This window comes from Triticum aestivum, chromosome 7B, assembly GCF_018294505.1.
Source record: "Triticum aestivum cultivar Chinese Spring chromosome 7B, IWGSC CS RefSeq v2.1, whole genome shotgun sequence".
NCBI classification, from domain to species: Eukaryota; Viridiplantae; Streptophyta; class Magnoliopsida; order Poales; family Poaceae; genus Triticum; species Triticum aestivum.
Genome location: NC_057813.1, coordinates 266,420,909 through 266,492,997, shown reverse-complemented (window position 1 = coordinate 266,492,997; position 72,089 = coordinate 266,420,909). Strand labels below are relative to the sequence as shown.

The 72,089-nt window shown below is 44.7% G+C and overlaps 1 pseudogene; it reads right to left on the bottom strand.

The window, feature by feature from the left end:
• Positions 1-28,513: 28,513 nt before the first annotated feature.
• Positions 28,514-62,493, bottom strand: LOC123157884 (uncharacterized; annotated as a pseudogene).
• Positions 62,494-72,089: the final 9,596 nt, after the last annotated feature.

The following is a 72,089-nucleotide window of genomic DNA, read 5'->3' as shown; positions in this document are numbered from 1 at the left end:
ATAATTTTTAAAATATCACCTGCTTATGCTTCATGACGTGCAACATTTTTTTGTGAATGTGATGTGCAACATTATTGTTAGTCCTGTTTTGCCATGTAGTACAAAATAGTGTCTTGTTCGCTTCACTATTGTAACTATATTTTTTCCCTAGTCATGTGTACTTACAGAAACATTTTAGGATGAAGTGACATCAACACAAAAATCTGCGAGTAGTGCGGCATGGCCGTTATCGAATGATTATGGATTGGAATTGGAATGTGCTGATATTGTCGAGCATCAACTAGAGGTGGCAAGACAACATGTACATGATTGTAAATGTATAATCCACAAGTTGACACTGGACATGCAGGTATTAGATGCAGGAGTCAAAAAAATGAAACAAGACACCGAGCTAACCATGAAGGAATTGGAGATTTTGCAGACTGAAATTTGTGCTATCTGAATCCGGCCAATCCTATTTTCTGAATAGATTATAGTTAAAATGGAGTTAATTTGATGTGCGTCCATGATGTATGAGTTGTATTTGACCAGTGTATGTAATTTGCTGTTTGTGTATGCTTTATTATCACCTGTGCCGAACCATAATGCCCAGTGGGTATAATCGGCTGTAGTTTCTTTATTGTATAGTGTAGGATTATTCTACCTTTCTATGCCTTGATCTCTTTGTTGTATAGTATATGCTTTTTAGAGGTGATAGTATTGAGTAGGATAATTCTTTGAATATGCTATATCGTTCAAACAGGGGCCAACTCGCCCGACCATGGCCCTTCACGGGCCGTCGAATCCATGGGCCATGTACGGGCCGTCGGATCCATGGGCCATGTACGGGCCATTGGATCCATGGGCCTGCTACGTCTCGTAGGATCCATGGGCCTTCTACGTCTCGTAGGATCCATGGGCCTTCTACGTCTCGTAGGATCCATGGGCCACCGACTCATTTATGGGTCTTGTACGGGCCTTTAATGGGCCGTAGACGGGCCTTTAATGGAAATCGTACATTTTATGGGCTGACCATAACGGGCCGTTAATAGGCCATATTTGGTGATGCTATGAAAATGGACCAATAGGCTAACGGTCCACAAACGGGCCGACTGTAACGACGGGCTGAATTTGGCCCACAAGCAGAAAATGACAGTAACGGGCTGTAACTAACCGAATGCTGCAAATGAGCCCAAGAATAAATGGGCCCTCGGAAGGCCGAAAGTTAACTTGGGTTGGAAACGGCCCAATGGAATAATGGGCCGTTAGTGGGTATAAAGTGTTACACTGTTCATTACGGGCCAGTTTCACCGCGGGCCGTTAATGGGTGTAAAGTAATACACTGTTCATTATGGGCCAGTTTCAGCGTGGGCCGCTAAATGGGCCAAGAGTTACAAGGGGCCTCATATGGGCCGAAAGACGTCATGGGCTATACATGGGCCAGAAGTGAAAACGGGCTGGAATCATATTGGATGGCCCAGATGACGCTACTGGGCCTAATTTGCATAGGGCGTAACGGGCCTTGGGTTAGCGGGCTGTAAATGGGCTATATACGAACAAGCCGTTAACAGGCTTTCCATGGGTCGGCCCGCCAGCTTTTGACCAAGTCAAACGGGCCGGCCTTTTCACAGGAATGGGCCACTGTTGGGCTGTGCCACGTTTCGATGTATCATAGGCGCCTTCTGTCCAGTGAGTGGATGACATCTGTCCCAATGATGAGCCGACACGTGTTTCCTCCAGCCAACGATGATTTTACACGTGGAAAATCCCCATTGGTCGGGGCTGTTAACGGGTTATCGGATTCAAAACCCGACCCGATAGCTTAACGGCGTTCCGTTACGGTGGATGCCACGTGTCGGTCGCCCTTGACAAAAGCACTTCTGTGACGCGCGATTTATCGTCATGGAAGTGGACACTTCCGTGATGATAATTTTGGTAATGTCGTGGAACACTTCTATGACAGCACATGTATGACTATCTTGATTCTGTCATAAAATTGTCATGGATGTACATGCATGACAAAAAACACAACCTACTGTGACAAACACATATCATCACGGAAGTGTATTTTTTTTGTAGTGAAGGGCGCCAACAACGGCCATTTTGAAGGGGAACATCTAGCACAAGTTATCCTGACTAAAGTTGGTCTTCGACTGCCAAAGGCACTGGCAATGACGCCGTCTTGGGCTCCATGGTGAGCTCCGTCCTGCCGCTCTGCCGGTCTTGGTATCGGTGCACCGAAATGGTAACCTTTGCTTGATGCCTTGGTACTCCGCGCCTGTGCTTGCCCCCTTTGCACCAAAGAGGAAACAAGGACACTACACAGGTCGGCGCCCGCCTGGCGCCCTCCTGGCCTCGATCGTCATGGCTTGCATCACCAGTACCTCGTGAGGTACCCTCGCCTTGATCTCTCCGCCTCCTCGCGAGCCATCCTGGTGAAGCCGTGCCTGAGGAAGCCTTGCGTCATCCGCCCCGCAAGGCTTGGCCTCTCGTGAGGGTCTTGAGCTTGAGTTGATGAAGATGGGCCGTACTAGGCCACCACTTGAGCCACGCCACAGGCCTTAGGCAGGCAAGTCTGGGGACCCCCGTTCCCAGAACACCAATAATTGCTACACTAGATCATTGCACATCCCGGTACTCCACCGAAGGCATTCATATAGTCATATCTTTGTTCTAGATATCGATTTGTAACATTGAGTTGTAAGTAAATAAAAGTGTGATGATCATCATTATTAGAGCATGGCCCCAGTGAGGAAAGGATGATGGAGACTATGATTCCCCCACAAGTCGGGATGAGACTCCAGACTTTATGAAAAATAAAAGAGGCCAAAGAAGCCCAAATAAAAAATAGAGGCCAAAGAAGCCCACCAAAAAAATGAGAGAAAAAGAGAGAAGGGGCAATGTTACTATCCTTTTACCACACTTGTGCTTCAGAGTAGCACCATGTTATTCATATAGAGAGTCTCTTGAATTGTCACTTCCATATACTAGTGGGAATTTTCATTATAGAACTTGGCTTGTATATTCCAACGATGGGCTTCCTCAAATTCCCTAGGTCTTCATGAGAAAGCAAGTTGGATGCATACCCACTTAGTTTTCAGTTTGAGCTTTCATACACTTATAGCTCTAGTGCATCCGTTGCATGGCAATCCCTACTCACTCACATTGATATCTATTAATGGGAATCTCCATAGCCCGTTGATACGCCTAGTTGATGTGAGACTATCTTCTCCTTTTTGTCTTCTCCACAACCACCATTCTATTCCACATATAGTGTTATGTCCATGGCTCACGCTCATGTATTGCGTGAAAGTTGAAAAAGTCTAAGATTACTAAAGTTTGAAACAATTGCTTGGCTTGTCATCGGGGTTGTGCATGATTAAATACTTTGTGTGATGAAGATAGAGCAACAGCCAGACTATATGATTTTGTAGGGATAACCTTCTTTGGACATGTTGTTTTGAAAAGACATGATTGCTTTATTGGTATGCTTGAAGTATTATTGTTTTTATGTCTATGATAGACTATTACTTTGAATCACTCGTGTCTTAATATTCATGCCATGATTAGATATATGATCAAGATTATGCTAGGTAGCATTCCACATCAAAAATTATCTTTTTTATCATTTACCTACTCGAGGACGAGCAGGAATTAAGCTTGGGGATGCTGATACGTCTCCGTCGTATCTACAATTTTTTATTGTCCCATGCCAATATTATTCAATGTCATATACTTTTGGCAACTTTTTATATTATTTTTGGGACTAACATATTGATCCAGTGCCCAGTGCCAGTTCCTGTCTGTTGTATGTTTTATGTTTCACAGAAACCCCATATCAAACGGAGTCCAAACGGGATAAAAATGGACGGAGAATTATTTTGGAATATTTGTGATTTTTGGGAGGAAGAATCAACGCGAGACGGTGCCCGAGGTGCCCACGAGTGTGGCCCACGCCACCACTTTAATTGGGCGCGCCCCTAACCCTTGTGAGCCCCTCATAAGGCGGTTGATGCTCTACTTTGGCCGCAAGAAAGATAATTTTTGGAAAAATATATGGGCGAAGGTTTCAATCCAATTGGAGTTACGGATCTCTAGAAATAAAAGAAACGGTGCCAGGGCAGAATCTGAGAATGCAGAGACAAAGAGAGACAGAGAGATAGATCCAATCTCGGAGGGGCTCTCACCCCTCCCACGCCATGTGAGCCAAGGACCAGAGGGGAAACCCTTCTCACATCTAGGGAGAAGGTCAAGGAAGAAGAAGAAGAAGGGGGGCTCTCTCCCCCTTGCTTCCGGTGGCACCGGAACACCGCCGGGGGCCATCATCATCACCGCGATCTTCATCAACACTGCCATCATCTTCACCAACATCTCCATCACCTTCCCCATCTATATTCAGTGGTCCACTCTCCCACAACCCGCGGACCCTCTACTTGAACATGGTGCTTTATGCTTCATATTATTATCCAATGATGTGTTGCCATCCTATGATGTCTGAGTAGATTTTCATTGTCCTATCGGTGATTGATGAATTGCTATGATTGGGTTGAGTTGCATGTTTTATTATTGGTGTTGTCCTATGGTGCTCTCCGTGTCGCGCAAGCGTGAGGGATCCCCGCTGTAGGGTTTGCAATATGTTCATGATTTGCTTATGGTGGGTGGCGTGAGTGACAGAAGCACATACCCGAGTAAGTAGGTTGTTTGCGTATGGGATAAAGGGGACTTGATACTTTAATGCTATGGTTGGGTTTTACCTTAATGATCTTTAGTAGTTGCCGATGCTTGCTAGAGTTCCAATCATAAGTGCATATGATCCAAGAAGAGAAGTATGTTAGCTTATGCCTCTCCCTCAAATAAAATTGCAATAGTGATTACCGGTCTAGTAACATAGTCAATTGCTTGGAGACAATTTCACAACTCCTACCACCACTTTTGCACACTCGCTATATTTACTTTATTGCTTCTTTATCTAAACAGCCCCTAGTTTATATTTACGTGCTCTTTATTATCTTGCAAACCTATCCAACAACACCTACAAAGTACTTCTAGTTTCATACTTGTTCTAGGTAAGGCAAACACTAAGCGTGCGTAGAGTCATATCAGTGGCAGATAGGACTTGAGAGAATATTTTTTCTACCTTTAGCTCCTCGTTGGGTTCGACACTCTTACTTAACGGAAGAGGCTAAAATTATCCCCTATACATGTGGGTTATCAGACGCCCGCTCAGGTGGTCCAAGTACGTGATACGTCCATTTTGCATCGTGCTTTTATATCAATATTTATTGCATTATGGGCTATTATTACACATTATATCTCAATACTTATGGCTATTCTCCCTTATTTTACAAGGTTCACCATGAAGAGGGGGGATGCCGGCAGTTGGAATTCTGGCTGGAAATGAGCAAACGTTAGAAACCTATTCTGCACAACTCGAAAAGACCTGAGACTCCACGAAACAACTTTTTAGATTTAATAAGAATTTTTGGGCAAAAGAAATAGGCCAGGGGGCCCACACCCTGTCCAGGAGACAGGGGGCGCCCCCCTGTAGGGCGCGCCCCCTATCTCCTGGGCCCCCTGGTGGGCTTCCGTCGTCCATATTCTGCTATATGAAGGGTTTTCCCCTGGAAAAAATCGTGGGCAAGCTTACGGGACGAAACTCCGCCGCCACGAGGCGGAACCTTGGCGGAATCAATCTAGGGCTCTAGCGGAGCTGTTCTGCCAGGGACACTTCCCTCCGGGAGGGGGAAATCATCACCAACGTCATCACCAACGATCCTCTCATCGGGAGGGGGTCAATGTCCATCAACATCTTCACTAGCACCATCTCATCTCAAAACCCTAGTTCATCTCTTGTATCCAATCTTGTATCAAAACCACAAATTGGTACCTGTGGGTTGCTAGTAGTGTTGATTACTCCTTGTAGTTGATGCTATTTGGTTTACTTGGTGGAAGATCAGATGTTTAGATCCTTTATGCATATTATTACCCCTCTGATTATGAACATTAATATGCTTTGTGAGTAGTTACGTTTGTTCCTGAGGACATGGGTGAAGTCTTGCTATTAGTAGTCATGTGAATTTGGTATTCGTTCGATATTTTGATGAGATGTATGTTGTCTTTCCTCTAGTGGTGTTATGTGAACGTCGACTACATGACACTTCACCATTATTTGGGCCTAGAGGAAGGCATAGGGAAGTAATAAGTAGATGATGGGTTGCTAGAGTGACAGAAGCTGAAACCCTAGTTTATGCGTTGCTTCGTTAGGGGTTGATATGGACCCATATGTTAAATGTTGTGGTTAGGTTTACCTTAATACTCCTTTTTGTAGTTGCGGATGCTTGCAATAGGGGTTAATCATAAGTGGGATGCTTTTCCATGTTAGGGCAGTACCCAAGTGCCGGTCCACCCACATATCAAATTATCAAAGTACCGAACGTGAATCTTATGAACGTGATGAAAACTAGCTTGACGATAATTCCCATTGTGTCCTCGGGAGCTCCTTCTTCATTATTAGAATTTGTCCAGGCTTATCCTTTGCTACATAAAGGATTGGTCCACCTTGCTGCACTTTATTTACTTTATTTACGTTTTGCTCGTTACTATTTATCTTATCACAAAACTATCTATCACCTACTATTTCAGTGCTTGCAGAGAAAACCTTACTGAAAACCGCTTATCATTTCCTTCTGCTCCAAGTTGGGTTTGACACTCTTACTTATCGGAAGGACTACGATAGATCCCCTATACTTGTGGGTCATCAAAACTCTTTTCTGGCGCCGTTGCCGGGGAGCGTAGTGCTCTTGGTGAGTGGAACTTGGTAAGGAAACATTTATATAGTGTGCTGAAATTTTCTATTACTTGTCACTATGGAAACTAATCCTTTGAGGGGATTGTTTGGGGTATCTTCACCCCAACCAGAAGATCAAAGAGATGCCCCTCAACCTACTGAACCTTATGAAAATATTCACTTTGAGATTCCTTCGAGTATGATAGAAAAACTGCTAGCTAATCCTTTTGCAGGAGACGAAACATTGCATCCCGACTTACACCTTATCTTTGTGGATGAAGTTTGTGGATTATTTAAGCTTGCAGGTATTCCCGATGATGTTGTCAAAAGGAAGGTCTTCCCTTTATCTTTGAAGGGAGATGCAATGACATGGTATAGGCTATGTAATGATACGAGATGTTGGAATTATAAGCGATTGCAGTTGGAATTTCACCAGAAGTTCTATAATATGCATCTTGTTCATCGTGATTCTAATTACATATATAATTTCTGGCCTCGTGAAGGAGAAAGCATCGCTCAAGCTTGGGGGAGGCTTAAGTCAATGTTGTATTCGTGCCCCAATCATGAGCTCTCTCGGGAAATGATTATTCAGAATTTTTATGCTCGACTTTCTCTTGATAATCGCAACTTGCTCGATACTTCCTGTACTGGTTCCTATATGCTGAAGACTATTGATTTCAAATGGGACTTATTGGAAAGAATTAAACGCAACTCTGAAGATTGGGGTTCCGACGATGGCAAGGAGTCAGGTATGACACCTAAGTTTGATTGTGTTAAATCTTTTATGGATACAGATGCTTTCCGTGGATTTAGCTCTAATTATGGACTTGACTCTGATCTAGTAGCTACTTTTTGTGAAACTTTTGCTACTCACGTTGATCTCCCTAAAGAGAAGTGGTTTAAATATAATCCTCCTATTGAAGTGAGATTAGTTGCACCTATTACACTCGAAGAGAAGACTATTACATATAGTGATCCTATTATTCCTACTGCTTATATTGAAAAACCTCCTTTTCCTGTTAGGATAAAAGATCATGTTAAAGCTTCGACCGTTGTTCATAAGAGTAATACTAGGACTTATACACCTCCTGAGCAAATTAATGTTGAACCTGGTATTGCTATGATTAAAGATCTTTTGGATGAGGATTTAGATGGGCATGTTATCTCTTTCTTGGGTGAAACTGCTAATATTGCTAGACCTGATACTAAGACACGTAGACCTGTTGTAGGCACGCCTGTTATTTCTGTTAAAATAAGAGATCATTGTTATCATGGTTTATGTGATATGGGTGCTAGTGCTAATGCGATACCTTATGATCTTTATAAAGAAATTATGCACGATATTGCACCTGTTGAATTATAAGACATTGATGTTACTATTAAGCTTGCCAATAGGGACACCATTAAACCTATTGGGATTGTTAGAGATGTTGAAGTCTTGTGTGGGAATATTAAATACCCTGCTGATTTTCTTGTTCTTGGTTCCCCACAAGATGATTTTTGTCCCATTATTTTTGGTAGACCCTTCTTGAATACTGCTAGTGCTAAGATTGATTGTAATAGGAAGGTTGTCACTGTTGGCATAGACGGTACGTCTCATGAGTTTAGTTTTGCCAAGTTTAGTAGACAACATTGTGAAAAGGAACCATCTAGTAGGGATGAAATTATTGGTCTTGCTTCCATTGTTGTTCCTCCAACTGATCTGTTAGAACAATATTTGCTAGACCATGAAAACGATATGTTTATGAAGGAAAGGGAAGAAATAGATGAAGTGTTCCTTAAATAAGAACCTATGCTGAAACATAACCTTCCCATTGAAATCCTTGGGGATCCCCCTCCACCCAAGGATGACCCCGTGTTTGAACTCAAACCATTACGTGATAATCTTAAGTATGCTTATCTTGATGAAAAAGAAATATAGCATATTATTATTAGTGTTAACCTTTCAGAGAAAGAAGAAGAAACATTATTGAAAACTCTGAAGAAGCACAGAGCTGCTATTGGATATACTCTGGATGATCTTAAGGGCATTAGTCCCACATTATGTGAACACAAAATTTCAGTGGAGAAAGATGCCAAACCAGTTAGAGATCCTCAAAGACGATTAAATCCCAAAATGGAGGAAGTGGTAAGAAAGGAGATACTAAAACTCCTTGAGGCAGGTATTATTTATCCCGTTGCTGATAGTGAATGGGTAAGCCATGTCCATTGTGTCCCTAAAAAGGGAGGTATTACCATTGTTCCTAATGATAAAGATTAATTGATCCCGCAAAGAATTATTACAGGCTATAGGATGGTAATTTATTTCCGTAAGTTAAATAAAGCTACTAAGAAAGACCATTACCCTTTACCTTTTATTGATCAAATGCTAGAAAGGCTATCCAAACACACACATTTTTGCTTTCTAGATGGTTATTCGGGCTTCTCTCAGATACATGTATCAGCGGGGGATCAATCTAAAACTACTTTTACTTGCCCTTTTGGTACTTTTGCTTATAGACGTATGCCTTTTGGTTTATGTAATGCACCTGCTACCTTTCAAAGATGCATGATGGCTATATTTTCTGATTTTTGTGAAAAGATTTGTGAGGTATTCATGGATGACTTCTCCGTCTATGGATCCTCTTTTGATGATTGTTTGAGCAACCTTGATCGAGTTTTGCAGAGATGCGAAGACACTAGTCTCGTCCTGAATTAGGAAAAGTGTCACTTTATAGTTAATGAAGGCATTGTCTTGGGGCACAAGATCTCCGAGGGAGGTATTGAAGTTGATAAAGCCAAAGTTGATGCTATTGAAACGATGCCATGTCCCAAGGACATAAAAGGTATAAGAAGTTTCCTTGGTCATGACGGCTTTTATAGGAGGTTCATTAAGTACTTTTCTAAAATCTCTAGGCCTCTGACTAATTTATTGCAAAAAGATATTCCTTTTGTCTTTGATGATGATTGTGTAGAAGCATCTGAAACACTCAAGAAAGCTTTGATCACTGCAACCTATTGTTCAGCCACCTGATTGGAATTTACCTTTTGAAATTATGTGCGATGCTAGTGATTATGCTGTAGGTGCTGTTTTAGGGCAAAGAGTCGATAAGAAATTGAATGTTATCCATTATGCTAGCAAGACTCTTGATACTGCCCAGAGAAATTATGCTACCACTGAAAAAGAATTCTTAGCAGTTGTGTTTGCATGTGATAAGTTTGACCTTATATTGTTGATTCCAAAGTTACTATCCACACTAATCATGCTGCTATTAAATATCTTATGGAAAAGAAAGATGGCTAAGCCTAGACTCATTAGATGGGTTCTCTTGCTCCAAGAATTTGACTTGCATATTATTGATAGAAAGGGAGCTGAGAACCCCGTTGCAGACAACTTGTCTAGGTTAGAGAATGTTCTTGATGACCCACTGCCTATTAATGATAGTTTTCCTGATGAACAATTAGCGGTCGTCAATGCTTCTCGTACTGCTCCTTGGTATGCTGATTATGCTAATTACATTGTTGCTAAATATATACCGCCTAGTTGCACATACCAGCAAAAGAAAAAGTTCTTTGATTTAAGACATTACTTCTGGGATGATCCACACCTTTATAAAGAAGGAGTAGATGATATTATTAGACGTTGTGTGCCTGAGCATGAATAGGAACAAATCCTACGCAAGTGTCACTCTGAATCCTATGCAGGACACCACGCTAGACATAGAACAGCACACAAGGTACTACAATCTGGTTTTTATTGGCCTAATCTTTTCAAAGATGCTCGTAAGTTTGTTGTATCTTGTGATGAATGTCAAAGAATAGGCAACATCAGTAGACGTCAAGAAATGCCTATGAATTATTCTCTTGTTATTGAACCGTTTGATGTTTGGGGCTTTGATTATATGGGACCTTTTCCTACCTCCAATGATTATACACATATTTTAGTTGCTGTTGATTATGTTACTAAGTGGGTAGAAGCTATTCCAACTAGTAGTGCTGATCATAGCACTTCTATTAAAATGCTTAAAGAAGTTATTTTTCTGAGGTTTGGAGTCCCTAGATATCTTATGATTGATGGTGGTTCACACTTTATTCATGGTGCTTTCAGTAAGATGCTTGCTAAGTATGATGTCAATCACAGAATTGCATCTCCTTATCACCCGCAGTCTAGTGGTCAAGTAGAGTTGAGCAATAGAGAGCTCAAATTAATTTTACAAAAGACTGTGAATAGATCTAGAAATAATTGGTCCAAAAAACTTGATGATGCATTATGGGCCTATAGAACTGCATACAAAAATCCTATGGGTATGTCTCCATATAAGATGGTTTATGGAAAAGCCTGTCATTTACCTCTTGAACTTGAACATAAAGCATATTGGGCTATTAAAGAGCTTAATTATGACTTCAAACTTGCCGGTGAGAAAAGGTTATTTGATATTAGCTCACTTGATGAATGGAGAACCCAAGCATATGAAAATGCTAAGCTTTTCAAAGAAAATGTCAAATGCTGGCATGATAAGAGGATACAGAAGCGTGAGTTTAACATAGGAGATTATGTGTTAGTGTTCAACTCTCGTTTAAGATTTTTTGCAGGAAAACTTCTCTCAAAATGGGAAGGTCCCTATGTTATCGAGGAGGTCTGTCGTTCTGGTGCTATAAAAATCAACAACTTTGAAGGCACAAATCCGAGGGTGGTAAACGGTCAAAGAATTAAACATTATATTTCAGGTATTCCTATCAATGTTGAAACTAATATTATTGAAACCATAACCCCTGAGGAATACATAAGAGATACTTTCCAGAACGTCCCAGACTCCAAAAAGGCATAGGTACATGGTACGGTAAGTAAACCGACTCCAAAACAACTCTAATGGCAATTTTTATCAGTTTTGGATTATTTAAAGATTTTAGGAAGAAAGAAGTAGTCCGAAAGGGGCACGAGGCTCCCACGAGAGAGGAGGGTGCCCCCCCCTATAGGGCGCGCCCCCGTGTCTCGTGGGCACCTGGTGTGCCTCCCGGACTCCGTTTTCTTGTATGTTACGTATTTTGGTCGGTAAAAATTCATTATATATACTCCCGAAGGTTTTGACCACCGTATCAAGCAAATATCCTCTGTTTTCGTTTCGAGCTGTTCCTGTTGCAGAATTAAGAAAGATGTCTTCTCAGGAATCAGTTGGGGAGAGCCGGGTGCCTTACCCAACGCCGGGTCCAGGAGCAAATGGCGATGCCTATCACTTTGGACCATCAACGGAGGATGAGATGGAGGCTGATTTGAAAAGGATAGATGCCATGGAGGAAGATCAATAAGTTACCTCTCGCCTCCAAGCAGAATTCACTATGGGGGAACTACCTAGCCTGGTTGTCCCTACTTCGGTCACTCCTTTCAACTCCAGATTTCTTTCTTATGAAAATATTAAAAAGAGTTTCACTTGTTCTCCAGAAGCTATGCAGCATCCTTGGGTAAAAGGAGCTTTGTCTGTCACGGGCAAGCTCCGTAAAGAAATTATGGACCTCAAACAACAAGTCAATAAGCTCGAGGAGGAGAACCGTATCTTGAAGGGCATAATCGCCAAGAAGATCATGACACCAACCGTGAAGAAGGAGAAATAATCACCTGGGTATGGGCACTCCCCTTGGCAACTGCCAAGCTTGGGGGAGGTACCCCGGTATCGTATCACCATCACACTCCTATATTTACCGCTTTATTTAGTTCGATCCTTTTAGTAGTATCTTGATCTATTAGTTCGAAGTTTTGATATCAAGTAGTTTTGAGTTTTTCTTTGTGATCTCTTTATGTAATTGAGTCCGTGTGCTATCTATAATAAAGATTAGTGTTGAGTCAAGGGCTTTACTATGTTGCTATGATCTTCAAAAAGTAGATAACAAAAGAGTTCATATTGATCTTATGGATAGTGATAATTTCACACATAGAAAGTATGAGGCATAAAAATTGTTGAGAGTTGATGAACGTAGCCTTGGTCATCGTTGCAATTAATAGGAAGTAATAAGGAAAGAGGGGTTCACATATAAATATATTATCTTGGACATCTTTTATGATTGTGAAGCACTCATTAAGTATGACATGCTAAAAGAGTTGACGTTGGACAAGGAAGAGAACGTAATGGTTTATGTTTTCCGACATCTCAGTTAAACTATATTGTCATTGAGCTTCCAAACATGTTGAGCTTGCCTTTCCCCCTCATGCTAGCCAAATTCCTTGCACCAAGTAGAGATACTACTTGTGCTTCCCAATATCCTTAAACCCAGTTTTGCCACAAGAGTCCACCATACCTACCTATGGATTGAGTAAGATCCTTCAAGTAAGTTGTAATCGGTGCAAGCAATAAAAATTGCTCTCTAAATATGTATGACTTATTAATGCAGAGAAAATAAGCTTTGTACGAACTTGTTGTGGAAGTAATAAAAGCGACGGACTGCATAATAAAGGTCCACATACAAGGGGCAATATAAAGTGACGTTCTTTTGCATTAAGATTTCATGCATCAACCCTAAACGCACATGACAACCTCTGCTTCCCTCTGTGAAGGGCCTATCTTTTACTTTATGTTTCACTTTATGCTTGAGTCAAGGTGATCCTCACCTTTCCCTTTTTCATTTTATCCTTTGGCAAGCTCCTCGTGTTTGAAAGATCATGATGCATATATCCAATTGGATGTAAGTTGGAATATGCTATTATTGTTGACATCACCTAAAGGTGAATATGTTGGGAGGCAACACAATAAGCCCCTATCTTTCTCAGTGTCTGGCTGAAACTCTATAACCACAAGTATTGCATGAGTGTTAACAATTATAGGGGGGGACTACGAGATAGTTGAGTATGTGAGCTTGCTGAAAAGCTCTATTATTGACTCTTTCTGATGTTACGATAAATTGCAATTGCTTCAATGACGGAGATTATAGTTTGTTAGTTCCCAATGAAGTTTTTGAACCATACTTGACATTGTGAATTGCTTATTACTTGAACATAGGAAATCATATGACAAAATCCATATATGTTGCTGTTATTAGAATGATCATGATGCCCTCATGTCCGTATTTTATTTTTATTGACATCTCTATCTCTAAACATGTGGACATATTTTTCAATTTCGGCTTCCGCTTGAGGACAAGCGAGGTCTAAGCTTGGGAGAGTTGATACGTCCATTTTGCATCATGCTTTTATATCAATATTTATTGCATTATGGGCTGTTATTACACATTATATCTCAATACTTATGGCTATTCTCCCTTATTTTACAAGGTTCACCATGAAGTGGGGCGATGCCGGCAGCTGGAATTCTGGCTGGAAAAGGAGCAAACGTTGGAAACCTATTCTGCACAACTCCAAAATACATGAGACTCCACGAAACAACTTTTTAGATTTAATAAGAATTTTTGGGCAAAAGAAATAGGCCAGGGGGCCCACACCCTGTCCAGGAGATAGGGGCGCGCCCCCTATAGGGCGCGCCCCCTATCTCCTGGGCCCCCTGGTGGGCTTCCGGCGTCCATCTTCTGCTATATGAATGGTTTTCCCCTGGAAAAAATCGTGGGCAAGCTTACGGGATGAAACTCCGCTGCCACGAGGCGGAACCTTGGCGGAATCAATCTAGGGCTCTGGCGGAGCTGTTCTGTCTGGGACACTTCCCTCCGGGAGGGGGAAATCATCACCAACATCATCACCAACGATCCTCTCATCGGGAGGGGGTCAATCTCCATCAACATCTTCATCAGCACCATCTCATCTCAAAACCCTAGTTCATCTCTTGTATCCAATCTTGTATCAAAACCACAAATTGGTACCTATGGGTTGCTGGTAGTGTTGATTACTCCTTGTAGTTGATGCTATTTGGTTTACTTGGTGGAAGATCATATGTTCAGATCCTTTATGCATATTATTACCCCTCTGATTATGAACATGAATATGCTTTGTGAGTAGTTACGTTTGTTCCTGAGGACATGGTTGAAGTCTTGCTATTAGTAGTCATGTGAATTTGGTATTCGTTCGATATTTTGATGAGATGTATGTTGTCTTTCCTCTAGTGGTGTTATGTGAACGTCGACTACATGACACTTCACCAGTATTTGGGCCTAGAGGAAGGCATAGGGAAGTAATAAGTAGATGATGGGTTGCTAGAGTGACAGAAGCTTAAACCCTACTTTATGCGTTGCTTCGTTAGGGGTTGATATGGGCCCATATGTTTAATGTTGTGGTTAGGTTTACCTTAATACTCCTTTTTGTAGTTGCAGATGCTTGCAATAGGGGTTAATCATAAGTGGGTTGCTTGTCCATGTTAGGGCAGTACCCAAGTGCCAGTCCACCCAGATATCAAAATATGAAAGTACTGAACGCGAATCTTATGAACGTGGTGAAAACTAGCTTGACGATAATTCCCAATGTGTCCTCAGGAGCTCCTTCTTCATTATTAGAATTTGTCCAGGCTTATCCTTTGCTACATAAAGGATTGGGCCACCTTGCTGCACTTTATTTACTTTATTTACTTTTTTCTCGTTACTATTTATCTTATCACAAAACTATCTATCACCTACTATTTCAGTGCTTGCAGAGAAAACCTTACTGAAAACCGCTTATCATTTCCTTCTGCTCCTCGTTGGGTTTGACACTCTTACTTATCGAAAGGACTACGATAGATCCCCTATACTTGTGGGTCATCAGTACGCCATCACCATCAACTCCTCCGACCAGCTCAAGTGCGCGGCCACAGCCGGCGCGCTCCCATTGCTCTGTTCACCCTTCATCAGCAACGTACTCGTCACCAAGACACTCATCGATGGCGGAGCAGGGCTCAATGTTCTCTCGATCCAGACATTCAACAAGCTCCAAGTGCCATACCATCAGCTCCAGCCTACAAAGCCCTTCTCAGGAGTGACCGACGGCTCCATGCATCCAATCGAGCAAGTCCGCCTCCCTGTCACCTTTGGCAAGCATGACAACTACCACACTGAGCTCATCGACTTCGACATTGCCGACATTCGCCTGCCATACAACGCCATCCTGGGTTACCCAGCCCTAGCCAAGTTCATGGCGGCAACGCACCACGGCTACAACGTCCTCAAAATGCCACGAATCGGCGACATCATCATGGTCGCTTGCGAGGAAAAGGACGCAGTGTGTTCTCTTGAGCGCGCTTACCAGGCTGCAGTGGTCGAGAACCCTGAAGACGAGGGTGCTGTCCTCCCTCCTGAGGTCGCCCCCAAGACAAAGAAGCAGATGCCGGGCCAGGGATCTCAGGAGGAGGCGGCGTCTGGTGATGCCACCTTGAGCCTCGCATTCGTGGATGGGGCGCCTTCGCCTATCGCATAGGAAGGCGCGCCCGGTGCCCCTCTTATGTTGGGCTCGGGGGTTCTCCTCTGGAGAGCCTCTGACCTGGCCAACATCACGAGGGAGGTGCTAAGGCACCATGTGGAGGCATGCTTCACTGCACACTTCCGAGGGAAGAGCACTGGGCGCGAGGCACCAGACGCTCAGGAATTCAACACAAGGCAGTCATGGAAATTCAGGAGGCGGGGGCTGTGCAGGGCAATCGCCACCCACCACCAAGCGCGGATCCTTGCCCTAGTGAGGGCGAGGAGTTCCGCATCTGCGTCGACATCCCAGGGCTCAACAGCGTCGCGTCTTAGGAGCTCTTCTGCCATCTCGTGTCGGTCGATGTGAGGGTCCCCCTCACAGCTACATTCGCATGCCCTTCGGCTTGCTGAGCGTGACTGTTGCATCTCAGCACCACATGCGGGATGTCCTAGTGGCTCGGGAGGCTAGGCACCAGGCGATCCAGGTGGAGACGATGATGGATCCTCGCGAGCCCACCGGGCCCCTTGAGCCTCCTGAGGTTTAGGGCCACGGTGGATCATGAGGAGTGGCTTCAGCAACGCACACCTCCTGCTACCCCAACATTCTTCAGCAATGGTGCCAGGTGACATCTTTATAGTTCATTCAGTTTGGGGGCGCCCCTCGGGCTGCACTATCTCCAAAGTCGTGTGGGTTCGTCCCTACGACATGTATCCTTTTGCATTCATCAGAACTGGCTTACCTTCCTCCATGAGTTGCCTTAAGATTATCAATTGCCTGTCCGGCGCTTCGTCGCCATGAAAGTCTCACGCCCTTGCAAGCCCACCCACGACAGCCTCATGATTAAGGACTAGCACGGCGTCTGTGCTCGGATCCATCACTGCAGCGTCGCAAAACCCAAGAGGTTGAGCTCTGGCTCACGGGCCAGCTCCCGTGTACGTCACCTCCCATGGCCCTTGGTGCCTTGTTCTCGCATGAGCTAATCGCAAGCGGGCGAGTGAGGGTGCACGACCCAGTGCCTCGTCACCACAGGAGTCGCGCGCCGGTTGTTTTTCTTTAGGACCTTTGCATGAGAAGAGTGGAAATGGCATCTGTGCTAGGGTCCGTCCCTACAGCATCGATAAACCCAACGGCTGAGCTCTGTCTGGAAGGCCGGCCCCGTTAACGTCACCTCTTGGGGTCATTCGTTTCTGGCCTTCTCATGCAATAACCTCAGGAGATTCACTCGTCGCAGGTTGCCTAACCATCTTGCAGGACTGACACAAGTGTTCGTATTCAAATGAAAGTGCAACCCGCCTTGATGTAGGTCCTTATGAGTCCCGCGCTGGCTCACGAGTGCCCATACACACCTCCTCTCACCCTGCCGTGCAAGCCACGTGTCAGGGAGGGGCTGTACACGCCCCGGGGGTTCTCCTCAGAGGGAGCCCCCTCCCACGTACCAGTGGAAGCACCATGCCCCGCGCTGGCAGTCGACACCGCCGAGGAGTGGCTATGCTCGTGCAGGAGCGGAAGCGCCATGCTCCGCGCGGTGATAAATAACTAGGGGTGGCCTCGCGGCTGAAGCAACCTCAGGGAGCCTCCGGGCTTAGTGCTTAGCCTCACCGGGCTGCTCTCCCTTGATAGGGTAGCGCGAGAGGGCTGGGCACGGGGGCTACGCTCAGGTCACGCCTGGCGTACGCCACCCTGCCAGGTCTCACGGATCTGGTCTTCGCGCGCCCCTCCCGAGCGAGAGCTCGACGAGGAAAGGTATGATGGTCTATTCATACGTCAAGGGGGACTCTTGAGCATCACGTCTCAGGAGCCTAACTGGCCACGTAGCCCCTCACCCCTTGGTCTCGTCCTGGCGATCCGGAGGACCCAACAATGGCTGAGGTATGCACGGGGCTGGGCCCTGCCGATGCAGAACACCAAGGCCTGCTCTCGCACCTCCCTTCCCAAGCTGTTCACACGTCAAGGGGGACTCCTGAGTATCGCATCTCAGGAGCTTAACTGGCCACGTAGCCCCCTCACCCCTTTGTCTCGTCCTGGCAATCCGGACGACCCAACGGCGGCTGAGGTATGCGCGGGGTCGGGCCCTGCCGACGCAGAACACCAAGGCCTGCTCTGGCACCTCCTTTACCAAGTTGTACTCGTATCAAGGGGACTCCTGAGCATCGCGTGTCAGGAGCCTAACTAACCTTGTAGGTCCTCACCCCCTGGCCTCGTCCTGGCAATCCAACCGACCCAACGGCGGCTAAGGTACGCGCGGGGTTGGGGCCTGCCGACGTAGAATGCTAAAGCAAATGGAAAAGAGATCACAAAACTTTAAGCAAATTATTACAAAACACATTGTTCCGAGCATAAGTTCTTATGCCTCCATGAGGCATGATACATGTTGCAGAATAAAACCAGGGAGAAGCACTACCGCCGAGACTCCCCTTCAGCCTTGGATGCTGCCGTCGCCCACCAGCGTAGTCCCGTCTTCGATGATGTCGCCGTCATCCTTGCCGTCAACCCCAGCCACGAGATCGACGGTGAGGAACTTCTTCAGTAGGGCCTCCACCGGAACCTTCACGGCTTCAGTAGCAGTGGCGTAGGACTCTGGGTCCACGGGCTCGAGCAAGGCAACGAAGTCGAAGCTGGCATCCCAAAGATAGAGATGGCTGAAGACGCGCGTCAGGGCCGAGGAAGAGAGCACGCGAGGCTCCCCCTCCACCATGGACCCGACCCCGGCGACGACGCTTGCTACGTCTTGAGCTTGCGTTGGTTTTCCTTGAAGAGGAAAGGGTGATGCAACAATAGTAGCGTAAGTATTCCCTTAGTTTTTGAGAACCAAGGTATCAATCTAGTAGTAGGCTCCTCAAAAGTCCCACGCACCTACACAAACAAACAAAGAACTCGCAACCAACGCAATCAAGGGGTTGCAATCCCTTCACGGACACTTGCGAAAGTGAGATCTGATAGAGATAGTATGATAAGATAAATATACTTTTGGTATTTTATAATATAGATTGGAAAAGTAAAGATGCAAATAAAAGTAGATTGAAAGCTTATATGATAAAAGATAGACCCGGGGGCCATAGGTTTCACGAGTGGCTTCTCTCAAGATAGCATAAGTATTATGGTGGGTGAACAAATTACTGTCAAGCAATTGATAGAAAAGCGAATAATTATGAGATTATCTAGGCATGATCATGTATATAGGCATCACGTCTGTGACAAGTAGACCGACTCCTGCCTGCATCTACTACTACTACTCCACACATCGACCGCTATCCAGCATGCATCTAGAGTATTAAGTTCATAAGAATAGAGTAACGCATTAAGAAAGATGACATGATGTAGAGGGATAAACTCAAGCAATATGATATAAATCCCATATTTTTATCCTCGATGGCAACAATACAATACGTGCCTTGCAACCCCTGCTGTCACTGTGTAAGGACACCGCAAGATTGAACCCAAAGCTAAGCACTTCTCCCATGGCAAGAAATATCAATATAGTAGGCCAAACCAAACTGATAATTCGAAGAGACTTGCAAAGATAACTACATCATACAGAAAAGAATTCAGAGGAGATTCAAATATTTCTCATAGATAAACTTGACCATAACCCCCCAATTCATCGGATCTCGACAAACACACCGCAAAAAGAGTAACATCGAATAGATCTCCACAAGAGAGGGGGAGAACATGGTATTGAGATCCAAAAAGAGAGAAGAAGCCATCTAGCTAATAACTATGGACCCGAAGGTCTGTGGTAAACTACTCACAACTCATCGGAGGGGCTATGGTGTGGATGTAGAAGCCCTCTGTGGTCGATTCCCCCTCCGGCGAAGCGCCAGCGAAGGCTCCAAGATGGGATCTCGCGAATACAGAAGGTTACGATGGTGGAAATTGTTTTTCGTTGGCTCCCTGGATGTTTTCGGTGTACGTGGGTATATATAGGAGGAAGAAGTAGGTCAGTGGCCGCCCGAGGGGGGCCCACGAGACAGGGGGCGCGCCCTCCACCCTCGTGGCCGCCTCGGCTGCTTCTTGGCTTGCACTCCAAGTCCTCTGGATCACGTTCGTTCCAAAAATCACGCTCCCGAAGGTTTCATTCCGTTTGGACTCCATTTGATATTCCTTTTCTTCGAAATACTGAAATAGGCAAAAAACAACAATATGGGTTGGGCCTCCGGTTAGTAGGTTAGTCCCAAAAATGATATAAATGTGTAAAATAAAGCCCATAAACATCCAAAAGGGGTAATATAATTGCATGGAATAATAAAAAATTATAGATACGTTGGAGACATATCAAGGATCCCCAATCTTAATTCCTGCTCGTCCTCGAGTAGGTAAATGATAAAAACAGAATTTTTGATGTGGAATGCTACCTAGCATAATTCTCAATGTAATTTTCTTTATTGTGGCATGAATGTTCAGATCCAAATGATTCAAAATAAAAGTTCATATTGACAAAAGAAATAGTAATACTTCAAGCATACTAATCAAAGCAATCATGCTTCTCAAAATAACATGGCTAAAGATAGTTCATCCCTACAAAATCATATAGTTAGGCTATGCTTCATTTTCGTCACACAAAAATGTTCCCAAATTCTACACCCCCGATGACAAGCCAAGCAATTGTTTCATACTTAAATAATCTCAAACTTTTTCAGCCTTCACGCAATACATGAGCGTGAGCCATGGATATAGCACTATGGGTGGAATAGAATATGATGATGGGGATTGTGTGGAGAAGACAAAAAAAGAGAAAGTCTCATATTGACGAGGATAATCAACAGGCTATGGAGATGCCCATCAATTGATGTCAACATGAGGAGTAGGGATTGCCATGCAACGGATGCACTAGAGCTATAAATGAATGAAAGCTCAACAATAGAAAACTAGTGGGTGTGCATCCAACTTGCTTGCTCACGAAGACCTAGGGCATTTGAGGAAGCCCATCGTAGGAATATACAAGCCAAGTTCTATAATGAAAAATTCCCACTAGTATATGAAAGTGACAACATATGAGACTCGCTATATGAAGAACATGGTGCTACTTTGAAGCACAATATATGAAACTTGCTATATGAAGAACATGGTGCTACTTTGAAGCACAAGTGTGGAAAAATAGATAGTAACATTGCCCATTTTTTATTTATTTTCTTTTTCTTTTTTTTCTTCTTTTTTTCTTTGGCCTTTCTTTTTTTTTCTTTTTTGGCCTTTCTTTTTCTTTTTCTTTTTGGGGACAATGCTCTAATAATGATGATCATCACACTTTTATTGATTTACAACATATGAATTACAACTCAAAACTAGAACAAGTTATGACTCTATATGAATGCCTCCGGCGGTGTACCGGGATGGTGCAATGAATCAAGAGTGACATGTATGAAAAATTATGCATGGTGGCTTTGCCACAAATATGATGTCAGCTACATGTCATGCTATGGCAATATGACAAAAGTAATGCGTGTCATGATGATAAACGGAACAGTGGGAAGCTGCATGGCAATATATCTTGGAATGGCTATGGAAATGCCATAATAGGTAGGTATCGTGGCTGTTTTGAGGAAGATATAAGGAGGTTTATGTGTGATAGAGCATATCGTATCACGGGGTTTGGATGCACCGGCGAAGTTTGCACCAACTCTCAAGGTGAGAAAGGGCAATGCACGGTACCGAAGAGGCTAGCAATGGTGGAAAAGGTAAAAGTGCGTATAATCCAAGGACTCAACATTAGTCAAAAGAACTCATATACTTATTGCAAAAATTTAGAAGTCATCAAAAACCAAGCACTACGCGCATGCTCCTAGGGGGATAGATTGGTAGGAAAAGACCATCGCTCGTCCCCGACCGCCACTCATAAGGATGCACAATCCAAGTACACTTCATGTTTCAAATTTGTTACACAACTTTAACCATACGTGCATGCTACGAGACTTGCTAACTTCAACACAAGCATTCTTTAAATTCATAATCACCCAACTAGCATGACTTCAATATCACTACCTCCATATCTCAAAACAATTATCAAGTATCAAATTGATCATAGCATCCAATTCACTTCCTATGATAGTTTTTATTATACACAAATTGGATGCCTACCATTCTAGGACCAATTTTATAACCATAGAAAATACCATGCTGTTCTGAAAGACTCTCAAAATAATATAAGTGAAACATGAGAGACTAGCAATTTTTACAAAATTATGCCACCGCCATGCTGTAAAAGATATAAGTGAAGCACTAGAGCAAAAACTATCTAGCTCAAAAGATATAAGTGAAGCACATAGAGTATTCTAATAAATTTCAATCAAGTGGGCTTCTCCGAAAAGGTGTGTACAGCAAGGATGATTGTGGAAAACTAAAAATAAAATACTAATATCATACACGACGCTCCAAGCAAAACACATATCATGTTGCGAATAAAAATATAACTCCAAGTAAAGTTACCAATGAACGAAGACAAAAGAGGGGATGACTTCCGAGGGCATCCCCAAGCTTAGGATTTTGGCTATTCTTGAAATTCTTGGGGTGCCTTGGGAATCCCCAAGCTTAGGCTCTTGCCACTCCTTATTCCATAGTCCATCAAATCTTTACCCAAAACTTGAAAACTTCACAACACAAAACTCAACAAGAAATCTCATAAGCTCCGTTAGTGAAAGAAAGCAAAACCACCACATAAGGTACTGTAATGAACTCATTCTTTATTTATATTTGTGTTAAACCTACTATATTCCAACTTCTCTATGGTTTATAAACTATTTTACTAGCCATAGATGCATCAAAATAAGCAAACAACACATGAAAAACAGAATCTGTCAAAAACAGAATAGTCTGTAGCAATCTGTAACTAACGCAAACTTCTGGAACTTTAAAAATCGTACCAAAATACGAAGTCCTGGGAAATTTGTCTATTGATCAGAAGCAAAAAGAATCAACGCAAAAGCACATTTAGGTGATTTAACAAAACTAATTTCGGGCGAGCAAAGTTTCTGTTTTTCAGCAGAATCAAATTAACTATCACCATAGGTTATCCTATAGGTTCTACTTGGCACAAACACTAATTAAAACATAAAAACACATCTAAACAGAAGGTATAAGCAAAATTTATTCCTAAGCAGAAGCAAAAACAAAAAACACAAATAAAATTGGGTTGCCTCCCAATTAGCGCTATCGTTTAACGCCCCTAGCTAGGCATAAAAGCGAAGATATATCTAAGTAGTGCCATCTTTGGCACTTAATCCATAAGTAGCTCGCATGATAGATTCATAAGGTAATTTGACTTTCTTTCTTGGAAAGTTCTCCATGCCTTTCCTTAATGGAAATTGGAATCTAATATTCCCTTTCTTCATATCAATGACCGCGCCAATCATTCTAAGGAAAGGTCTACCAAGAATAATAGGGCAAGAAAGTTTGCAATCTATATCAAGAACGATAAAATCTACGGGCACCAAATTTCTATTTGCAACAATGAGAACATCATTGATCCTTCCCATTGGCTTTTTAATGGTGGAATCCGCAAGGTGCAAATTTAAAGAGCAATCATCAAGATCGTGGAAACCTAGAATATCAACAAAGTTTTCGGAATCGTGGAAACACTAGCACCCAAATCACACAAAGCAAAACACTCGTGATTTTTAATTTTAATCTTTATAGTAGGTTCCCACTCATCATTAAGTTTTCTAGGTATAGAAACTTCCAAATTAGGGTTTTCATCATAAGATTGCATCAAGGCATCAACGATATGTTTGGTAAAAGCTTTATTTTGACTATAAACATGAGGAGAATTAACAACGGATTGCAACAAGGAAATACAACCTTCTAAAGAACAATTATCATAATCAAATTCCTTAAAATCCGAGATAGTGGGCTCAATGTTATTTAAAGTCATGACCTCTCCAATCCCACTTTTACCAAATTTAGCATCAAGATCTAAAAACTCCGAATTATTGGGACGCCTTCTAACTAAAGTTGACTCATCTCCGATCCCATTATTATTAAGATTCGTATTGTAAAACAAAGATCTAATAGGAGACACATCAATAACTTTAAGATCTTCATCATTATTTTCATTGAAACTAGAAGAACACGCTTTTACAAAGCAATCTTTCTTAGCACGTAATCTAGCGGTTCTTTCCTTGCACTCATCAATGGAAATTCTCATTGCTTTGAGAGACTCATTGATATCGTGTTTAGGAGGAGTAGATCTAAGTTTAAGAGAATCAACATCAAGCGAAAGTCTATCAACGTTCCTAGCCAAATCATCAACTTTGAGCAATTTTTCTTCAAGCAAAGCATTAAAATTCTTTTGAGAAATCATAAATTCTATCACACTATTCTCAAAATCAGAGGGCGTCTTATTAAAATTACCATAACAATTATTGTAGGAATTTCCATAATTATTAGAGGAATTACTAGGGAACGGTCTAGGATTAAAGTTTCCTCTATAAGCATTGTTTCCAAAACTATTCCTACCAACAAAATTCACATCCATAGATTCATTATTATTCTCAATCAAAGTAGACAAAGGCATATCATTGGGATCAAGAGGAGTATTTTTAGTAGCAAACAACTTCATAAGTTCATCCATCTTTCCACTCAAAACATTGATTTCTTCTTTAGCATGCACTTTTTTACTAGAAGATCTTTCGGTGTGCCATTGAGAATAATTAGCCATAATATTATCAAGAAGTTTTGTAGCATCTCCTAAAGTGATTCCCATAAACGTGCCTCCCGTGGCCGAATCTAAAAGATTTCTAGAAGCAAAGTTCAAACAGGCATAAAATTTTTGTATGATCATCCATATATTCAAACCATCAGTAGGGCAATTGTGAATCATCAATTTCATTATTTCTCAAGATTGGGCAACATGCTCATGATCAAGTTGTTTAAAATTCATAATATCGTTCCTAAGAGTGATAATCTTAGCGGGAGGAAAATACTTAGAGATAAAAGCATCTTTGCACTTGTTCCATGAATCAATACTATTCTTAGGCAAAGAAGAAAACAAAACTTTAGCACGACCTCTAAGTGAAAACGGAAATAACTTCAATTTAACAATATCATTATCCATATCTTTCTTCTTTTGCATATCACACAAATCAACAAAGTTGTTTAGATGGGTAACAACGGTGCCAGAAATCCTTCTTGCTACGTCTTGAGATTGCGTTGGTTTTCCTTGAAGAGGAAAGGGTGATGCAACAATAGTAGCGTAAGTATTTCCCTTGGGTTTTGAGAACCAAGGTATCAATCCAGTAGGAGGCTCCTCAAAAGTCCCACGCACCTACACAAACAAACAAAGAACTTGCAACCAACGCAATCAAGGGGTTGTCAATCCCTTCACGGACACTTGCGAAAGTGAGATCTGATAGAGATAGTATGATAAGATAAATATACTTTTGGTATTTTATAATATAGATTGGAAAAGTAAAGATGCAAATAAAGTTAGATTGAAAGCTTATATGATAAAAGATAGACCCGGAGGCCATAGGTTTCACTAGTGGCTTCTCTCAAGATAGCATAAGTATTACGGTGGGTGAACAAATTACTGTCGAGCAATTGATAGAAAAGCGAATAATTATGAGATTATCTAGGCATGATCATGTATATAGGCATCACGTCCGTGACAAGTAGACCAACTCCTGCCTGCATCTACTACTATTACTCCACACATCGACTGCTATCCAGCATGCATCTAGAGTATTAAGTTCATAAGAACAGAGTAACGCATTAAGAAAGATGACATGATGTAGGGGGATAAACTCAAGCAATATGATATAAAATCCCATCTTTTTATCCTCGATGGCAACAATATAATACGTGCCTTGCAACCCCTACTGTCACTGGGTAAGGACACCGCAAGATTAAACCCAAAGCTAAGCACTTCTCCCATGGCAAGAAAGATCAATCTAGTAGGCCAAACCAAACTGATAATTCAAAGAGACTTGCAAAGATAACTCAATCATACATAAAAGAATTCAGAGGAGATTCAAATATTTCTCATAGATAAACTTGATCATAAACCCACAATTCATCGGATCTCGACAAACACACCACAAAAAGAGTTACATCGAATAGATCTCCACAAGAGAGGGGGAGAACATGGTATTGAGATCCAAAAAGAGAGAAGAAGCCATCTAGCTAATAACTATGGACCCGAAGGTCTATGGTAAACTACTCACAACTCATCGGAGGGGCTATGGTGTTGATGTAGAAGCCCTCCGTGGTCGATGCCCCTCCGATGGAGCGCCGGTGAAGGCTCCAAGATGGGATCTCACGGATATAGAAAGTTACGGTGGTGGAAATTGTTTTTCGTTGGCTCCCTGGATGTTTTCGGGGTATGTGGGTATATATAGGAGGAATAAGTAGGTCAGTGGCCGCCCGAGGGGCCCACAAGACAGGGGGGCGCCCTGTAGGGGTGGGCGCGCCCTCCACCCTCGTGGCTGCCTCGGCTGCTTCTTGGCTTGCACTCCAAGTCCTCTGGATCACGTTCATTCTAAAAATCACGCTCCCGTAGGTTTCATTCCGTTTGGACTCCGTTTGATATTCCTTTCTTCGAAATACTGAAATAGGCAAAAAAAACAACAATACGGGTTGGGCCTCCGGTTAGTAGGTTAGTCCCTAAAATGGTATAAATGTGTAAAATAAAGTCCATAAACATTCAAAAGGGGTAATATAATAGCATGGAACAATAAAAAATTATAGATACGTTGGAGACGTATCAACGCTCTCGAGCGCTTCAACGAGCTCGGGAAGCAGAGTGGCAGGGCCCTGCTCTGGGGTCACCGCTGGCTCCTGGTGCTCGCTCCCGAAGAGATCCTGCAGCGCCTTGCGGGACCTCGCCTCGAGGGAGATGAAGGCGTCGCGTTCCATGGTGGCCACCTTCTCAGCCTTGGTGAGGGACGCCTGGGCCGCCTCCACCCCCTCCTTCAACTTCTCCAGGCGGCTGCGCTCTGTGGCCTGCTCCTGGGCTACCAGCTCCAGCTCAGCATCGCGATCGACAAATGCAGCCTCCTAGCCTTCATCTCCTCCTCTTTGCACCTTGAGCTGATTAGCCTGGGTGGCCTGCTCATCCCGGAGGGTCATTAGTTCATCCTCCACCGCAGGGCACTGTTCCTGTGCGTCCTTGGCTTACTTCAGCGCCACGTCACATTCGGCCGCAGCTAAGCCGGCCACCCTCTGGCCCTCCTCCTCGGATGCCACGGCTTGACCCCAGGCCGTCCGGATGTATAAGCTCGGAGCCACCCCGAGATCAGCTCTAGGTGCCCTGACGCCCTGCGCCGGTCCGGACCCTGAAGATCATCCTGGAGCTGGTCCAGTGCGGAGCGGGCCTCCTCCAGGGCTCTAGATGTGGTGGAAGTACCGCGGCCAGACGGCATGTTGGATGGAAGAAGAGGCGCTCCCGGCACAAAGACTAGTGGAGCAGCAGCAGCAGGAAGGACCGGGGGCTCCGGAGGCCTTGGATCCTCGGCAAGCGAGTCTGGATAGGCGCCTCCATGGTCAGCTCTGCTGCGGGAGCCGTTTCCTCTTGAAGCTGGGCCCCAGAGCTTCGGGGGGCAGTACCGCTGTAGGAGCGACAGGAGCTGCTGCACCCCTCTGCGCTGGAGCTGTGACGACCGTAGCAGCATGCTTGACCTCGGCGGCCCCAGTATCCCCCTTTTTCTTCTTCACCATCGGCTGCGGTCTGACATCGAATGAAGATATTTGGCACTACAATGAAATCCAAGAGAAAGGGCAAGAAGGAGCACTTACTGGTCCATGGTGATGTAGTTCCTCTTCAGGCCCATAAGCGCGGGCTTCGCGGGTGCGGGCGGCACTACGTTCTTGGGAGTGGGCGAGCACGTGGCCGGCACTGCGCTGGATGGTGGCAGCGAATCAGGAGCACTTCTCAGGGGAATCAGCGCCAACCTGCCCCTCTTTGGGACCACTCGCCTCTACTTCTTTGAAGGGGTCCCCCCGGATCTTGTGGTGACCCCGGCAGAGCGGGCCAACTCCCTGACCGGGTGCGCACCTGCGTCGTCGTTGCCAGAGATGTCATGGAGGAGGTTGCTCTACCTCTGAGGGGAGCTCTCCCCCTCCCCCTCCCAGGTGGCCTCGGAGGAGTGGTCGCCTGAGGACATGTCCACCAGGGAGGCGGCTGGCAGGGGAGGCTATGTCGACACGAGCTCAAGCTCGTTGAAGACAGGCATGGTGGTGGCTATCTTCTCCCCATCCTCTCGATGTTACAGCGGGAGGTGATCGTCCGGAGGGCCGCCCTGGTCCTTTCCAAGCAAGGAGTGCATAACCTTGCTCAATCCTCGTCGGGCAGGCTGTCAGAGCGCAGCTGGAGCTTGTCTTCCGCGCCCCAAGCTTCCACAAGGGGCGGGAGCGCTCCTGGAGCAGTGCCAGGCGCTGCGTCAGGAACTCCTTGACGATCATGGGCCCTGTCAGCTTCTCCACCCCCGTTAGCTTCTCTGCCTTCAAGTCAGCCTCCATCTTCTTTAGCAGCAGCCTCACCAGGGGGGCGGTGAGCTTATCGTGAGACCACCCTTCTCGAACATCCGGAGCCCAGTTAGCAGCTCCAGCAGGGCATGGGAGCGCTTGGCATCCATGAGGATCCACTTGTTCCGGAAGTCCTCCACCTTTTTCCCGTCGTGGGAGATCACATGTAACACCTCGAGAATCATGCTACAGTAATCTCCCCTAAAGGTGGCCATGTCATCAACCATTACTATGCAAATTGCCACTTCATGAAATCTAAGTCAAATTCAAATATAAAATAAAGTCAAATAAATTATTTCTCCAAGCAGTAAATCAAAATTGTTCGCTGGGTTGCAAATATTCACTAATTAAATGTCATGAATGATTCAAAAGCATTTGAGATATTTAATTTCCCCTGGAAATTAAAGCAGTTTCAAATCAGCATTTTTAAATGCTTTCCCAGTTGTGAAAAATCCTAATCAATTCAAATTCCTCCCGAACTTTTTGTGGCAGAGGCAGATATTGTAATGTATTTATTTGGCCAAGTTCCACATTTTACAAAGACCAAATGGCAGCTCAAATATTGCAAACAAATTCTGTAAAAGAAAAACAGAAAACCATATATAAAAAAGGGCCTAACTACTACTGTGCACTAGTAGCCCATTGCCACCGTGCATAGCCCAGCCCAACAATCCCCTTTTCCCCTTCCTCCTACTACAGAGGCAGGCAGGGGATCGTGGCGGCCATCCCATGGCCCCCGGCCAGGTGCCGGCCATCCGGCGTCCTCCCGATGTAGATAAGAACCACCCCGACACAATGGACCAACCCTAGCCCCTCGCTTCCCCTCTATTGCTCCATCAACGATCTAGAAACGCAACCAAGCGAAGACGTCATCGACGCGCCGCCGTGGATCCCGCGGCCACCGGCCACCCCGAGCTGCACCACGGCGTCCAGGCGGCCCGCCGTCGTCGCCTCCTTCCTCTACGCCCTTCGGTTCGTCACCAGGCCGCCGCCAAGCTCGCCATCGCGGGTCTTCTCTACCACGGCCGTCATCACCTCGCCGCTCGATCCGCTCGTCTCCGACCAGCCCCGGTCTCCCCGACCTCGCCATCGAGCTCGTGGTGACCATCTCGTCCGGTTCCCCCTCCTGCCGGCCTCGATCCGTCGTCGTATTGCCCACCACCGCGCTACAAACGCCATGGCCGAAACTCGCGCTTGCCCACGCGTCGTGCCTCGCCTCGGGCCGCGATTGGTCGAGCCTGCCCGCCCCGTGTGCTTTCCCCATCCACGCCCGTCGCTGCTCCCCGCGCTCCCCTGCCCGCGAGCTCGCAGCTGTCCGCTGCTCACGCTGCCCTGCTGCTTGCGTTGCTGCTGCTTCTATCAATGTTGCTCTGTTGCCGCCATCGCTGTTGCTCTGCTACTGCTAGTGCTAGCTGCCGCTGCTGCTGTTACGTGCTGCTGCCGCTGCTAGAACTGCTGCTACTACAGCCAGCTGCTAGTACCGCTGGCCATGGCCATGGCCAGGTCAAGCTGTGCTCTGCGTGCGTGTGTGTTCTGCGTGTGAGTGTTCTGTGTGTGTGCGTGAGTGCGTGTTGTGTGTGTGGCCGGCCGTGCTAGTTAGTTTAGTTAGTGTTGTAGTAGTTAATTAGTCTAATAGTAGATGACATGTGGGACCAATTTCTATATTAAAGTGCTAAACTAGATTTAGAATAGCTAAGTCCGTGACAAGTAGCCCCCCTTCACTGTTCACTTTGACTAGTCAATTCTAACTGGGCTGTTGACTAACTCAACTGGGCCCTAGCCCCACATGTCAGCTTCTCTATACTTCTGGCCGGGTACACTTTTGGGTACCCATAGCCTTTTTCCTTTTAAATTCGTTTTAGTAATAAATCCAAGAATTTCGGAAAAACTTTAATCTTTGAAAATTCATAGTAATTAAACCGTAACTCGGATGAAAATGTTTTCTACATGAAAATTGCTCAGAAAAGTCCAAAAAATCCGGATACGTGGTTTGTTTACCTGTCAGCTGCCTCTAACTATCTGAACATGGAACACTCCCCCTCGGGTCATTAGTCTGACACAGGTCCGGAACCGGGAAAATATTCCCGGTTGTTTTCCCCCTTCACCTATATCGTGTAGCCATACGTTAGGTCACACCCGACACATCATATTGCCATGTTATGCTTTGTGATGCTATGTTTGCTTAATATTTACTGTTTCTTCCCCCTCTCCTTCTCCGATAGACCTCGAGACCGCTGCTAATGCCCCTGTGATCGACTACGTCACCGACGAATCTTTTTCCTTTACAGCAGAGCTTCCAGGCACGCCCCCCCTTTGATCATCCTGATATCACCCATTCCATTCTCTCATGCTTGCATTAGATTTTGCTAATGTTATTGTTTGCCCCTATTCTGCTGCATAGCCTGCTTTTGTAACCTGCTTATTGTTACCTTACCTGCTTATCCTAAACTGCTTAGTATAGGTTGGTTAGTGATCCATCAGTGACCCCCACCTTGTCCTTGTTGCCCCTACTTCATCATCGAAGACCCGATCAACGGGATCGAAGACCAGGCCCCGGCACTGCACATCACTTTCCCCTTAGTTGATCGACACTGTTGGGTTACTATCGAGTGACGAGGGTGAGACCTCTACAATACTTCTGATGTTAACCCTGTATGGTAGCTATTCGGTAGTGGTCATCGAGGGTGATTCCGCCTTAACTACTTCCGATATGACTCTGTCATGCAACCCCTCAAGTGTGAACCTCGGGGGTGATTCCTCTTACGTTCACCTTGATGATTACATCGAGTGGATTTCACCGGGGGTGATTCCTTGGGTTTTCCACTTGATGTTTGGACACACAGATACTTGGACTTTACAACTGTTACTTGGAAAGGCGGGTCAATCCTGAGGGGTACCCGCGAGTGGTGTGGAGATGGTTTGACCTGGAAGGTGCCCGTGAGATAATTACGAGGCATGGCCGGGCATTCTTAGCCCTTCCCGCAAGTCCTCGAGATGGGGCAACGGGTCACATCTTTCGTGAGTCTTTGCTTGTTACCGCGCATTTCTAATCCACTACGATTTCGATATTTGATCCGAGGGGCCTCTAGCCTGATAGCACTAACCATCACGTGGGCATAGTATGGGCGTCCTGCATCGTATGCATCAGCCAAAGCTTAATAGACGTCGACGACTGAGCGGCATGCGCCGGGTTGGACTGTTAAGCTCCCGTCTTTTTGAAGGAGGTAGCTAGGTCTGCTCACCGACCGTGTACGCAACATGCAGGAGTTCCCGAGGCGATGGCCCATGACTCCTGGGCATAGGTTTACTCCGGCGTGCTGACCTCTCTATTAAGCCTAGGTCGGGTTGCGGCGTATTGTTTGGCCGAGGCCGGGCATGACCCAGGAAAGTGTGTCTGGCCGGAGTTAATCGAGCGTGGTGGGTAAGTTGGTGCAACCCTTCAGGGAAGAAAACATCCATCGATAGCCTGTCCTATGGTAACGGACGCTCGGAGTTGTATCCCGATCGATACAACTAGAACTGGATACTTGTGATGAGGATTGGATTGTGATGAGAAATGGATAGTATGGCTCTGGGATTTCTTTCTCGCAGGGAGTCGAGAAAAGATCTCTGGCCGAGGTTGATAACACTGCTACTACTTTACTTTATGCTAATCTACTCCCTCCTGTTTGCTGCAAGATGGTGGTTTACAGAAGATGCTAGTCTTCGATAGGTCTAGGCCTTCTCTCCATTCTGGCATTTCTGTAGCCCAGTGCACATATACAACCTTCCTTTGATAATGTTGCATATGTAGCATAGATCCTTGCTTGCGAGTACTTTGGATGAGTACTCACGGTTGCTTTGCTCCCTTTTTCCACCTCTTTCCATTCTTCTCGGATGCTGCAACCAAATGGTGGATCCCACGAGCCAGACGACACCACCGACGACTTCTACTACCCCGAGGGTGCCTACTACCACGTGATGGACGCTGACGACCAGGGGTAGTTAGGAGGCTCCCAGGTAGGAGGCCTTGCCTTTTCGATCATGTTGCTTTTGTGCTAGCCTTCTTAAGGAAAACTTGTCTAACTTATGTTTGTACTCAGATATTGTTCCTTCTGCTGACTCATTGTATTCAAGCTGATGTATTCGAGCCCTCGAGGCCCCTGGCTTATAATCTAAAGCTTGTATTGTTTTAATTTGTGTCTAGAGTTGTGTTGTGATATCTTCCCGTGAGTCCCTGATCTTGATCGTACACATTTGCGTGTATGATAAGTGTATGATTTAATCGGGGGCGTCACAAGTTGGTATTAGAGCCGACTATCTGTAGGTAGCCCCCCTTCCAACTCCTTGGCCGAAGTTGAGTCTAGTACTTGAAAACGGTTTTTCTAACATGGATGTGTGGCTTACGGGCCCACATCGCCATTGGGTGGTATTAGGATCTTTTATTCCTCATCTATACTCTGGGACTCTAATCTCTCTTCCATTCGGGTTAAACATTCTACTAACTCTGAAATTAGGTTCTCATACCCACTTCCTCCCGGAGAGCCCCGACATTACCGATGATCGCTTGCTTCGCCAAAAGATTTTGTGGATACTCTTCAGTGTTTCCCTAGACCCTGTGCCCACTGCTTTGCAGTTCCTGACCACCGATAAGTTCCCATGGATAACATCGTTGCCGTTTGTACCTTCATCCCCAGTTGCTCTTGTTGTTAGAAGTTACCCCTAGTACTCTCCGTTGTTCCAAGAATCCTTTGTGCCTTCTGCTTTGCAGCTTCTTTTCGCATTGCGGATAATTCACTTAACCGGGGTTCGTTCGTCCCCAGTTGTTCTTATGCTTTCCAAAATACCTGAAAATGCTATCTGATCTTTCAAAATCCTCTGCAGCCTATTGCTCTTGATTCTCCTTGCCTGCTTGCATTAGGATTAATTCCATATGTCTAGCAATATTCTTTAAAATTCTTTGTGATTGTCATTCTGTTCCTATGGATTCAGCGTGTGTGCGAATATTCGCAATCATCAATTAATCCTTGGAAATTTTATTTCCGGCTTAGACATCCTTCCAGATACAAGTTGGTTCTTGCCCTATCCAGATTTGATCGGGTGTACCATCGGGTGCACCTCTAAATCTATTCAACTTACTCATCTTTTAATCAGAGCATCTGATCCTGATACACCGATCTGGAAATCATAATTTCTTTGCATTTTAAGCATCAAATTATTCAGATGTTTCTATAATCCGATGCCTTTGCATTCTTCTTCATCTGGTTGAGTATCGATCACATCAGCTTCGTTATGGATCGCTAGACCCCTTGCTGGATTTTATCCGACAACATCCTTCATATGCAATAAACTTGTGAGCCTTTCCTTGGATACATAAAGCCTTTGGTAAATTGAATCCTCACCTTTTGTCAACCATGCTCTGCTTTCGAGCTGGTATATTCTAATCCCGAAGTTAGTGGTATATGTTCCTAAGATACCCCTACGGGTTGAACCTATGCCTTCCCTAATCCGTGTGAACTCAAAAGAGATGTGAGTCTTACTCTTCTGGTACTTCGCCAGATAAATCTTCTGCACTACAATTTCTTCAAAAACGAGGAGTGAATGAAAGGTTATGCATTGAAGAAGTGGGAGTCGACCTTGAACCTTTGCGTTCATGCCCATGGACCCGATGTAGAACTTATCATGGAAGCTGCTCGTAAAAATGATTACCCCTTGTTATAAGTTCATCTTGTATCGGTGGTTTGATCATTCATAACCGCAGTTTCAACCATATAGTTTCTCCTTAATTCCATTTCCCGGACAAGTTAAAATACTTGTCTTCTTCAGATCGTTTCATCTGTCCAGCCTCTATTTTTGATCTACCTCGAGTATTGCCCCTTGTTATCTCGAGGATATTGTGTCATTGCACTACCTCTTGTGAATTCTCATTGGAATGATACTCCATCACATCATTCCCAGCCTGGTCGGCTATATCATTATCAAGCTAATTTTAACTGTGCTACCCGGTCCTTCTTCCCAGAGAACAACTTTCGATGACGAGCTAAGCTTACATCGATCTTCCTCGTCTTATCATTTCACCTCAAAAAACAAGCTTGATTTAGAGCTTGTGTCGCATCTGTGGTTCCAATAACCTTTCGCTTCATCATTCCTTTTGCTTGACGTCATTGTTGTTCGATGGCCTCTTCGTAGTACCTTGACAAAATCTGTCGTGATCCCCATCAATATACTGACTTGTCTTAGGCTATCAATCGAATTCATGGCTAGAAATACCATCCCTGCCCCTCAATGATTTGTGATATCATCGATACCTTCTTGACTTTCTGCCAACACAGACCTGGTTGTGCTTGGTTATTCCTTACGTTCCGAGGTAATCTTGGAAGTGTTCCTTTGTATCCTTTGTGATCTTCAGATCCAACTCTGATCCGAAACACCATGTTATTGCTACCTCGAAGCATGACTCTGGTACTCCGTATATCAACAAGAACATTGGAAGCGCAATGTGAAACGTCTCCGTTCGTATCTACTTTTCCAAACACGTTTGCCCTTGTTTTGGACTCTAACTTGTATGATTTGAATGGAACTAACTCGGACTGACGCTGTTTTCAGCAGAATTGCCATGATGTTGTTTTATGTGCAGAAAACAAAAGTTCTCGGAATGACCTGAAACTCCACGGGATGTCTTATAAAAAATAATAAAAAATCCTCGCCAAAGATGAAGACCAAGGGGCCCACACCCTGTCCACGACGGTGGTGGTGCCCCCCCTCCTGAGCGCGCCCCCTACCTCGTGGGCCCCCTGGAGACCCTCCAACACCAACTCCAACTCCGTATATTGGCTTTCGGGGAGAAAAAAATCAGAAAGAGGAAATCATCGCGTTTTACGATACGGAGCCGCCGCCAAGCCCTAATCACTCTCGGGAGGGCTGATCTGGAGTCCGTTCGGGGCTCCGGAGAGGGGGATTCTTCGCCGTCCTCATCATCAACCATCCTCCATCACCAATTTTATGATGCTCACCATTGTGCTTCAGTAATTCCATCGTAGGCTTGCTGGACGGTGATGGGTTGGATGAGATTTATCATGTAATAGAGTTAGTTTTGTTAGGGTTTGATCCCTAGTATCCACTATGTTCTGAGATTGATGTTGCTATGACTTTGCTATGCTTTATGCTTGTCACCAGGGCCCGAGTGCCATGATTTCAGATCTGAACCTATTATGTTTTCATGAATATATGTGTGTTCTTGATCCTATCTTGCAAGTCTATAGCCCCCTACTATGTGTTATGATCCGGCAACCCCGAAGTGACAATAATCGGGACCACTCCCGGTGATGACCATAGTTTGAGGAGTTCATGTATTCACTATGTGCTAATGCTTTGTTCCGGTTCTCTATTAAAAGGAGGCCTTAATATCCCTTAGTTTCCAATAGGACCCCGCTGCCACGGGAGGGTAGGACAGAAGAATTCATGCAAGTTCTTTTCCATAAGCACTTCTGACTATATTTGGAATACATGCCTACATTACTTTGATGAATTGGAGCTAGTTCTGTGTCACCCTATGTTATGATTGTTACATGACGAACCGCATCCGGCATAATTATCCATCACTAATCTGGTGCCTATGAGTTTTCCATATACTGGTTCTCGCTTATTTACTTTTCCGTTACTACTATTACAATCACTACAAAATACCAAAAACATTACTTTTGCTGTCTTTACTTCTGTTATGGATACCACCACTATCATATTACTTTGCTACTAAACACTTTGCTGCAGATACTAAGTTTCCAGGTGTGGTTGAATTGACAACTCAGCTACTAATACTTGAGAATATTCTTTGGCTCCCCTTGTGTCAAATCAATAAATTTGGGTTGAATACTCTACCCTCGAAAACTGTTGCGATCCCCTATACTTGTGGGTTGTCAAGACCTTTTTCTGGCGCCGTTGCTGGGGAGCATAGCTCTATTCTTTGAGTCATTTGGGATTTATATCTGCTGGACACTATGAAGAACTTGAAAGACGCTAAGACAACAATTTATCCCCAACTACGAGGGGAGGTAAGGAACTGCCATCTAGCTCTGCACTTGATTCACCTTCTGTTATGAGTAAGCTAGGGACACCTAAACCTGCTTCTGCTATTCGTTCCGATATGTCGCATGTTATTGATGATGCCACTTCTGCTATGCATGATACTTATGATGGAACTACTTCTATGCTTGATACTACTGTGCCCCTTGGTAAATTTCTTGATGACCAGATTTCTAGGTCTAGAGAAAGAGAAATTATTGAATCTGAATACGATGATGAGAGTGATTATGAGAATATGCCTGCTATTCCTGAGGGTTATCTTTTTGATGTGGAATCTTCTACAGCTATTTTTGCCTGCCAGGATAGATACGAACTTAAGAGGCTGCTAGTTAAATGGAGTAAAGAATCTCTTAGAGATAGAATGAAACCCGACCCTGCTTTTGCTACTTCACCTATCTGTGTTCCCGATAAGGATTATTATGAATTTTCTGTTGATCCAGATATAATTACTTTGGTTGAATCTGATCCTTTCTATGGTTATGAGTCTGAAACTGTTGTGGCACATCTTACTAAGTTAAATGATATAGCCGCCCTGTTTACTAATGATGAGAGATCGCGCTACCTTTATAAACTCAAAATATTTTCGTTCTCATTAAAGGGTGACGCTAAGATATGGTTTAATTCTCTTGATCCTGGTTGTGTGCGTAGTCCCCAGGATATGATTTATTACTTCTCTGCTAAATATTTCCCTGCTCATAATAAACAAGCTGCTTTGAGGGAAATATACAACTTCGTGCAAACTAAAGAAGAGAGTCTCCCACAAGCTTGGGGGAGGCTTCTCAAGTTACTTAATGCTTTGCCTGATCATCCTCTTAAGAAACCTAAAATACTTGATATCTTTTATAATGGACTAACATATGCTTCCAGAGATTACCTGGATAGTTGTCCTGGTTCTCTTTTCAGGGAAAGAACACCGGATGGAGCTGAAATTCTATTGAATAATATGTTGACAAATGAAAATAATTGGGCACCTCCCGAGCCACCTCCTGAGTCAGCTCCTGAGCCAATTACTGAGCCTATTCCTAAACCAACTCCGAAGAAGAGAGGTGTTCTATTTCTCAGTCCCGAAGATATGCAAGAGGCAAAGAAATCTATGAAAGAAAAAGGTATTAAAGCTGAAGATGTAAGAATTTACCTCCTATTGAAGAAATACACGGTCTTAATTTACCGCCTGTTGAAGAAGTATATGATCTTAATTCCTTATTCACTGAAGAACCTCCTGATCCCGATATCCCGACACAGGTAGTAAAGGTAAATTCTCTCTATAGATATGATAAAGCTGAAGTCCCTCCTACTAAAATTGCTAGTCATTGCTTGGATGAGTTTGATGACTTTATGTTTAAGTAAGATGACTTTAATGCTTATTTTGGTAGACAATTAAAACAGAATACCTTTATGATTAAACGTTTGGGTGATTTTATGGTTAATATTAGAGGCGGACTTAAACTTGTTAGCAAACATGCTTCTATGGTTACCACTCAAGTAGAACAAGTGCTTAAAGCTCAGAAAGAAGTGCTTGATGAAATGAATAGTAAGAAAAATGATTGTGCTGTTAGAGTGGCTACTAGAACTGGTAGAATGACTCAGGAACCTTTTTATCATGAAGGTCACCCTAAGAGAATCGAGCAAGATTCTCAGAGAAATAATATTGATGTACCTAGTTCTTCTAAAAGGAAGAAAAAGAAAAATGATAGGACTTTGCAAACTTCTAGCGAACCTATTGTTGAGCCACCTAAGAATCCAAATGATATCTCTATGTCTGATGCTGAAACACAAGCTGATAATGAACATGAACCTAGTGAAAATATTAATGATGATGTTCATGATGATGCTCAACCTAGTAATGATAATTATGTAGAAGTTGAACCTGCTGTCGATCTTGATAACCCACAATCAAAGAATCAACGTTATGATAAAAGAGACTTCGTTGCTACGAAAAATGGTAAAGAAAGGGAACCATGGGTTCAGAAACCCATGCCTTTTCCTCTGAAACCATCCAAGAAAAAGGATGATGAGGATTTTGAGCGCTTTGCTGAAATGATTAGACCCATCTTTTTGCATATGCGATTAACTGATGTGCTCAACACAAGTTCTTATGCTAAGTATATGAAGGATATCATTACTATAAAAGAAAGATACCGGAAGCTGAAATTTCCACCATGCTTGCTAATTATACTTTTAAGGGTGGAATACCAAAGAAACTTGGAGATCCAGGAATCCCTACTATACCATGCTCCATTAAGTGAAATTATGGTAAAACTGCTTTATGTGATCTTGGAGCCGGTGTTAGTGTTATGCCTCTTTCTTTATATCGTTGACTTGACTTGAATAAGTTGACACCTACTGAAATATCTTTGCAAATGGCTGATAAATCAACTGCTATACCTGTCAGTATTTGTGAGGATGTGCCTGTTGTAGTTGCAAACGTCACTATTTTAACGGACTTTGTTATTCTTTATATTCTCGAGGATGATAGTATGTCTATTATTCTTGGAAGACCATTCCTTAATACTGCAGGGGCTGTTATTGATTGCAACAAAGGCAATGTCACTTTTCATGTTAATGGTAATGAGCACATGGTACACTTTCTGAGGAAACAACCTCAAGTTTATAGTATCAACTCTATTGGAAAAATTCCATTGATTATATTTGGAGGTTTTGAATTTCCTCTCCCCACTGTCAAGAAAAAGTATGATATTCTTATTGTTGGGGATTTTCATATCCCCGTTGAGGTAACTTAGTGTTATTCGAAATTTCTCCGGTTCCGTGTTATTCGGAATGAGTTTGTTAACAAGACTTGATCAACCTTGTTAGTGGGTTCACTTTGATGATCACGAGATGGATGAAACTAGAAGCACTACTTTCTGTACCCTCTTTATATTTTCTGTTATTTAGTAAAAATAAAGTAAAACTAGTATTTTTCTGTCTGTTTCCTGACTTATCCATGCAATATAAAAATGTCCCGAAAATAAAAGTCCTCGGAATTCCATGCCAATTTAATATGATTTTTTCGAGAATATTTGAGGATTTACTGTGCAAAAATTACCGCGGGGGGAGCTGCCACCGGGCCACGAGGGTGGAGGGCGCGCCCTACCCCCCTGGGCGCGCCCCCTGCCTCGTGGGCCCATGGTGGCCCTCCTCCACATATCCCTGCACCCATCTTCTTCCTTTGCCTCACACAAACACGAAAAACCACCTCAAGCACGAGTTTCAGCCCCTGTTGCTGTGATTTTCGATCTCCTTGCTCAAAGCACCTCTCGCAAAACTGCTTGGGGAGATTGTTCCTTGGTATGTAACTCCTCCATTGGTCCAATTAGTTTTTGTTCTAGTGCTTTATTCATTGCAAATTTGTGTTGCATAGGTGACCAAGTTCTTGAGCTTGCATGTGAAATTTATATGGTTCCGTGTAGTTCTAATGCTTGGTATAGGCTCTAGGCACTTGTGGGAGTTGTTGCTATCAATTTTATTGAAGTTGGTTCACTTTTATTTGAAGTTACTAAAAATTTCAGATTATTTCAGAAATAATGAAGAGACTTTTGAGGGGCTCGTCGAGCCGAAGCTCGAAGGAAAAACAAAAGGAAGAAGAGCAGAAGCCCAAATTTAATTTGCCTTGCAGCGCGGAGGTCCGGCCGTGTGAATGGCCTTCCGATGACTTCTTGAGGAGAGTCGGGATTTATGAGGATTTCTATTTATTGATTGAGAATGCTGGCCTCACCGACTTCCTCCGCGACTAACGTCATCAGTATCTCTTACTCACAAATACTTTTGTGCAAAACTTCTACTTTTTCCCTAAGAAATCACCTCCATCAATAGAGTTTCATTTATATGACGTTGTTAAGGAGATGCCATTAGCTGAATTTGCGAGGTTTGCAAAATACCCTTTGAGGGCACCTTGGATGAACCACACCGTAACGAAGTAGAAGCTTTTATTAACACTATCACTATGGGAGAAACCAGGAAGGTTTCTGATGCAAGGATTACTAGCATACATTTTCCTGTTTTACGCTACTTTGCCTTATTTGCTAGTTGTTGCTTGATTGGACATGGGAACTATGGAAACTGTCATGGAATTGTCTCATCAGATGTCCTAGTGAAAGGACTTAGTTGTGGAGCCATCGCAACTAGGAAGCTTGAAAGGGTTAATCGTGAGAAAGGACATGAGAGGTTTATACTAGTTTGGCCCCTTACGGTGAAGGTAAGGCCTACGTCTAGTTGGGTTGGTATTGATTGATGTTTCCATGATCAGGGAGCGAGATACGCTATGCCCGGCTCTCGATCAGTTGTTTCCTACCCTAAGCTGTCGGTGGGTCGTCCCCTTATATATACGGGGGACGCCCTACAGCCTACAGAGTCCCGGCCGGCTCATAGACAGTGTCCGGCTCGGTGACTAGTTAAATCTACCTTATGTTACAAGTCATATCATCATGGCGGTTTACCACTATGGGTCTTAAGCTGCATGTGGGCCTTAACTCCTTTATTGAACCGCCATCTTCATGCTTGGTCTTGGGCTTCTTCTGATGAATACTCTTTGCGTAACCCGGCCCCTCCTGGGCGGCTTACACAAATAGTTATATCCCCAACATTAGGCCCCAGATTGATTTGAACCAGTTCATGTCAATCTTAAAATACCTTAAGAAATAAATATTCAGCCTTCTTCCCGTACAAAAGGTTTTCTTTAACCCGCCATGACATCATCTTTTGGATCCGTGTTAACCCGTCGTGACGTCATCCTTACTTAAATTCATTCTTTATTCCACCGTATCCTCCAACGGGTCTTTCCTTTTACTAACCATTCCGAAAACCGAGGCGTTGGGGCCACTGGATAATAATGTTTATCTCCTCATTTCTCGGGCCTTCTCAGTTAGCTCTTCCTTATAAATAGGCATGACCTAGGTCTTTTCCATTCTCCCCCTTCGGTCGTCTTCTTCCTCTCACTGTTTCTCTGCCGCTCGAGCTCCGCCGCCGCCGTCGCGGCAGATCTCCTCGTCCTCGTCAACTCAGGCTGCTGCATCAACCTGATTTGACCAGAGAAACGCGACAAACCTCCGCAGCAACCCTGCATCGGTGAGTTTCCTCTTTCTTGCTCCTCAGATCCGCATTAGGACCTTCGAGTTCCTCGGTGTTCTTCGCTCTTCGTTAGGAACCCCTCATAGATTTCATCACCACCGCCGTTTCTTGATCTTGAAGATTATATAAAACTGATGCGGTAGCTATTTCGCACCCATTTCGACCGCAAGTAGATCTCTTTCTGTCGCATAGAGGCCCTGTTCGAGCCCTTGAGCTTCATCAGTGACAGTCCTAGGTCTAGAAATTTTTCTTTTCAGAACAGCCTTTTGATCCAAAATAATAGCGGCCACTTGTGAAACCTGTTTGCTCCACCCTTAAATAAAAATTGCCTCTGTCGAATATGCCTAACCACGACTATCCATGTGGCCGGTTTAAGTAAATGATACTGATCTGTCAACCTTGCTTGCCTCTCTGGACCTAAGAAAATTTAACTGCTCCTGATACCCATAGAGGCTTAAATATCATTGCGTAGTTACCCATATATCATTAGGCCCCTTCTTAAACCGCCATCTTGAATAGACTTAAAATATTTTCCTCCGGGTTAAATTTGAACCGGAACCTCTTATTTTGTCATAGGCTTCAATTTACGTCATGGCACCTAAAGCAATCAAGGCTCCTGTGACCTGCAATTGGGTCCCATCCACAGTCACAAGGAGTAAATTGTCTGATTTTGTGAAGTCTGGCCATCTGCCCAAGAAGGAGGTCATGTCTTATCGTGCCCCTGACCCGTCCGAAGAGAAACCTCAACCCAAAGAAGGGGAGGTGATAGTTTTTACGGATCACATGAGCCGGTGAGTTGCACCACCCGGTTCAAAATTCTTCAGGGATGTTTTGCACTTCTTTGACCTTAGACCTCAAGACATCGGGCCCAATTCCGTGTCAAATATTTGCAACTTCCAAGTCTTCTGCGAGGTGTACCTGGGAGAAGAGCCCAATCTGCTTTTGTTTAGAGAGCTTTTCTACTTAAATCGGCAGAATGAACGTGCCAACGGGCCCAGTCTTGAACTTGGTGGCATTTCGATTCAGCGGCAGAGAGACTACTTTTTCCCTTATGCTGAACTGCCGAGTCACCCGAAGGATTGGAATCAAATGTGGTTCTATTGACAGGACACTTCTCCGGCTGACGAGAATCCTCTGCCCGGCTTCCGCGCTCTATGCCTCGAGTCCAACCATCCGCTGTCAGACAAGTTAACCATTGTTGAACGTTTACCACTTGCCCCTACCATCAAGAAGATCAAAGCCCTCTTGGGTAATGGCTTGAATGGTATTGACTTGGTCTGAGTCTGGGTTGCTTGGCGAGTGCTTCCGTTAAGCCGCCGCCCCGGCTTAATGTGCACTTACTCAGGCGAGAAGGATGACCCACTGCGTCATAGTCCCAATGACTTGCCAGATGATGTGGTGGAGGCTACGACCCAAACATTGCTGAAAGAGGGCACGGTGACTAGTAACGCCTTTGTCTTACTTCCTTTCTGCAAGAAGAACTCGGCCCCCGCAGTGAGTCATCAATCCTTAATGAATACTCTTTTAGTGTATTACACCTTACTTTTACTCATAACCCCTTTATCTTTTTTCATAGGCCGATGACAACTTCTGGAAGGTCAAGTATGACCGTGAGGCTACCAAGCAAGCCCGAGCAGCCAAGAGAACCGAAAGAAAAGCCGCCAAAACGGGAACTTCAAGGAAGAGGAAGCCAAGTGCTTCGGATTTGTTTAAACTTGATGATACTTATGATGACGAAGAAGAGGTAACTTCTAGTTCCCTCGATTCTTTATCATTACCTTTCGGACTTTACATCTTTCCAGGAAGACACAGGGAACAGCCGAGCCGCCGAGGAAGAGGTAACTATAATTTCCTCCGACTCCGAGCCCCTGCCACGTCAGAAAATTCGAAGAGTAACCCGGAAAGTAAGATTTTCACATCCTTTGGCTTACCAAGATCCTCAATTTCTTTTGAAGCAACAGCAATGGAAAGTCGGAGGCAGACCCGGACCAGCAAGGACATAGATCTCTCCTCCGGCTTACCTGACGTAACCAGGAAGCGTCGGACTGAGGTTATCTCCGATTTACGTTCTGTTTTACCTCTGGCGGGTTTAATTCGTCAACCACTCAATTCATCTGACTCCAATTATCAGGATACCTCTCCTTCCTCCGGCGAGTCTATGCAGTCTAACATGCCGGCTTTCAAAACTGCCCCTAGGTAATGTAACTTTGTTTATCTTATGCTTTACCTTACTCATGCTTTTGTATTCACCCTTCTCCTGCTTTTGTTGACAGCATGCAAGTGAAGCCCAGTAAGAGGGCAAAGAAGAATAAGCCGTCCCAAGACCCGGTCGTGGCTGCATCGGAGCTTGGCATGGCTGCTCCTGACAGTTCCACCCATCAACCGCCGCCTGAACCGGCCTCTGATATTCCAGCACCAACCTCTGACCTGCCTGCCGAAGATACTCTCAACAGCTCTGATAACCCGGAAGCTCCCAGCCCGATCAAGACAAATGACCCGAAAGTTGAGATTCTGAGGTCTCAGTTTGTTGAACCAGGGCGGCCCACTATCCTTGCCAAATGCTCTGCTAAGCAGGAACTTATAGAACGCCGAAAGGCCAAACTGGACATCACTGATTATACTCACTTAAGCATTGGAGATATAGTCTCTGGCTATCTTAATCAAGTGCATAACAGCCGTGACCTGGAAATTGACATGATGAAGCAAATACAGCAAAAATCTGAGGTACACCTTATGCCCCTTTTTTGAAGCATACTTACTGTATCAGCCCCCAAGTCTATTACTTATGAATAAATATGTTGTAGACTTAGAAAACAGGTTAACACTGCACTGTCCGGTTTAGAAAGAAGATTTTTAACCCAGCTATAACATGATATGTTGAACTTGCAATACACATTAGCCCCCAAGTGTCAAGTATCTTTGCTTGCAAAGTGCTTGGGACTTAATTTGCATGAACTGGCATTATAAGTTAAAATTCTTAAGCATACATTAGCCCCCAAGTGTCAAGTATCTTTGCTTGCAAAGTGCTTGGGACTTAATGTTATCTTACCATGATTCTGAATATAACCTGGCATCAATGCAGGCCACCATAAGTCAATTTGAGTCAGAGATTGCTGACCTGAAGAGCCGTCTGACGGCCCAAGAATGTGAAATTCAAAAAGCCAACTCCAAATTTCAATTCAGTGTCTCTGAACAAGAGAAGTTGAAGAAGAATTTTGAGGCAGAGAAGAAAATCTGGCTGATGAAAAGGCTTCACTTGTGACCCGTGCCGAGACAGCAGAGGCATCACTTGCAGAAGCAACAACTAAGCTGTCCGACTTAAAGCGCCAGATATCTCAAATGGTCTCGGCCATCTTCGGTAAGTTACTGTATATAACCTCAAATATTTTAATCCTTCCTTTGATGACTATCTTAATCGTTATCTTCAGCTCACCTTATGCTTGTGAACGCAGGCCCTAGGAGCACAAACCTCAAGCAGAACATGTTGATCAAGCTGAAAGCGGTTTACACGCTAGTGGATCAACTGTATACCGGGTCACAACGTGCTTTGGCCATTGTAGCTTTATCAAATAACACTCCCCACCTTCTGCAAGATGTGCTGAAGTGTCTTGCTGTACTACCTCAACGAGTCCAAGATTTAAGGCGGGTGTCCTCAAGAGCCGGGGCTATAGCCGCATTGAGCCGGGCCAAAGCATGGATTGTAGAACTAGACCCGGCCGACCTCGCTCTTGGATATCCTAGTCTGAAAGAGGATGGGACCGTATTTGATGATCACGATTTCACCGCCTGCGTCAAAGACATACGCCCCGTGGCTACCCTCATTGGGAATGACACTGACCTTACCAAGTATCTGCCGGGCTATGACAGTGAGAACCGGAGAATTCCAACACCTCCCTATGATCAAGTCATCCTGATCCCTCCAACTCGTAAGCACACCTTTGCCCCTAAAGTGGACCCAGCCGATTTAATAGATGCGGAAGCTGAGTTTGAAGCTTTGAGTGGCATTGACTGGGCCTCGTCAACCTTCCAGGACAAGGCAACCGACGGAGAGGCGGAGAAGGATAACCGGGAATCTTCAAGCCCACCAAAGGAGTGAACCACCAGGCATTTATGACTTTGCAAAAAACAATGCTTCATTTATTCGGACTCGGGGAGTCTTGTAATAGGGTAGAAAAAACCTCTCAATTTTGTCATGCCTTCTCGCATGTTTATGGCGCTTAATACTTTCATAAGCCGCCATCGCTATATATTTCCAGCTTATGTTGATCATTTATTTCCTCGATGTTAATTTTGCTTGCCTTATCCTACATATATAACAATCAAAATTCCCTTGGCGGTTTATCGCATCAGGGGTCACATAAGGTACTGATAACCCAGAGGGCGAACCCAAAACATCATATACAGGCTGGTTTATGATTATATTTGTTAAACATAATCACAATAGTATACCTGTGATCCTTTTGGTAATCTCACCTGCTTATATGACCTTCACCATCCGGGTAAATTCAACTCCTGAAAGCTGGAAGATATAATGTTCACCTGGCACTTAACAACCTGGGGTGATCAATATTAAGCCGGAAGAACAAAAAACCATCTCATAGTGCTTTCAAAAAGGTCTTAAGATAGTCAAATGATTATTCTTATGAAATATAATGGATAATAAACAATATTCAAAGGTTTCTAATTCGAATATGATCAGTAAACCATTCCAAAGGGGTTAAGCTAAGATTCGAATACGTTCATATAGCCCCCCGTGGCTTTGGCGATGCCGATCAAGTAGGTATCGACAGCTGTGTTCTCTTTGCTTCGAATACAACCTATGTTTGAATAGGAAGCCCCCAAGTGACCATAAGAGTTGTTTAATGACGCTGATTCGAATACGATCCACGTTAGACCCAAAGGGGTTAAGCTATGATTCAAATATGATCAAGAAGCCCCCAAGTGGGTTTGGCAGTGTGCCGATCAAAGTGGGTATCGACAGCTATGTTCTCTTTGGTTCGAATACGACCTATGTTTGAACAGGAAGCCCCCAAGTGATCATGGCTAGATTCAGATATGATCATAAACCGGACCAAAGGGAAAGCCGGATTCAGATATGATCCGCTCCCTGTTGGTTGTTTCCACCACCTGACAAAGAGGACATATAAACTTTTGAAGGTAAAAAGGACAGAGGTCCTGCTTTATTGCTTTATACATCGTCAAAATATATACATCTTGATAGCCGGTGGCTCAAGTATAGTAAGGCCGAAGATGGGCGATATTCCACGGCCGGCGGGTCTCCTCCTCTGACTTACGTTAGTCTTTGTGCTCTCGAACATCGATGAGGTAGTATGACCTGTTGTTCAGATTCTTGCTAACCACAAAGGGTCCTTCCCAAGGGGGCGATAGCTTGTGCATGTCAGACTGATCCTAGATGAGTCGGAGCACTAAGTCGCCTTCCTGAAAGGTTCTTCTTCTAACCCGACGGCTATGATAGCGGTGCAGGTCTTGCTGGTAAATCGCTGAGCGGGCTATTGCTAAGTCTCGCTCCTCATCCAACAAGTCAAGTGCATCCTGACGAGCTTTTTCATTGTCAGCCTCAATGTAAGCCGCCACACGGGGTGAATCGTGTCGGATGTCACTTGGCAGGACTGCCTCTGCTCCATACACCATGAAGAAAGGTGTGTAACCTGTAGATCTGTTAGGCGTAGTGTTGATGCTCCATAGTATAGAGGGTAACTCCTCCAGCCAACAACCCGGAGTCCGCTGCAAGGGGACAAAGAGCCGGGGCTTGATACCTTTCAGGATCTCTTAATTAGCTCGTTCTGCTTGACCGTTGGACTGAGGATGAGCAACAGCCGAAACATCAAGCCGGATATGTTCTCGTTGACAGAACTCTTCCATGGCACCCTTGGAAAGATTGGTGCCATTATCAGTTATAATGCTATGTGGAAAACCAAAACGAAAGATCACATTTTTCATGAACTAAACCGCTGTGGCTGCATCACACTTACTGACTGGCTCTGCCTCAACCCACTTTGTAAACTAATCCACTGCCACCAGGAGGTGTGTCTTTTTATCCTTAGACCTCTTGAAAGGTCCAACCATGTCAAGCCCCCAGACTGCAAACGGCCAAGTGATTGGAATCATCCTCAACTCTTGAGCCGGCACATGAGCTCGTCGTGAGAATTTTTGACATCCATCACATTTGCTGACTAGATCCTCCGCATCAGCATGAGCCGTCAGCCAATAGAAACCATGACGGAAAGCCTTGGCCACAAGATATTTTGACCCGGCATGATGGCCACAATCTCCTTCATGGATCTCACGAAGTATCTCCTGGCCCTCCGTAGGCGATACACAACGTTGAAACGCCCCAGTGACACTTCGGTGATGTAACTCACCATGAATAATCATCATAGATTTGGACCGCCTAACGATTTGTCTTGCCAAGGTCTCATCCTCAGGCAACTCTCCCCGGGTCATATAGGCCAAGTATGGCACTGTCCAATCCAGGATGATGTGAAGAGCTGCCACCAGCTATGCTTCCGGGTCTGGCACTGCTAGTTCCTCCTCTGTAGGTACCTTGACAGAAGGATTATGCAAAACATCGAGGAAGGTGTTAGGCGGCACCGGCTTACGTTGAGATACCAACCGGCTTAAAGCATCAGCCGCCTCATTCTTCCTTGAATCAATGTGCTCCACTTGATAACCTTCGAAGTGCCCAGCTATAGCATCTACTTCACGATGATAAGCCGCCATAAGAGGATCCTTGGAGTCCCACTTGCCTGATACCTATTGGGCCACGAGATCTGAATTGCCAAAGCACCTTACTTGGCTCAAGTTCATCTCTTTGGCCACCCGGAGACCATGGATTAAGGCCTCGTATTCAGCTGCATTGTTAGTACAAGGAAACATAAGCCGGAGCACATAACAAAATTTGTCACCTCGAGGGGAAGTTAAAACAACTCCAGCCCCTGAGCCTTCTAACTGCCTGGACCCATCAAAATGAATAGTCCAATATGTGTTATCCGGCTTCTCCTCAGGTGCCTGCAACTCTGTCCAATCATTGATAAAAACCACCAAGGCTTGAGACTTAATAGCAGTACATGGCATATATTTCAAACCATGAGGCCCAAGCTCAATAGCCCACTTGGCGACTCGTCCTGTGACCTCCCTATTCTGGATGATGTCTCCCAAGGGGGCAGAACTTACCACAGTTATAGGATGACTTTGAAAGTACTGCTTCAACTTCCGGTTTGACATAAACACTCCGTAAACAAGTTTCTGCCAATGCGGATACCTTTGTTTAGACTCAATGAGAACCTCACTGATGTAGTAAACCGGCCGTTGAACCGGATGCTCCTTGCCAGCTTCCTTACGCTCTACCACGATGCAACACTGACAGCTCATGAATTAGCAGCCACATATAACAACAACGGCTCTTTATCAATGGGAGCCGCGAGGACCGGTGGCTCAGACAACTGTCTCTTTAAATCTTCAAAGGCAGCATCAGCAGCATCACTCCAGACAAAAGTGTCCGTTTTCTTCATCATCTGATATAGTGGTAGGGCCTTCTCACCTAACCGGCTTATGAACTGGCTTAAAGCAGCAACACGACCCGCCAGTCGTTGAACATCATTGATGCACGCCTGTTTAGCGAGAGAGGTAATCGCCTTGATCTTCTCCGGATTAGCTTCAATGCCTCTGTTTGATACCAGAAAACCCAAGAGCTTGCCTGCAGGTACACCAAACACACACTTGGTCGGGTTAAGCATCATCTTATAAACCCGAAGATTATCAAAGGTCTCTTTCCAGTCAGATATCAAGGTTTCCTTCTCTCTGGACTTCACCACGAAGTATCTCCTGGCCCTCCACATAAGCATGAACATTGCGACAATTTGATTGTGGAGACAGTTTTGCACACATCGCTGATAAGTCGCCTGAGCACTCTTGAGCCCAAATGGCATAGATACATAACAGAGGGCTCCAAACGGAGTGATGAAAGCCGTCTTCTCCTGGTCCTTAACTACCATTTTCATCTGATGATAGCCAGAGTAAGCGTCCAAAAAACTAAAACGCTCACAACCCGCCGTAGCATCAATGATTTGATCAATATGGGGGAGAGCAAAGGGATCAGCCGGACAAGCCTTGTTTAAGCCGCGTAATCCACACACATCCACCAGGTGCCGTTCTTCTTGAGCACAAGCACCGGGTTAGCCAACCACTCCGGGTGAAAAACTTTAACAATAAACCCGACCGCTAAGAGCCGGGCGACTTCCTCTCCAATAGCTTTCCGTCTCTCTTCGTTGAACCGTCGAAGAAACTTCCTGACCGGCTTATACTTCGGATCAATATTGAGAGTGTGCTCAGCGAGTTCCCTCGGTACACCCGACATGTTAGAAGGTTTCCATGCAAAGATCTCCCGCTTCTCATGGATGAACTCGATGACCACGCTTTCCTACTTAGGATCCAAATTGGTACTGATGCTAAATTGCTTAGAAGAATCGCCTGGAGTAAAGTCAACAAGCTTCATCTCAGCGGCCGATTTAAACTTCAACATTGGGTCATGCTCTGTAGTTGGCTTCTTCAGGGAAGTCATATCCACCGGGTCAACATTATCTTGATAAAATTTTAGCTCTTCCACTGCACAAGCAGACTCAGCATAAGCCGCGTCGCCTTCTTCACACTCCAAGGCTACCTTTTGACTCCCATGCACAGTGATGGTGCCCTTATGACCCGGCATCTTGAGCTGCAAATAAACATAACACGACCGTGCCATGAACTTAGCATAAGTCGGCCGCCCTAATAGAGCATGATACGGACTCCTGATTTTGACCACTTCAAACGTCAATTTCTCAGCCCTGGAGTCATACTCATCTCCAAAGGCCACTTCCAGTTCAATCTTGCCAACTGGGTAAGCCGATTTACCAGGAACCACTCCATGAAAAACAGTGTTGGACGTCCTCAAATTCTTATCAGTTAACCCCATGCGTCGAAAGTTCTCATAATAGAGGATATTGATGCTGCTACCCCCGTCCATGAGTACCTTAGTGAACTTATATCCACCAACCTGAGGTGCTACCACCAAGGCTAACTGACCCGGATTATCAACTCGTGGAGGGTGATCTTCTCTGCTCCATACAATGGGCTGTTCTGACCACCTCAGATAACGAGGAACCACCGGCTCAACAGAATTTCACGGCCCTCTTATGGACCTTCTGATCACGTTTGCATAAGCTAGTGGTGAAAACGTGATACTGCCCACTATTCAGCTGCTTCGGATTGCTTTGATAACCCGACTGCTGCTGTTGCTCCCCTTGACCAGACTGTTGTTTATTATAACCGCCTTGATGTCCCTGAAAACCGGAGCTTGAACCGCCGCCCGGGCCATGAAAGCCACCAGCTCCTGAGCCGCCGCCTGACCCATGATTACCATCAAACATGTTGGAATTCTTGAAGGCCTTCATGATCGCGCAATCTTTCCATAAGTGGGTGGCGGGTCGTTCCCGGGTGCCGTGTCTCGGGCAAGGCTCATTGAGTAACTGCTCAAGAGATGGGCCTGACCCGCCAGATCCAGGGGGCGGTTTTCCCTTACGTCTCTGATTATTACCCTGCGCGTTGGCATTGGCCACAAACTCCGGGTTACCCTCTGCCTTACGCTTATTGCCTCATTGATTCATTGGGTTATGCTGCTGGCCCTTTCCATTGCCGTTCTTCTTTCCCTTCCCTGTCCTTTCCTCATCAGACGCGGGATCCTTGGTACTATCAGAATCGGTGTACTTGACTAAAGCTGCCATCAGAGTACCCATGTCGTTGCAATCACGCTTAAGGCGCCCCAGTTTCTGTCTCAGTGGCTCAAAGCGATAGCTCTTCTCCAACATGAGGAGTGCAGAGTCGGCATCCATCTTGTCAGATGAATGTATTATCTCCTTGACCCGGCGTACCCAGTGAGTCGTGGATTCACCCTCCTCCTGCTTACAATTTGTCAAGTCCACTATTGACATAGATTATTTGCAAGTGTCCTTGAAGTTCTGGATGAAATAGGTTTTTAGCTTTGCCCACGAATTAATGGAATTGGGCGGCAAGCCCTTTAACCAAGATCGGGCCATTCCATCTAACATCATGGTGAAGTACTTAGCCATTGCTGCGTCGCTGACCTCCAGCAGCTCCATGGCCATCTCGTAACGTTCAATCCATGCTCCGGGCTGTAAGTCGGCCGTGTAATTCGGTACCTTTCGAGGTCCCTTGAAGTCCTTGGGTAGGCACACATTACGCAGAGCCGGTACCAAACAAGGAACACCGCCGGTTCTATTAGCCACTCCCGTCTCAACGGAAGTCGTCAGAAACTCTGGGAAATCTTGATGAGCCGTTTGTTGAGCCGCCAGCTGAGCCGCCCGCTCGTTCTCCTGACGTATTCAGTCTTGCACCGGATTATAGCCACCGGGCTGGTTACGGCACTGGGCGTTGCTTGACAAAGCTTCTGACTCCATGTGCCTACTGTAACTTGGACTTCGATTTTGATGAGGCGGTGCTAACCAAGGCGGAGGAGTTGAATGAATCATGTCCCGGCTATGAGAATAAGTCTCTTGCTGAGCCAGGGCCGTCTGGAGAAGTTCTCTGACCCTCTGGGTCTCCACTGCTGTCGGGTCATCACCGTCCACTGGGAGAGATGCCAAGCAGGCCGATGCTGCGATTAAGTTTTCCATGGGGTTGGAAAAGTGACCCGGCGATATCGGCACGTAACGGGGCGGTGCCATACTCCCATGAAGAGGTGCCATCTCCCGAGGCTGAGCCGGTCCTCCTGTTCCGACTGTCATAAACTGATTTGCATCTGGCGGGTTACTTGGTCCGGCTCCGGGTGTAGCAAAAAGATTCCGAGGATCATAAACCGGAGGTAAACGGGACTGGATTTTCTGATGTCTCCTCCTCATCACCTTGTTAGACGCGTTTAGGCTCATCGTAAGCTGGTAGTCTTCTGACTGTAGCCGCTGTGCCCGCGCATCCAAAGCCACCCGTTCTGTGGCTAACCTGGTGTCCTCAGCTGCCAAGGCCTCCTTGGCCCGAGCTATTTCCTCGCGCACCCGTGCCACCTCTGCGTCATGCTCATCTTTATTTGCAGGTAGAACTATGGCGGTTAACAGGGCCGTGAGCTTATCCATGAGATCTATCAGCGCCTGAGCCGGCGGGCGCACAGGGCCTCCTACCCCGGCGGCTCCTGTCCCGGACGTTATTGCTGTAGCGGCTGTAGAGTTTTGGTCGGGTTGAGTCCCAGCCATGAAGACTCCCGCCCATCTTGGCGGCTCATAGGGGTCCGGAATACTGGTGCCATCGGAACAGCCCCCGAGCATGCCGTTTTTCACTTGGTACAGCGAATCTGTTGAACCGGCGGACGAATCACCGTCAGAGAGGACGGCCGTCTCACCACCATCTTTAGATCCTTCAGAAAGTTCCTCTCCATGGATGCAGCCCACGAAGGCATGCGTCATGACGAGTTGAGCTCGGACCTTTCTCGCACGCTAAGCCATCTCGACGAGGTCGGTGCAGTTGTCCGGCTCAGGGCCCGGCTCACCAATCCGGCCGATGAAGACGTGGATTCCGCCGAAGGGGACCCGGTACCCGTACTCAATTGAGCCGGTGTCAAGGCCCCCGCCTTCGTCGTCGATGTAGATCTTGCCGCGACGACTCTTGGTCATCCAACCCACTACATATCCCTTGAGCCCTTCGAAGTTGCCCTTCAAGAACTCAAATCCACCGTGCGTTGGCCCCAAGGTGGGCGCCAACTTTCGTGGAATTTTCACGTCAGATGTCCTTTGAAAGGACTTAGTTGTGGAGCCATCGCAACTAGGAAGCTTGAAGGGGTTAATCGGGACAAAGGACACGAGAGGTTTATACTAGTTCGGCCCCTTAGAGTGAAGGTAAGGCCTACGTCTAGTTGGGTTGGTATTGATTGATGTTTCGATGATCAGGGAGCGAGATACGCTATGCCCGGCTCTCGATCAGTTGTTTCCTACCCTAAGCCGCCGGTGGATCGTCCCCTTATATATACGGGGGATGCCCTGCGGCCTACAAAGTCCAGGCCGGCTCATAGACAGTGTCCGGCTCAGTGACTAGTTAAATCTACCTTATGTTACAAGTCATATCATCATGGCAGTTTACCACTATGGGCCTTAAGCCGCCTGTGGGCCTTAACTCCTTTATTGAACCGCCATCTTCATGCTTGGTCTTGGGCTTCTTCTGATGAATACTCTTTGCGTAACCCGACTCCTCCTAGGTGGCTTACACAAATAGTTATATCCCCAACAGAAACCTTAGTGTTCCTGATATTATTATTTTGTTCCATGGTTTACACTGCAATAACTCTGTTACTATGGGTGGAATTGTTGCTAGACGGTTAAGTCTGAACCATACTAAGGGCCCCATCTTTGGAGGCATTTATGCTTCACGCCTAGCTAAATATTTTGAAATACCTATTAGGCATGAGGAGAAAGAAGAAACATCGTTACCCCGTGCTTATTTAGATTATAAGAGTATGCTAGAGCATGACTTTCTTGTTAAGAGTCATGAAGGGGAGCTCAAATATAAATTATACTTTGATAAACATCACCCTGAGACTATTACTTTGCCTGCTCCCTCTTTGTTTAACTTGTCTGCAGGTCTACACATCGTTCCGTGGGCGGCCATTCAAACCTATCGAAATCCTGCACCAGCCCCGGAACCGGAACCACAAGATGAGCCTCCACGACAGTATGTTTATTCTTGGGATCCAGAGGTGGTTGCCAGCCAGTGGCAGTCAGAGTCCTCTTCATCGCAGTATGACCCCAGCTACACCTACGGGTATCCGCCAGGCTATCCCTGACAATAGACCAACTTAGGCCAAAAGCCTAAGCTTGGGGGAGTACGTATTTCCCACCGACATTACATTCATGTTCACACACACTCATTGCTAGATGTCGGTACTCATAATCTTTCTTGTGTGTTTAATAAACCTTAAGAAAAAACCAAAAAAAATTGTTAGTAGTAGTTTATTTCTTTGCCGTAGTAATTAAAAAGAAAACCCAAAAATATTTCCCGTTCTTCTTTTTGCTTGTTGGGAGCTTTCCTGTGTAAATAGTTTTTATTTCTTTTCTTTTTTTGGGGGTCAATAGGAGAAGACCATGATTAAATTGTTGAAGTGGCTCTTATATGCATCATTGTTGATTTAACCAAGAGCCCATATTGCTTTGTCTTCTCCTGTTTATTGAATGCTCATAGATTCCAGCTTAGTCCAATGCACGTGCACTCTTATTATTATTCACATCGTTCGGTCGTGCAAGTGAAAGGCAATCATGATGATATATGATGGACTGACTGAGATGGGAAAAGCTGGTATGAACTCGACCTCTCTTGTTTTTGTAAATATGATGAGTTCATCGTTCTTGATTCAGCTTATTATGAATAAACATGTTTGCAATGACAATTAGAGATCATAGTTGCTCGTGCCATGCTTGATTAGCTATGAGTTATAATGGTTTACCTTGCATGCCAACATGCTATTAAAATGATTGTGATGTGGTATGATGGGGTGGTATCCTCCTTTGAATGATTTAAGTGACTTAACTTGGCACATGTTCACGCATGTAGTTGAAACAAATCAACATAGCCTTCGCGATATTTATGTTCATGGTGGATTATATCCTACTCATGCTTGTATTCAATGTTTATTAATTTTAATGCATGTTCATGACTGTTGTCGCTCTCTAGTTGGTCGCTTCCCAGTCTTTTGCTAGCCTTCACTTGTACTAAGCGGGAATACTACTTGTGCATCCAATCCCTTAAACCCCAAAGTTATTCCATATGAGTCCACTATACCTTCCTATATGCGGTATCTACCTGTGGTTCCAAGTAAATTTGTATGTGCCAAACTCTAAACCTTCAAATAAACATTCTGTTTTGCATGCTCGAATAGCTCATGTATCAACTAGGGTTGCCCTTATCTTCCGTGTTAGGAGGGTTATTCTCAAGAGGAGTGGACTCCGCTCCTCATTCACGAGAAGATGGCTGGTCACCGGGATGCCCAGTCCCATGCTTTATGCAAACTAAATCAAAATAATTGCAAACAAAACTCCCCCTGGGACCCGTTGAATGTTGGAGGCACTCGTTGTTTAGAGCAAGCCATGGATTGATGCTTGTGGAGGAGGGGGAGTATAAACTTTACCATTCTGTTTGGGAACTGCCTATAATTTGTTTAGCATGGAAGATATCGTCATCTCTTAGTTGTTATGTTGACAATAAAAATATGCCGCTCAAAATATAATTTATCTCTATTTCAAAACCGAGCTCTGGCACCTCTACAAATCCCTGCTTCCCTCTGTCAAGGGCCTATCTATTTACGTTTATGTTGAGTCATCACCCTCTTATTAAAAGCACTAGCTGGAGAGCATAGCTGTCATTTGCATTCATTACTTTTAATTTATATCGGGTATGACTATGATTGGATCTCTTTTACCATGAATTACAATGTCTAGTCAATCCTTGATCTTTGAAGGTGCTCTACATTTATGTTTTGCGGTCTCAGAAAGGGCTAGCGAGATACCATCTTGTTATATCATATTATGATTATTTTTAGAAAGTGTTGTCATCCAAGATTTATTATTATGGCTTGCTAGCTGATTATGTTATTGATATGAGTAAACATGAGACCTGAGAATTATTGCAAATGTGGTTAGTTAAAATCTTTGCTGAAAACCTGAATGCTGGCTTGACATAGGTACAACAACAAGAGCAAACAGAGTTTGTAAAAGTTTTTCTTTTTCTCTTTCAGTTTGTCAACTGAATTGCTTGAGGACAAGCAAGGGTTTAAGCCTGGGGGAGTTGATACGTCTCCATCGTATCTACTTTTCCAAACACTTTTGCCCTTGTTTTGGACTCTAACTTGTATGATTTGAATGGAACTAACCCGGACTGACGCTGTTTTTAGCAGAATTGCCATGATGTTGTTTTATGTGCAAAAAACAAAAGTTCTCGGAATGACCTGAAACACCACGGGATGTCTTATAAAAAATAATAAAAAATCCTCGCCAAAGATGAAGACCAGGGGGCCCACACCCTGTCCACGAGGGTGGGGCGCGCGCCCCCTACCTCGTGGGCCCCCTGGAGACCCTCCGACGCCAACTCCAACTCCATATATTGGCTTTCGGGGAGAAAAAAATCAGAGAGAAGAAATCATCGCGTTTTACGATACGGAGCCGCCGCCAAGCCCTAATCACTCTCGGGAGGGCTGATCTGGAGTCCGTTCGGGGCTCCGGAGAGGGGGATTCTTCGCCGTCGTCATCATCAACCATCCCCCGTCACCAATTTCATGATGCTCACCATTGTGCTTCAGTAATTCCATCGTAGGCTTGCTGGACGGTGATGGGTTGGATGAGATTTATCATGTAATCGAGTTAGTTTTGTTAGGGTTTGATCCCTAGTATCCACTATGTTCTGAGATTGATGTTGCTATGACTTTGCTATGCTTTATGCTTGTCACCAGGGCCCGAGTGCCATGATTTCAGATCTGAACCTATTATGTTTTCATGAATATATGTGTGTTCTTGATCCTATCTTGCAAGTCTATAGTCCCCTACTATGTGATATGATCCGGCAACCCCGAAGTGACAATAATCGGGACCACTCCCGGTGATGACCATAGTTTGAGGAGTTCATGTATTCACTATGTGCTAATGCTTTGTTCCGGTTCTCTATTAAAAGGAGGCCTTAATATCCCTTAGTTTCCAATAGGACCCCGCTGCCATGGAAGGGTAGGACAGAAGAATTCATGCAAGTTCTTTTCCATAAGCACTTCTGACTATATTTGGAATACATGCCTACATTACTTTGATGAATTGGAGCTAGTTCTGTGTCACCCTATGTTATGACTGTTACATGACGAACCGCATCCGGCATAATTATCCATCACTAATCTGGTGCCTATGAGTTTTCCATATACTGGTTCTCGCTTATTTACTTTTCCGTTACTACTATTACAATCACTACAAAATACCAAAAACATTACTTTTGCTGTCTTTACTTCTGTTACGGATACCACCACTATCATATTACTTTGCTACTAAACACTTTGCTGCAGATACTAAGTTTCCAGGTGTGGTTGAAATGACAACTCAGCTGCTAATACTTGAGAATATTCTTTGGCTCCCCTTGTGTCGAATCAATAAATTTGGGTTGAATACTCTACCCTCGAAAACTGTTGCGATCCCCTATACTTGTGGGTTATCACAATGCTAAATGTTTCTTGATTTATTATTCAAACACCATGGTGTGGGTAATATCATCATTCTTCCCTCGCCCCTTTGTCTAAATACTTTTGAACTTGCTGTCCTATCATGTATATCATGACTCGCCTTTCCTTGGGAAGGATATACCCTAAATTCTTGTGTGCAAACACATTTTTCCTTTCCTTTGATCTGATTAATCTAATGATCACATTTTCCTTTCCATTGATTTGTTTAACCTTTCTTGTGATCTATATGATCTAAGCAGTAATATTCTTCTGCCTATGTAAACACCTTGGTGTACAACCGTGTCAGTAAGACCCTGTCGCATTTGTTGATGGCATTCTAGTAACCAACGATGGACGAGAACTTTGCCTATTGGTCCACCTCGTTTCAACGAGCAGGAAAGTGGTTCTCTTCGTCCCTCGCCCTTGGTGCCGATGTTGTTGCCAACATAACGGACAGGCTATCCTCTGACCTGCCTTAATGTCATGACCGTGCAAGATGTCAGCACCCTTCCTACTTCTAGCCCACATGGTGAGCCCATAACCCATAGTTCCACAGGATCGAAACTTGAGTCTCCTGTACAACAATGATTCCGAAGCTATCCCTGCACCTAGGTTCGTACGCGTTTCCGTGATCGATCTTCCTTGTAGTGATCCATTCTGGAATCAAACGCAAGATTGTAGGACCTTGAAGTATGTCTAGAGGGGGGGTGATTAGACCACTTGACCAATTAAAAACTTAACCTTTTCCCAATTTTAGAGTTTGGCAGATTTTAGCTACTTTAGGACAAGTCAAGCAATCATCACACTATTCAAGTAAGCATGCAGAGAGTATATAGGCAGCGGAAATTAAAGCATACATCTTGCAAGAAAGTAAAGGGAAGGGTTTGGAGGATTCAAACGCAATTGGAGACACGGATGTTTTTGGCGTGGTTCCGATAGGTGGTGCTATCGTACATCCACGTTGATGGAGACTTCAACCCACGAAGGGTAACTGTTGCGCGAGTCCACGGAGGGCTCCACCCATGAAGGGTCCACAAAGAAGCAACCTTGTCTATCCCACCGTGGCCGTCGCCCACGAAGGACTTGCCTCACTAGCGGTAGATCTTCACGAAGTAGGCGATCTCCTTGCCCTTACAAACTCCTTGGTTCAACTCCACAATCTTGTCGGAGGCTCCCAAGTGACACCTAGCCAATCTAGGAGACACCACTCTCCAAGAAGTAACAAATGGTGCGTTGATGATGAACTCCTTGCTCTTCTGCTTCAAATGATAGTCTCCCCAACACTCAACTCTCTCTCATAGGTTTTGGATCTGGTGGAAAGAAGATTTGAGTGGAAAGCAACTTGGGGAAGGCTAGAGATCAAGATTCATATGGTAGGAATGGAATATCTTGGCCTCAACACATGAGTAGGTGGTTCTCTCTCAGAAATGATAAGTTGGAGGTGTAGGTTTGTTCTGATGGCTCTCTCCATGAATGAAGAGGAGGCGGAGGGGTATATACAGCCTCCACACAAAATCTAACCGTTACACACAATTTACCAAACTCGGTGGGACCGATTCAACAGACTCGGTCGGACCAATTTAGTAAACCTAGTGACCGTTAGTAATTTTCGGTGGGACTGACATGCATCTCGGTGAGACCGACTCGGTTAGGGTTAGGGCATAACGTAATCTCGGTAAGACCGATTACACAAACTCGGTGAGACCGATTTGGTAATAAGCTTTCCAGAGAGTTGGTCAGGTAAACTCGATGGGACCGATTTGCTCTTTTCGGTGAGACCGAAATGTTACAAAATGGAAACAGTGAGTTTACATTGCAATCTCGGTGGGACCGATCGCACACTTCGGTTAGACCGAAACATTACGAAGGGAAACAGAGAGATTACAATCCCATCTCGGTGAGACCGAGATCCCTATCGGTAAGACCGATTTGCTTAGGCTTTGTGGCAGTGGCTATGACTTTTGGAATCGGTGGCGCCGGAAAGGAAGAATCGGTGTGACCGATTTTGGCTTTGGGTTTAGGTCATTTGGATGTGGGAAAGTAGCTGAGGGTTTTGGAGCATATCACAAAGCACATGAAGCAAGAGGCTCATTAAGCAACACCTCATCCCTCCTTGATAGTATTGGCTTTTCCTATAGACTCAATGTGATCTTGGATCACTAAAATATAAAATGAAGAGTCTTGAGCTTTTGAGCTTGAGCCAATCCTTTGTCCTTAGTATTTTGAGGGATCCACTTTCATCATCCATGCCATGCCATTCATTGAGCTTTCCTGAAATAATAGTCTTGGAATAGCATTAGCTCAATGAGCTATATGTTGTTATGAATTACCAAAACCACCTAGGGATAGTTGCACTTTCAATCTCCCCCTTTTTGGTAATTGATGACAACATATAGATCAAAGCTTAGACAAAAGATAATAAGATTGAATAATATCGTCGCTTTGAGAAGTATGTGATAAGCAAGAGCTCCCCCTAAATTTGTGCATAGTTTAAGATTTGCTTTGGACTGCAAATGCACAATGAATTAGGCTCATGGGTTACTCTTCCATGTCACATACATCTTGGTGGAGCGCTCAAAATAATAAACATTGAATGCATGCACTCATCACCAAGCAAAGTGAATGATCACATAAGATAGATAGGATAATATCATCAAACATGCATAAGTGTAGCTTATGATCAAACACATGATCATCAATGTCTCACAAGCATAGTATCACAAGCAATCAAAAGCAAACAAGTTTAACCACCAAATAAAGAAAGAGAGAACAAAAGCAACACTATCTCTCTCGAAGCCTATGATCTATACATTTTTCTCCCCCTTTGGCAACAAGTTACCAAAAAGTTCATAGAAAATGCATAGTGCTAGATCGACTCTCAGGCTTGATCTTCAGGTGGTGGTGTCCGGATAACTCCAAGAACGAAGGCTTCAGTTGAAGTAGAGGGTGATGGAGTTGATGCTGGAGCTGGTTGCACTGGAGCTGAAGGGGCAGTAGCTGGTGCTGAAGATGTTGCTCTAGTGTCTGCCACATGCACTGCAACTGACCTCTGGGCTCTAGGAACTCTGGCAAACACGTTTGTTGTAGTCTTGACCTGCCTCTCCTGCATGTCATCCTGCAGCTGCTCTACAACTGACTGAATCTCAGTTACTTTGACATCAAGGTCATGGAATTTGAGTTCCATGATTCTTTCCAAGCTCTCCTGATTCTGAATGAGGGTGGCCAGTCCCCTCTCAATCCTCAGTGTTGATGCTATCAAGTAACCAAGCTGCTCCTTCTTGTTCTTCAATAAAATTCAGATGCCTCCTCTTGAGTTGGCATCCTGGCAGCCTTCTCCTTCTTTGCCTTCTCCTTCTTCTCTTGTGCTTGAACTGAAGATGGGTCATTCTCATTCATGACAACCTCATTGTCCTCAAAGTCTGGATAAAGTGGAAAATGTTCCTTATCCAATTGATATTTCCTTGTGCCCATCTTTGAGTTTATCAGCTCCTGTATCTGAGGTGCATATCCACAGCTCCTCTTCTAATCTGCTGCAGTCCTCTTAATGGTTTCAATCATCAGGCTCATGACTTTGAACTTCTGTGGCACATAAAACACATGCAACATGTTGATGGCATGCCCTCTGATCATGTTATGGTCAGCAGACTTGGGCAATAGAGTGTGCCTCAGAATCCAATTGATAGTTGGCAGCCCTGACAACAGAAAATGAACTGATCCAAACTTGTGAGTCTCAACTGCCTTGTCTGGGATCTCCTTGTACATGTGTGCCATGGAATTGTGATACATCTTCTTCTTTGCATAGATATCCAGGTCATCCTCATTTTCCTTTGGGGCATTTATTAGACTTGCCCATTCTTCAATAGTGGATTGGTACCTTGTACCCTCAGACATCCAAACAATTCTTCCATCTGGATAAAAATGTGATGTGGAGTAGAATTGCATGATAATCTCATCATTCCAGTGGGTAAACTTTTGCCCAACAAAATCAGCAACTCCACAAGCAACAAAGCTTTCTTGCACTCCAGGATAGTGCTCTTCATTGTACTTGATGTAGGTCCAGTCGACCCACCTCATGTCACAAACTATGGGCTTCTTATCCAATAGAATTGTCTCATAGAAGTCCTTCTATTCCTTTTTATGGAACCTGTAGTCAATAGCAGTTCTTCTCCTTGAGGCATATGGATCTTCCATCCTCCATAGCCTCAACCCTGAGTCCTTCCTGATCCTCATGTCCTCAGCCACAGGATGGGTATCATTGTGGTCTGGTATCTTGGGCTTGAACTTCCTTAGGACATGTCCTTCTTCATCTTCTTCATCAGCAACATTTGGCACTGGGGCCTTGTTCTTCTCAGCAGCTGGAATACTCCTAGTATTCCTCTTTGGTAGTTGCTTGGCCTTGGAGGCAGCTTTGGGTGCTTCCTTGGGCTTAGATGTTGCAGCCCCTGATCTGATTGCATCACCCATAAGCTTGGGTGCCTTAGGTGCTGGTGCAGCAACCTCTTCTTCCTCTTCAGAATCTCTTCTCATAGAGGGCTTTCCAAGAACCTGGGCAGTTGTGGTTCTTGATCTCTTCTTCTTCTTGTCCTGGGCACCTTCATCCTCTGATTCAATTGTAAACTTCATTGTCTCTCTAGTGGGGACTTTCTTGGGTTTGGAAGAAGTGACTTTTTTCTCAGGTGCCTCTTTGGGTTCAGTCTGTTTTGGCACTTGAGTGGATCCTCTGACCTTGGGCATTGGTGTCCTCTTGGCAGGAACTTTCTTTTTCAGTCCAGGCTTTGTGCTATGTGCAGAGCCATATTCCTTCTTGAGCACCACTTTCTTGGAAGTAGCCTCATCTTCTCCAGCTTTGTAGTCCTCCTCTTCTGACTCTGAGGTTCTCTTTCTCCTTTGCCTGGTAGCAGCCTTAGGCAGGTTGATAGGAGTGCTTCTGCTCCCTTCATCTGTAGAGCTTGAGGGACTAGTGCCCTTGCTCATGTCAATCTGCTCTTCTGACCTGTTCTGGCTGTCACTCTAGTCTGACATGCTGCAAAAGCTTACTACTGACCCTGTGAAGAGTTATAGATGAGATAGAAAGGATGAGCATCACAAAATGCAGAGATTTTTGCAAAAGAATTATTCAAAAATTCAATTTTAGTTTTCCACAGAAAGCATTTCGGATCAACCGATTTTCAAACTCGGTGATACCGAAGCAGTTTTGGAACCTAAACTAATGATCTCGGTTGGACCGAGCCACAGTTCGGTGGCACCGAGACTGCTAGGGTTTCACAGAATCCTAAAATCGGTCGCACCTATTAGCAATTCTCGGTCAGACCGAGAGTCACTAGTGCAATGGCATAAGCCAAATCGGTGAGACCGAGTTTTTCAACTCGGTGGGTCCGAGATGGTTTCGGCGGAAACCTAACCCTAAAAATTTGAATCTAATCTACTGTACGGACTACTTTGGCTGGATAGGATTGTTTCAATCGTGGCAAGATTCAATAAGAATACAATGTGCTAGGAATCAGATGTGGATAGCACAAAGATCGAGTCCATACCCTAGCTTGGCAATGAACTCGCTACGACGGCAACGGCGGGGGCAAAATCCGTTGACGGCGGCGGAGACCAGCTATAGGAGGCTGCTGGCGATGAGGAGACAATCCGGAGACCTTCGATGGCAGAGCAAGCTATTGCGCGGGCGAAGGGTTTCGGAGAAATTTCCAAAATTTTGCCTGTGACTATATATAGCCCGACCCTGTCGGTGTGACCGAGTGGAACAACTCGGTGGCACCGAGATGCATAACTGTGTACAGTTATAGCAAATCGGTGTGACCGAAAAGTTCAAATCGGTTGCACCGAGATTGAAAACTCAGATCAACTTAATGATCTCGGTAGGACCGAAATGGAGGAATCGGTCAGACCGAGAGTCACAAAGAGGTTTTGGAAGTTTAAGTCTATGACGAATCGGGGACTCCGAGTGCTCCTCACATAGAGTGGTTCGAATCTGGCTTTATCAAATTTTGTGATGTAGCATGAATAGAGTTTGAGATATGAAAAGCATAGATAGCTTGAGAAAGTTCTTAGGCATTCTTGTCCATCCACTTGGCAAAAAGAAAAGAACCCAAACAATCAAAACAACAAGTGGATGTCCTTGACTGAGTAAAATATGCACCAACATGCTCACACAATAAAATGGCAAGTGAAATATGTGGCAAAGCATGCACAACCAATTCTAGCATCTATCAAACAATTGGCGATGACTAGGTCATCTATATATGAGTATATTGACTTAGGAGTCAAATGAGAACATTTGATCATAGGTCATACTCATCGTTTAAGCTCAAGTGGGGTTACCACTTTTACATAATGCATTGATGTGTTCACACCATTAGAGTAGCTTTGACTCAATTCTTAGAGTTAAGCTCCCCTAGATGTGAGATCCCCCCTTAGAGGGATGAACTAACCTTGGGTTTTGTCGATGATGACTTCATGTAGGTGTTGAAGATGTGGATGCTCAATGTTGATGTAGATCATTTGGAGCAATCCTTTGGAGTGAGTTGCACTTTCAACTTACCTACATGGGTTAGTCCCACAAGGAACAAACAAGTATATCCATAGACATAGAGTGATGCACACACAAGATGATGTCCATGAAAACATTAGGTTACCTTGTCCCTTGCCTTACCAACATGAGGGTTTGTGACTCCTTGAACTAGTGCAAGATGTGGAAGTTGATTGCACTTGTTCTTGCCATAATGATATGAGTGAAGAATGTTGGCGGAGTCACCCTCAAGAACTCTCTAGTTCTTATTCTTCGAGATCCACATCATCTTGATGGGAATCCTTGGAGTTGTAGTTGTACTTGATGAAGTAGAACTTGACGTAGTCTTGGGAACCCACTTGAACGAGGCTTTAGGTGCTTCTTCAAATGCATCAATCTCTTCTTGAAGCTTGTCCTTGCCTTTGTTCTTGTGGTCTTGTGGTGGAAGATCATCTTGAGCTTGTGTTCCCTTGAAGGAAGTAGGATCATACTTCTCTTGTTGAGGAACAAACTTCGTCTTGGGGTATTGATCTTCTTCCCACTCAACTCCATTGGCATTGAACTTTCGTTCAAAACCAACACCTTGATTCTTCCGGTGCCTTCCTTGCTTAAGTACAATTTCCTCGAATTGCTTACTCCCGGCAAGGCTCTTGTAAACACCTTTCTCTATAATTCCCTTCAATAAGCTATTTTCTTTCTCAAGTGTAACTTGGCTAAGAGAATCATTAGTGGAATCAAGAGAACTACTAGAAGCAACAATATTGGATTTGACATGATTATTGTTACTACTAGAGGAAGTATCTTTCTTGTACTTGTTACTAGACTTGACTTGAGGAATGTAAGTAGATAAGAGTAAACTCTTGGCAATGTAAGAAGAGCTTTTCTTGCAGATATCATCATTGATTGCCTTTAAGAACTCATGCTCTTTCTCAAGATTGAGCTTTTCAAAGCGTAACTTCTCATGAGCCCTTAAAAGTTCTCGATGATCTTCGAAGATAGTTTCATGAGCCAACTTAAGAGTGTTTAGTTCTTTAGTTAGAAGCTCAATCTTCTCCTTATCATTGTCATTCATTTTATCTTGATTAGCATGATTAATTGATGTTTCATCATAGTATTCATCACTAGAGTTGTCAACAAGTAAATCATCATCCACAAGCAAGTCATCTTCATCACTATTGAAATCAACATACTCAGGATGTGTTACCTTTGGACCTTTGGTCGTGAAGCATTTTCCAATTCCTTCATTTGGTGAATCAAATATGTCGTAGGAGTTGGTTGACACAAGTGCTAGACCGGCAACACCTTCATCTTGAGTATATTTGGAGTCGGAGTGATAGCTTCTCTCGGAGTGATCGTCGAAGTCGGAGCCAGATACCCATTCACCAACATGAGCTTGATGTCTTCATTTTGTGTAGCTCCTTGATGACTTGTCCTTCCTTTCCGAATCCTTGCTTCTCCATGAGGGTCTTCATTCATAACGATCATCTCTACTCCTCCTCTCTCTTGGTGGTGATTCTTCTCTTTTGCTTCTTCTTCTTGGAGAATCTTCTCTTCTTTTGTAGGGTGCCGTACACTCATTGGAATAGTGTCCGGGTCTCCCACAATTGTAGCAATTGCGCTCTCGACTAGAAGATCTTTTGTCATTGTAAGACCTTGACTTTGAGCTTCTTTCTTTGCTTCTACTCTTGTAGAATTTGTTGAAGTTCTTCACCATTAAGCTCAATTCTTCATTGAAGGTTTGTTTCTCACTTGATGATGTGGGGGCTTCACTTGAGGCTTTGTAAGCACCACTTGACTTGTTGTGAAGTTCCTCCTTATTCTTGAGTGACATCTCATGAGCAACAATTCTTCCAATGACTTCCATTGGCTTGAGATCTTTGTAGTTTGGCATCATTTGAATCAATGTGCACACGGTATCATACTTTCCATCCGATACTCTTAGGATCTTGTTGATGATGAATTTGTCTGTCATCTCTTCACTCCCTAAGTTGGCAATCTCATTTGTGATAAGAGCAAGCCTAGAGTACATTTCAGCGACACCTTCACCATCCTTCATTTTGAACTTGTCAAGATGACTTTGGAGCACATCCAACTTGGATTCCTTGACGGATTCGGTACCTTCATGCATATCAATCAAAGTATCCCAAATTTCCTTTGCATTCTCAAGACGGTTGATTTTGTTGAATTCTTCGGGGCACAATCTATTGAAGATGATATCACAAGCTTGAGGGTTGTATTGCAGCATCTTCAATTCTTCTGCATTAGCTTCACGGTTTGGTTCTCTCCCATCAAAGAATTCACCTTGCAAGCCAATACAAATAATTGCCCAAACAGCGGGGTTATGTCCGAGAATATACATTTTCATCTTATGCTTCCAACTAGCAAAATTAGTACCATCAAAGTGAGGACCTCTACGGTGATAATTTCCCTTGCTAGACGCCATACTCTCCTAGGTTGTGAAACCAAGGCTATGACCACCAAAAGCTATGGAAATCAAAGCAAATGGAGACCAAAGCTCTGATACCACTTGTAGGACCTTGAAGTATGTCTAGAGGGGGGGTGATTAGACTACTTGACCAATTAAAAACTTAACCTTTTCCCAATTTTATAGTTTGGCAGATTTTAGCTACTTTAGGACAAGTCAAGCAATCATCACACTATTCAAGCAAGCATGCAAAGAGTATATAGGCAGCGGAAATTAAAGCATGCCTCTTGCAAGAAAGTAAATGGAAGGGTTTGGAGGATTCAAACGCAATTGGAGACACGGATGTTTTTGGCGTGGTCCCGATAGGTGGTGCTATCGTACATCCATGTTGATGGAGACTTCAACCCACGAAGGGTAACGGTTGCGCGAGTCCACAGAGGGCTCCACCCACGAAGGGTCCACGAAGAAGCAACCTTGTCTATCCCACCATGGTCGTCGCCCACGAAGGACTTGCCTCACTAGCGGTAGATCTTCACGAAGTAGGCGATATCCTTGCCCTTACAAACTCCTTGGTTCAACTCCACAATCTTGTCGGAGGCTCCCAAGTGACACCTAGCCAATCTAGGAGACACCACTCACCAAGAAGTAACAAATGGTGCATTGATGATGAACTCCTTGCTCTTGTGCTTCAAATGATAGTCTCCCCAACACTCAACTCTCTCTCATAGGTTTTGGATCTGGTGGAAAGAAGATTTGAGTGGAAAGCAACTTGGGGAAGGATAGAGATCAAGATTCATATGGTAGGAATGGAATATCTTGGCCTCAACACATGAGTAGGTCGTTCTCTCTCAGAAATGGTAAATTGAAGTGTAGGTTTGTTCTGATGGCTCTCTCCACGAATGAAGAGGAGGTGGAGGGGTATATATAGCCTCCACACAAAATCTAACCGTTACACACAATTTACCAAACTCGGTGGGACCGATTCAACAGACTCGGTCGGACCGATTTAGTAAACCTAGTGACCGTTAGTGATTTTCGGTGGGACTGACATGCATCTCGGTGAGACCGATTCGGTTAGGGTTAGGGCATAACATAATCTCGGTAAGACCGATTACACAAACTTGGTGAGACCGATTTGGTAATAAGCTTTCCAAAGAGTTGGTCAGGTAAACTCGGTGGGACCGATTTGCTCTATTCAGTGAGACCGAAATGTTACAAAGGGAAACAGTGAGTTTACATTGCAATCTCGGTGGGACCGATCGCTCACTTCGGTTAGACCGAAACGTTGCGAAGGGAAACAGAGACATTACAATCCCATCTCGGTGAGACCGAGATCCCTATCGGTAAGACCGATTTGCTTAGGGTTTGTGGCAGTGGCTATGACTTTTCGAATCGGTGGCGCCAGATAGGAAGAATCGGTATGACCGATTTTGGCTTTGGGTTTAGGTCATTTGGATGTGGGAAAGTAGCTGAGGGTTTTGGAGCATATCACAAAGCACATGAAGCAAGAGGCTCATTAAGCAACACCTCATCCATCCTTGATAGTATTGCCTTTTCCTATAGACTCAATGTGATCTTGGATCACTAAAATATAAAATGAAGAGTCTTGAGCTTTTGAGATTGAGCCAATCCTATGTCCTTAGTATTTTGAGGGATCCACTTTCATCATCCATGCTATGCCATTCATTGAGCTTTCCTGAAATAATAGTCTTGGAATAGCATTAGCTCAATGAGCTATATGTTGTTATGAATTACCAAAACCACCTAGGGATAGTTGCACTTTCAAAGATCCGTTCTTCAAGACTTGGAACTCTCCCTTTCACACTCTGTTCCAGACATCGAACGATTGCCTGCATGCTCGTAACTTCTCATGGTACCTCACCTTGCTCTCAATATTTTCTTAAGTTTCAGATTGGGAGTTATTTTCAGCCACCTTCCCGGATGTTATCTACCATCTAAGCAACCTTGTAGAGGTCCATTCTTCCGAAGTTACCCCTTATCCTTTTCGTAGTTACATCGGAGTTCCTGGAGAAAGGATGACGACTACATCATGATGACCTGACGCAGGGAAATGAAGACATCAATGAAAGGAATCAACTTCTTCGGGAAGAGCAACCAAGAACGAGAAGATCCGTTAGAATTTCGTAACCAAAGCCTCCCCCTTACTCTACCTCTTAAATCTCGGGACGAGATTTCTTGTAATGGAGGAGATTTGTAACACCTCGAGAATCATGCTACAGTAATCTCCCCCTAAAGGTGGCCATGTCGTCAACCATTACTATGCAAATTGCCACTTCATGAAATCTAAGTCAAATTCAAATATAAAATAAAGTCAAATAAATTATTTTTCCAAGAAGTAAAACAGAAATGTTCACTGGTTGCAAATATTCACTAATTAAATGTCATGAATGATTCAACAGCATTTGAGATATTTAATTTCTCCTGGAAATTAAAGCAGTTCCAAATCGGCATTTTTAAATGCTTTTCCAGTTGTGAAAAATCCTAATCAATTCAAACTCCTCCCGAACTTTTTGTGGCAGTGGCAGATATTGTAATGTATTTATTTGGCCAAGTTCCACATTTTACAAAGACCAATTGGCAGCTCAAATGTTGCAAACAGATTGTGTAAAAGAAAAACAAAAAATCATATATAAAAAAGGGCCTAACTACTACTGTGCACTGGTACAGTGCATAGCCCAGCCCAACAATCCCCTTTTCCCCTTCCTCCTACTACAGAGGCAGGCAGGGGATCATGGCGGCCATCCCATGGCCCCCGGCCAGGTGCCGGCCATCCGGCGTCCTCCTGATGTAGATAAGAATCACCCCGACGCCATGGACCAACCCTAGCCCCTCGCTTCCCCTCTGTTGCTCCATCCACAATCTAGAAACGCAACCAAGCGAAGCTGTCGTCGACACACCATCGTCGATCCCGCGGCCACCGGCCACCCCGAGCTGCGCCACGGCGTCCAGGCGGCCCGCCGTTGTCGCCTCCTTCCTCTACGCCCTTCGGTTCGTCGCCAGGCCGCCGCCAAGCTCGCCATCGCGGGTCTTCTCTGCCACGGCCGTCATCACCTCGCCGCTCGATCCGCTCGTCTCCGACCAGCCCCGGTCTCCCCGACCTCGCCATCGAGCTCGTGGTGAGCATCTCATCCGGTTCCCCCTTCTCCCGGCCTCGATCCGTCGTCGTATTGCCCACCACCGCCTATGAACGCCTTGGCCGAAACCCGCGCTTGCCCACGCGTCGTGCCTCACCTCGGGCTGCGATTGGTCATGCCTGCCCACCCCGTGTGCTGCTCCCCGGCCACGCCCGTCGCTGCTCCCCGCGCTCCCCTGCCCGCGAGCTCGCAGCCGTCCGCTGCTCACGCTGCCCTGCTGCTTGCGTTGCTGCTGCTTCTATCGATGTTACTCTGTTGCCGCCGTCGCCATTGCTCTGCTACTGCTCGTGCTAGCTGTCGCTGCTGCTGTTGCGTGCTGCTGCCGCTGCTAGAACTTCTGCTACTACAGCCGGCTGCTAGTACCGCTGGCCATGGCCATGGCCAGGTCGAGCTGTGCTCTGCATGTGTGTGTTCTGCATGTGAGTGTTCTGTGCGTGTGCGTGAGTGCGTGTTGTGTGTGTGTGGCCGGCCGTGCTAGTTAGTTTAGTTAGTGTTGTAGTAGTTAATTAGTCTAATAGTAGATGACATGTGGGACCAACTGTTTATACTAAAGTGCTAAACTAGATTTAGAATAGCTAACTCCATGACAAGTAGGCCCCTTTCACTGTTTACTTTGACTAGTCAATGCCGACTGGGCTGTTGACTAAGTCAACTCGGCCCTGGCCGCACATGTCAGCTTCTCTGTACTTCTGGCTGGGCACACTTTTGGGTACCCATAGCCTTTTTCCTTTTAAATCCGTTTTAGTAATAAATCTAGGAATTTTAGAAAAACTTTAATCTTTGAAAATTCATAGTAATTAAACCGTAACTCGGATGAAAATGTTTTCTACATGAAATTGCTCAAAAAAATCCAACGAATCCGGATACGCGGTCCGTTTACCTGTCAGCTGCCTCTAACTATCTGAACATGGAACATTCCCCCTCTAGTCATCAGTCTGACACAGGTCCGAAACCGGGAAAACATTGCTGGTTGTTTTCCCCCTTCACCTATATCGTGTAGCCATACGTTAGGTCACACCCGACACATCATATTGCCATGTTATGCTTTGTGATGCTATGTTTGCTTAATATTTACTATTTCTTCCCCCTCTCCTTCTCCGATAGAGCCCGAGACCTTTGCTGATGCCCCTGTGATCGACTACGTCACCGACGAATCTTCTTCCTTAATTTACAGCAGAGCTTCCAAGCAAGCTCCCCTTTGATCATCCTGATATCGCCCATTCCATTCTCTCATGCTTGCATTAGATTTTGCTACTGTTATTGTTTGCCCCTATTCTGCTGCATAGCCTGCTTTTGTAACCTGCTTATTGTTACCTTACCTACTTATCCTAAACTGCTTAGTATAGGTTGGTTAGTGATCCATCAGTGACCCCCACCTTGTCCTTGTTGCCCCCGCTTCATCATCGAAGACCCGATCAACGGGATCGAAGACCAGGCCCCGGCACCGCACATCACTTTCCCCTTAGTTGCTCGACACTGTTGGGTTACTGTCGAGTGACGAGGGTGAGACCTCTACAACACTTCTGATGTTAACCCTGTATGGTAGCTATTCGGTCGTGGTGATCGAGAGTGATTCCGCCTTAACCACTTCCGATACGACTCTGTTGTGCAACCCCTCAAGTGTGAACCTCGGGGGTGATTCCTCTTACGTTCACCTTGATGATTACATCGAGTGGAATTCACCGGGGGTGATTCCCTGGGTTTTCCCCTTGATGTTTGGACACACAAATACTTGGACTTTACAATTGTTACTTGGAAAGGCGGGTCGACCCTGAGGGGTACCCGCGAGTGGTGTGGAGATGGGTTGACCTAGAAGGTGCCCGCGAGATAATTACGAGGCGTGGTCGGGCATTCTTAGCCCGTGCCGCAAGTCCTCGAGACGGGGAAATGGGTCACATCTTTTGGGAGTCTCTGCTTCTTACCGCGCGTTCCTAATCCACTACGATTTGGATATTTGATCCGAGGGGCCTCTGGCCTGATAGCACTAACCCTCACGTGGGCATAGTATGGGCGTTCTGCGTCGTATGCATCAGCCAAAGCTTAATAGACATCAGCGACTGAGCGGTGCGCGCCGGGTTGGACTGGTAAGCTCCTGTCTTTCTTAAGGAGGTAGCTAGGCCTG